This window comes from Cervus elaphus, chromosome 18 (genome assembly GCF_910594005.1).
Source record: "Cervus elaphus chromosome 18, mCerEla1.1, whole genome shotgun sequence".
NCBI classification, from domain to species: Eukaryota; Metazoa; Chordata; class Mammalia; order Artiodactyla; family Cervidae; genus Cervus; species Cervus elaphus.
Window position 1 is genome coordinate 83,291,511 of NC_057832.1, and position 65,243 is coordinate 83,356,753.

The 65,243-nt window shown below is 45.8% G+C and overlaps 3 protein-coding genes across 3 annotated transcripts; 2 read left to right on the forward strand and 1 right to left on the reverse strand.

Moving 5' to 3' along the window:
• The first annotated feature begins 18,830 nt into the window (after positions 1 to 18,830).
• IGFBP3 (insulin like growth factor binding protein 3) lies at positions 18,831 to 27,666 on the forward strand. The gene is made up of 5 exons (XM_043872554.1): positions 18,831 to 19,406; positions 22,360 to 22,586; positions 23,064 to 23,183; positions 24,243 to 24,379; positions 26,278 to 27,666. Exons 1-4 carry the CDS (start codon positions 18,998 to 19,000, stop codon positions 24,366 to 24,368), a joined length of 882 nt encoding a protein of 293 aa, XP_043728489.1. The 5' UTR covers positions 18,831 to 18,997; the 3' UTR covers positions 24,369 to 24,379; positions 26,278 to 27,666.
• Positions 27,667 to 34,499: 6,833 nt separating this feature from the next.
• IGFBP1 (insulin like growth factor binding protein 1) lies at positions 34,500 to 39,422 on the reverse strand. Its single transcript, XM_043873413.1, has 4 exons — positions 38,965 to 39,422; positions 37,244 to 37,428; positions 36,071 to 36,199; positions 34,500 to 35,174 (listed from the first exon to the last, which is right to left on the reverse strand). The coding sequence occupies exons 1-4, from the start codon at positions 39,308 to 39,310 to the stop codon at positions 35,043 to 35,045; spliced, it is 792 nt and encodes a 263-aa protein (XP_043729348.1). The 5' UTR covers positions 39,311 to 39,422; the 3' UTR covers positions 34,500 to 35,042.
• Positions 39,423 to 50,470: 11,048 nt separating this feature from the next.
• On the forward strand, positions 50,471 to 56,325 carry LOC122673868 (coiled-coil domain-containing protein 201-like). The gene is made up of 3 exons (XM_043871789.1): positions 50,471 to 50,701; positions 54,755 to 55,231; positions 56,239 to 56,325. The coding sequence occupies exons 1-3, from the start codon at positions 50,471 to 50,473 to the stop codon at positions 56,323 to 56,325; spliced, it is 795 nt and encodes a 264-aa protein (XP_043727724.1).
• The last annotated feature ends 8,918 nt before the right edge of the window (positions 56,326 to 65,243 follow it).

Below are 65,243 nucleotides of genomic sequence, written 5' to 3' on the forward strand. Positions count from 1 at the left end.
CAATTCGCTGGTTGGCTGATGATGAAATAACAGGTTGATGTCACATGGGTCAACATTATTGATCCTTAGGCTCCAGTAAGCCTGGAGGGCCACATGCTCATGGTCAACAAGTGGTTAATTCTTCCATCTGGTGTAAGGTTTAGCATCTGTAAAACAACTCAGGAAAGGCGTATCATACGCTATTATCTAGGTACTTCAGAGAGGAGCTACAGCAGAGGATACAGGGAAGGATCTGTCCCAGAAAGGCCCCATAGTAAGCTCCCTTACAATGATGACCCACCACTTTGTACTTGCAGATCTGGATTTTGTAAACTGTCAATAATACCATACAGCTCTCTGTCTCAAAAAACTTATATAACCGTGCTTTGACTTCTAATGGGCTGAACAGTTCTTGGAGCTTTCTGAGATGCTCTTGCAGGGTTATAAGCCTCAATGTGGCTTGAATAAAGTTTTCCATTTCTTACTCAGATCAACTGATTAATTCTTCATCAACAATGCCCTTTCTCCATACCTAGCCATATGAATCTCTTCCATCTGGCTATTTCTGAGTTATATGCTTTTATAATAAACTGGAACGTCCCATCTATAACCAGTTGATCAGAAGCACAGGTGACAACATGGAACTTGTGACTGCCCTCTGAAGTTGCAAAGAGTCAGACATGACTTAATGACTAAACCACCACCACAGGGTCACCATAGCATCTTTCATGATAATGTAAGTTTGAATCCATGGGAATCCAAAGGTTTTGATAAGGGCTCTACCTGTCAGAACAGATCAGGAAACAGACAGACAGGTCTGTTCTAAGGATCAGTCTGTGAAACTAAATCTTCCCGTGAGGGCTGTATATGCCTGCATGCTCAGTCATACCCAAGAGACATCAGCAAGTCCCCCTGAGGCACACTCGGTCAGTTGATAAATTATGTCTGACTCTTTGTGACCTCATGGACTCTAGCCAGCCAGGCTCCTCTGTACATGGAATTTTCCAGGCAAGAATACTGGAGTGGGTTGCCATTTCCTACTCCAGGGGATCTTCCTAACCCAGGCATCAAACCCACATCTCTTGCATCTCCTGCATTGGCAGGCAAATTTTTTACCACTGTGCCACCTGGGAAGCCCCTAAGGGCTATACAGACCATGATAAGAAAGGGAGTCAGTCCTGGGACTTGCAGGGGAACAATCTCTCCAAAGTCCTAAAGACTGGTGCCACTTCATAGCTCCAGGGAAAAGTCTTCCTCAGGAAAGAAACCACATCAGATCTTTCAGTATGAAAATGTTGACTGAAAAAATGCACAGCCTCAAAGTTGAGAATTATATTTCATTCAAGGTCCTTGCTGAGGACTATAGTCCAGAAGAGAATCTCTCAGATAGCTCTGAGAAAACTATTCCAAAGAGGTAAGAGAGGAGCCAGGATATAAAGGAGTTTTTGCTGAAAAAAATACACTAGTAAAAAGGATCACCACTAAACATAAAAAACAGACAACTCAAGTTAATGACTTTAGTCATTAACCTTTAGTCATAAGCCTTTCTATGTATGGGGAACAGCAGGAGTCTGGACTCACTGAAGTTATTCCTTTGATATGCATCTTAACTATGGTATTCAGTTGCTCAGTCATGTCTGACTCTTTGGGACCCCATGGACTATAGCCCACCAGGCTCCTTTGTCCATCAGATTTCCCAGGCAGGAATACTGAAGTGGGTTGCCATTTCATTCTCCATCTTAACTATATCCAGGGCCAGTTTCCTATTTTTGTCATCCTGAATTCCCTCAGGGCACATCGTGGTTGGGAAGAGGGGTGGCTGCAGTGGCTGATGACCTGACAGCAGGCAACATTTGTTGTTCACCAAAATAAGCTTGCGGGTGGCGTGATCTCACTGTGATGAGTTCTGCATATTCATAACCCAGCCAAGTGGAGAAGGCTGTCATACCTGAGGCTCATGCAAAGGCTGTGTGAACTCAGCCACCCCAGAAATCAGATCCCATCAAACACTTTAAACAGGTCTGGACTCCTAATTACGCAACCTCCTCAAGGGGTTTTCCAAATAAGAATAACCCTCAGATAAGTGTGACAATGGGTTTCTCTGGTGACTCAGTGGTAAAGAATCTCCCTGCCCATGCAGGAGATGCAGGTAGGAGACACAAGTTTGATCCCTGGATTGGGAAAATCCCCTGGAGGAGAGCATGGCAACCCACTCCAGTATTCTTGCCTGGAGAATCCCCATGAACAGAGGAGCCTGGCGAGCTACAGTCCAAGGGACTACAAAGAGTTGGACATGACTTAGCAACTAAACAAACAAAAATGAAGTGTGATAAAGCATGAATATGGTGTGATCATTTGAATGGGGTCTCCATTTGCCGAGAGAGCTCTATAGGAGGCTTTGGGGGTTTCTTGGTGGGAGCAACGTGCCTTGCTCCTTGAGACTAGGTGGGTCCAGGGTCATAGGTTGGGGTTTCGTAGGCCAGTCTCATGAGGCCTTTGCGGCTGCCCTGCCTGTGCTGGGCCTGGACCCCAGAAGGAAAGCTCCATAAGGGGAAACCCTTCCCCAGGAGGGAGCCCACTGCTTTCTCCCAGAAGAGGCCACATTCTGGGTCTAGCATGGACATTCAACCATTCATCTGAGAGCACAACTTTGAGCTTCAGGACTGTAGGCATTTGGATTTGCCTCACTGCCTTTCCCTCATCACACAAAGTAGAACCCAATATGCTCTCAAGTTTGGGATTTAGGCAAGGTTTGGGGTCTTCTCCAAAGCCATGCCACTTCACTCTAGTCAAGCAACATTCTGTAAATTTCACATAGGATATAGACTACAGGACTGCAGCAGTGGCCACAAGACTGGAAAAGATCAGTTTTCATTCCAATCCCAAAGAAAGGCAATGCCAAAGAATGCTCAAACTACTGCATAATTGTACTCATCTCACACACTAGTAAAGTAATGCTCTAAATTCTCCAAGCCAGGCCTCAACAATACGTGAACCGTGAACTTCCAGATGTTCAAGCTGGTTTTAGAAAAGGCAGAGGAACCAGAGATCAAATTGCCAATATCTGCTGGTTCATTGAAAAAGCAAGAGAGTTCCAGAAAAACATCTATTTCTGCTTTATTGACTATCTCAAAGTCTTTGACTGTGTGGATCACAACAAACTATGGAAAATTCTGAAAGAGATGGGAATACCAGACCACCTGACCTGCCTCCTGAGAAATCTGTATGCAGGTCAGGAAGCAACAGTTAGAACTGGACATGGAACAACAGACTGGTTCCAAATAGGAAAACGAGTAAGTCAAGGCTGTATATTGTCATCCTGCTTATTTAACTTATATGCAGAGTACATCATGAGAAACACTGGGCTGGAAGAAGCACAAGCTGGAATCAAGATTGCCAGGAGAAATATCAATAACCTCAGATATGCAGGTGACACCACCCTTATGGCAGAAAGTGAAGAAGAGCTAAAGAGCCTCTTGATGAAAGTGAAAGAGGAGAGTGAAAAAGTTGGCTTAAAGCTCAACATTCAGAAAACTAAGATCATGGCATCCAATCCCATCACTTCATGGCAAATAGATGGGAAAACAGTGGAAACAGTGGCTGACTTCATTTTTGGGGGCTCCAAAATCACTGCAGATGGTAACTGCAGCCATGAAATTAAAAGACACTTATTCCTTGGAAGGAAAGTTATGACCAACCTAGACAGCATATTAAAGAGCAGAGACATTACTTTGTCAACAAAGGTCCATCTAGTCAAGACTATGATTTTTCCAGTAGTCATGTATGGATGTGAGAGTTGGATTATAAAGAAAGCTGAGCACAGAAGAATTGATGCTTTTGAACTGTGGTGTTGGAGAAGACTCTTGAGAGTCCCTTGGACTGCAAGGAGACCCAACCAGTTCATCCTAAAGAAGATCAGTCCTGAGTGTTCATTGGAAGGACTGATGTTGAAGCTGAAACTCTAATACTTTGGCCACCTGATGTGAAGAGCTGACTCATTTGAAAAGACCCTGATGCTGGGAAAGATTGAAGGCAGGAGGAGAAGGGGACAACAGAGGATGAGATAGTTGGATGGCATCACCAACTCAGTGGACAAGAGTTTGGGTAAACTCTGGGAGTTGGTGACAGATAGGGAGGCCTGGCGTGCTGCAGTCCATGGGGTCTCAAAGTGTTGGACACAACTGAACAGCTGAACCGAACTGATAGACCACTACCTGGGGTTCACTTCTATCTGGTCTGCCTCTGTTGGGCTGTGAATTTGCCTATTTGTTTGTAGCTTGTTAAAGAAGATACTCACTCTTATTCTTAATTTATTTCATATATTTCAATGTGTGTTTTTTGAGTGCTTACTCACTAATGAATTTTTGAAGCTTACAATGACCACATTTTAAATAATCCACATTATCCCAGGATTTTAGCAAAAGATGGGGGAGTAATCAGAAGACTTTACACGGGTTTTATTTTTTAACTCCCTCAACCTAAAATTAATGAAAATTACTCACTGCACTTCAACAAAATACAACCTATTTTGGCCATTAAAATTGTTTTCAACTTGATGCTTGCACTTTTGCCAATCTTGATAATTATTGCTTCATTATGGCTTTAGCTAATACTTTGTTAAACTAAAAACAAGTGATAAAATCAGAAAATGTGGATTTGTGTCTGCATTACACAGGCACACACACAAAAAAAACACACAGAAACTCCCAATCACACACACTTGCACACTCATGTGTCTATCCACACACTCAAATGTGTGTATGCACATACACACCCATACAAGTTCACACACACATATAAAATCCTCAAGAAGGCCGTCTTATATGGAATGAGGAAAACATCTGAGATCAAAAATCTTTTCCATTGCCTCACTGAGAAATGGAATCTTGTCCAACAATAAATATTCCACCAACTCTCTAAAGCAGCTGATGAACCCATGCCACAGGGGAAGTTTTTAATTTTTTTTTTAAGTCTCTAGGATAGTTAACCATCAAAGCCTCCTCTTATTCTCTTAGGCTTTCTCTAAACTCCAGGTTCTGGGTTCAGCCCGGGACTTCACATTTAGGAGACTGTCTTCCCAGAACCCAGAATGACTAGATCCTCCCAACCACACATGGCTGTAACCCCCAGTGCATTTGCTGTGGGGCATGGCACTCTAGAGAACCCTCTCATTGTCCTGCACGTGTACTTAGCTGAAAAACCTTCCAGATTAATACAAATTACTGAAATGATAATCAAGATAAAACAAATGAAAGACTTGCCACCATGCTGGGCACCCGTACATTTGCTCTCACTGTACTGTTGGTTCCAGGTACCCACAGAATCTAGGCCGATGGCTCTGAAGTCTGGAACTGCTGCATCCCAGCCACCCTGTGCCCGGGCTGCAAGCAGGGACCATAGGCAATTCCCACACAGGAAGTGCTGGCAGGAAGAAACCACAAGGGTGGCACACAGTGGGCTCAGGGGAGAACGCCTCCTCCACCCAGGGTCAGTCTGGCCACACGGGAGACCCTCCATCTGCCTTGTCAGGAGCAGGCTGTGCAATTAAGAGACATATCACGTTTTTTAAAATGGGGTGCAAAAGCAGGACATGTGCCTTCCTAAATAACCTATGAGGGGTAAAATCTCACCCATGGCATTGTATTGGCGGTGTCCCACTGCCTCAACCACTTGACTTCCAACACCTTCCCACCTTCCTGGGCTTCACTCTGTGGATAACCGCTTCTTTTTTATCCTATGTCCTGAAACTCAAAAAGTAAGAACAAAGTTCATCTATTTGGTGAATAACAATGGCCTCTGCATAGAGAAGTCCTACTAGAAACTGCACTGGAAGACAATCATAAATGAAGGCATGATTCTACGGCTGAGAATGGCATGTACGTCAAGGTGGGAAAAAAGGATGCACACTTAGGGTCACCACTACCCACATTAATAGCCTCTTCAGAGAGACTCTCTGAGTCTGATTCCTGGTCTGAAGAATTCTTACAAAACAATTGCTGCAAGGATTGAATATTATAAACTGAGGGGTCTAGCACAGAGAATGCCACAAATAGGTGTCCAAGGAATGACTAATCTTGCTTTTATGTTCCATATCTGCACCTTCCTTTCCACCATGATTCAGCTGCTAGATGACCACAGCAGCAGTCCATCATGATCCTGACCCCAAATCAAGGCTCCTGCCTTTCCTATAGTTACCTCTGACTTTTAAACACTCCTACCCCTGCTTCTAGTCACTGAGATACCTGATTCTACCATCATGGGTTAAAACTCCTGATATCCCAACTGCCCTGGAGACAGAGCCAAATGACAAGTCTTTTCTCCCTCTTTAAAACATCCCTCAAGCACCACAGTGCAGGACCTGGGATTTGATTCGAGATATGAGTAAGAACTTGTCCCTGCCCTGAAGAAGAGAAACAGACATGTAGTCAATACTTTGAAAGGCAGAATAAGCTCTATGATGGGAGCACAAGAAAATCACAAGGGCAGTAGTAAAAAATATCTAGAGGTGGTAACTACCCAGACTTGTTTTGAAGCTCTCAGAAGGAAGAGAAAGCATTGAGGGCTTACACAAAACGCAGAAAACAGCACAATGTGTTCAAGACATATTTAGTGTGGCCAAACAAATAAAGGGGATTATTGGAAGATAAAGATGTGCCAAAGAAAATCGTCTGGGATCCTGCATCAAGTCTGGAACTTACCTTATATATACCTTATAAGTAAAAAAAAAAAAAAACTGATAAGTACAATTGTGTCCAAAGTGACTATTCATGTCTTTAAGAATTAGATTCTAGATGGGTCTTCAAAAATCTACACAGAACAATAAAAGAATAGGAAAAAAAATTAAAAGGTAAAATATTTGCAACCTACATTACAAGTGATTTAAAAATACTAAGTTCCTTACTATAGAAAAGAGAGAAGAAAAAGAATAAGAAATCTATAGGAAAAAAGACTTAGAGATATGAACAGACAGTTCACAAAAAATAATTGAAAATGACCTTTAAGTTTATGAAAACATGCTCAACTCACTCAGAATAAGAGGAAAGCAAATTCCAAATATGCTGAGTTAACTGTTTCTCACCTGTCAGGTTGGCAAAAATTCAAAAGACTGACCACCTATAATGAGGCAAGACTAAAGAAATACACTCATATACCCAGGGGGAATGCCAAGGGGCACATGCCCTATGGAAGGAAATTTAGCTAACTCATACATGTATGTACCCTTTAACCCATCAACGTCATTTCTAGGAAAGCACTGGCAAGAATTTTAAAAGATATACGCATAGGGTTACTCACTGTAGCACTATTTTACAAAAAGATAAAAAAGAAACGAAAAAGGTTGGAAACGATAGGTCTTTAAAGGCACTGTGGCTCCTACGCAGTTGCTCTCTGTCTCAGACGACTTGATCTGGGAAAGCCAACTGCATGTCATGAGCAGCTTGATGACCCAGGTGGATTGGAACTGAAGCCTCTGGCCAACAGCCATGTCACTAGCCATCTTGGAAGTGGATCGCCATCCCCAAGAGGCACATGATTGGGAAGGACCCAAAGCAGCATCACACATGTTCTCAGAACTGAACTGAGATTTAGACCAGAGCCCATAGGGTGCTTCCTTGGTGGCTCAGATGGTAAAGAATCTGCCTGCAATATAGGAGACCCAGGTTCAATCCCTGGGTTGGGAAGATCCCCTGGAGAAGGGAATGCCTACCCACTTCTGTATTCTTGCCTAGAGAATTCCATGGACAAAGGAGACTACCAGGCTACAGTCCATGGGGTCACAAAGAGTTGGACACAAAGAGACTAACACACACACATCACATCACAGAATAACCCCTATATGATTCAGGCCTGACGCAGATCCAAAATAGTATCAAAAATCTTTAAAGCAGAACTGAGATCAGACCCACTGGCCATAGACAGCGAAACAGAATTTATGGTTGGACCTAACCAAGGTGATAACCTGCTAAAACAAGAAATGGATAAACAAAGCATCAACATTTAAGAGGACCCTGCAACTAAAGAGTCTAGAGAATATACATTCCTCATGTAGAAGACACAGCTATAAAGCCAGGAGAGTATGAATAATTCTTAAGAGAAAAAACAGTCGATAAAGGCCAACCTTCAGGCAACTCAGATGTAGAAATGATCAAAGACATAAAGTAGCTACTAGGACCATGCTCCATGAGGTGAAAGAAAACAAAATCTAAGTGAAAGAAAAGTGCTCAACAGAGAAAGGAAATGTAAAAATAACCCAACAAAAATTTTAGAAGACAGAAATGTAGTATGCGAAATAAAAATTCACTGGATCAGCTCAATAACAAAATGAATATCAGGAAGTAAAGAGTAAATGGACTTGAAAATAGATTAATAGAAATCCAATCTAAAACAACAGAGAGAAAAAAGATCAAAAAAAAAAAAAAAGTGATGTGAACAGAGAACCAGAGATGTATATAACAATCTCAAGGTAACGCAAAAGAAAACAGGAAAAGATGGGCACAGAAAAAAGAATTTGAAAAAATAGCTGAAAACTACCCCCTCACAATGCAAATTTACAGATTCAAGAAGTGAGAAAAGGAGGAGGATAAACTCCAAGAAAACCATACCCAAATACTTCATAATCAAACTGTAGGGGAAAAAAGATAAAAACAAAAATCTAACGCCAGAGAATGTGATGTGTGTTTGTGCTCAGTTGTTGTGTCCAATTATTTGTGACCCAATGGAATATAGCCTACCAGGCTAATCTGTCCATGAAATCTCCAGGCAAGAAGACTGGAATGGCTTGCCATTTCCTCCTCCAAGGGATCTTCCCCACATCGAACCCACATCTCCTGCATCCCCTGCATTGGCAGGTTGAGTCTTTACCACTGAGCCACCTGGGAAGTCAAGAATCTGATGCATTACATAAAAGAGAACAGAGATGTCCTCTAAGGATTTTTCTTCAGAAGTAGGAAGCCAAAAACAGGTTAGGAAGATGGCCACGGATTAAAAAGTAAAGGGAGTTTTGTCAAGTAACCACTTGGTTGTCCAGATGTTCCCATGAAGACTTGGAGACCTGTGGTTGGCTACTAGTTGGGAAAAGTGGAATATTAAGGTTCATCCTGCCCTGAATGTGAGCACATGGACTTCTGATTGCCACCAAGGTCTCTATCAGAGCTGAGAAACCAGTGTTCAGACAATGTTTGGAGAAGCTGCCTCTCCATCTGCTGACTCTAGATTTCCAGGGTGGGGACCTGCAGCCTAACTACAGCTCAAGGCTAAAAGCCACAGATAAATGCTCCCAACCTTTTATTATGAGGCAGTCATCCCAGCAGATCTCCTACTTATGTCACTTTCTCCCTGCTTTCAAGAAAGCCTGGGGCATCCCTGGTCACTCAGTGGCAACTACCGAGTCCTCACAATGCAACTACTGAGGCCTGTGCACCCTAGAGCCGATGCTCAACAAGAGAAGCCACTGAAATGAGAAGCCCATGCACTGCAGCAAAGAGTAGCCCCTGCTCACCCCAACTAGAGAAAAGCCCTCGCAGCAATGAAGACCTGTCAAGCCAAAAAAATTTAATAAAATTATTTTTTTAAAAAAAGAAAACCTGTTGATTCTGTGGACAGCCCCAGTGGAAACAGGGAGCTCTGTCTATAGTATAAATGTTTATACTGTATTTCTAAGACATTTTTTGAGGCAAATTATCTGTGTATATGTAGGTTATCTTTTTAATAACTCTTCAGCACAAATTGCATCTTCTTATTAAATGGACACAAATATTCATGACAGTTTATGCTTCATACAGAATTGATCAATCTTTCAGTGAACACGAAGTCATGATTTTAAAAGTCTGGTTGCTGATGGTGGAAACTACTTGACTGAATTAAGTATCTGGGATTAATCCTTAAAAAACAGATATCCCCACACTTTTTAAAAAAGAATGACTTCATTTTCTAATTCTCAAATTCTTCTAAAAACAACTGTCTAATTCTTAAGTGGGTCAATTTGAAAAAGAAGAATGGGGAAAGATACAGCATGCAGGCAATAATCAGAAGAAACTGGAGTGTCTAGATTAGCAGCAAATAAGCAGACTTCAGAGCAAACAAAGTTAACAAGACAAGAAGGAACACTGCGTAATGGTGAAGCATCAATTCACAGAAATCCTAAATGTATATGCAAACTCAGAACCTCAAAATACTTGAAACAAAAGCTAATCAAACTGAAAGAACTGATTTTTGAGCTTAAATTCTGTAGCCACTCACTGCCTGCCTGTCTCAATTTCTGCTCTGCCTACCCTCAGCTCAACCTCTTGGGAAAACCCCTCCCAGTTAAGTGCAACTGTCTGACAGCTCTTTGCACCTGTTGCTGAATGGAGCTGGAGAACAGGACACAGTCATGCTAATTAGGCTTACTTTAAATTCATGACATTCCAGTGGGTCCTTAATGTTACCATTTTCCCCAGCCATTCCTCTACCCCGCTACCCCCTGCTTCGAGATCTCTATTTTCCCTCCTCTCCCACCTGTGTTGGTTTTTCTCTTTTCCCCACTGATAACTCAGCCTTTTTTTTTTTCTTTTTTAGTTTCTCATGACCTCACTCACCACTTTGGTAATTTCATCCAATCTCATTGTTTCAAACACAAAATATATTCCTTTCTTAAGGCTGTCTAACAAATTACCACAAATGAGGTGGCTTAAAATAACAGAAATTCATTATCTCTGAGTTCTGGGGGGCAAAAGTCTGAAAGAAGGGGTCAGCTGGGCCAGTTTCCTCCAAGACAGTAGGTAGACTCCTTCCCCATGCCCCCAGCACACGGTGATGCCAGCAATCTTTGGTGTTCCGTGGCTTTCAGCCACCTTTCTCCCATGTCTGCCTCTCTTGACGAGGCATTCTCGTCTCTGTGTCTCTCCCCTTCCATGGACACCCATCTCTGGATTTAAGACCTCCTCTCATCCTGTGTAAGCTCATCTTATCTAATTACATCTGCAAAGATATTTAAAAATAAGTTCACCTACATGTGTACCTGAATTTTGAGGTATCACTATTTAATTCCATATACTTCACTCTCTGTCCTCCAAAAGTTGACATCTGCCATCATACAAAACACATTCACCTCATCTTAAAATCCTCCATTCCAGAATTAACTCAAAATTTCATCTAAATATGATCAACTCAAAAAGTTCCCAGTCCCATCATAATATTTACCTAAATGGCCCAGATGGTTGATACTGAGGGTGTGACCCATCCTGGGGCAAAATCCCTCTTCATGTGTAGACCTTTTAAACTAGAAAGCATGTTATCTGCTTCTGAAATGTAATGGTGGGACAGGCATAGGACAGGCATTTCCATTTCAAAAGGGAGAAACTGGAAGGAATGAAAGGGTCATGGGTCCCAAGCAAGTCCAAAACACAGCAGGGAAAATTCCACTCAGTTTCAGGACCTGACGATAACCCACTGTTATTTGATTCTCTACCCTCTGGACCTGCAGAGAAGCAAATAAAAACAATTTAAAAACTTCCTATAAAGAGAACTTCAGGCCCAGATGGTTTCACTGATAAACACTACCAAATATATAAAGTAATATCAAGATTCTATACAAACTCTACCAGAAATAAGATATTACCTGGGGAAAAACTACAGATTAATAACCTTCATGAACACAGATGCAAAAATTCTGAAAAAATATTTTAGCGAGGTTCATAAATATATAAAAGAATAATACACCATGACCAAGGGGCTGGGGGAAGAGATGGGGGGCAGGGGTGGTTGCTATCTCAGGAATGCAAGGCTGGTTTAACATTTGAAAATAATTCTATGTAATTAACCAGACTAATAAATTAAGAAAGAAAAGCTACAGATCACTTTAATAGATTCAGTAAGGCATTGGACAAAGTCAATATATATTCCTAAAAAATGCTCTCTGTGCAAAATAGGAAGAGAGAAGAACTTTGTCATCCTGATAACCATCATCCATGCAAAAACTGTAGCTAGTATCATACTTGATTATAAAAGTCTGAATGCTTTTCCCCCAAGATCAGAAACAAAACAAGGAGTTCCTCTTTTACCACTCCAAATCAAGCATCATACTAGAAGTTCCAGCCAGAGTAACAAGGCAAGAGAAAGTAAAAGCATCCAGATTGGGAAAAAAAAAAAGAAGTAAAACTTCTTTATTCACAGATGATACAATATACAATAGAACTGCTAGAACTAATAAGTAAGTTTTGCATAGTTGCAGGATATAAAATCAATATACCCATACCAATTGTATACTAGCAATAAAAACTTAGAAATGTAAACTTTAAAAATATATCATTTACAACCGCATCCAAAAAAATGATATAGTTAGGAAATATGTCTGACAAAACATATGAAAGACTTAAACATTGAAAAATACAAAATATTACTAAGAGAAAATAAAGACTTCCTAAATAAGTCAATACATATATACTGTGTTTATGAGTCTGAAGACTCAGTATTGTTAAGAGGTCAATTCTTCCCAAATTGATCTCTAGAATCAGAGAAGTCCTAACCAAAATTCTGGTAATATTTATATCCTAACCAAAATTCTGGTGGTATTTATAAACAGAGACATTGAAAATTTGGCTCTAAAATTTACATGAAAATTATATGACTTGAAAAGCCAAAACAATTTTTTAATAAAAAAGACAAATTTGGAGGATTTGCACTATATGATTTTAAGATTATTATAGAGCTACAGTAATTAAAAACAGTATGATACTGACATAAAGATAGACATATACAGATGGCATAATGAATTGATAAATGGAACAGAACAAAGAATCCAAAAATACACTCACACATATAAAGACAACTAATTTTCAACAAAGGCATAAAAGCAAGTCAGTAGAGAAGAATAGTCTTCTTAGAAAATGATGCTGGAAATAAAGATATCCATATAACTTCAATTCGTACCTCACACTATATTTGAAGATTAACTCAAGCGGACCATAGGCCTAAATGTAAAAGCCAAGATTATAAAACTTTTAGAAGAATACAAGATAAACTCTTTGTGTGTGACCTTACATTGGCCAAAGATTTCTTAAATGCAACATTAAAAGCATAATTTATCAGAGAAAAAAGACAAACTGCACTTTATAAAATTAAAATCTTCACTCTCCGTAAGACCTTGTTAAAACCTTGAATGACCAGCCACAGACTGGGAGAAAACAGCTGTAAATCATATACTCAGTAGAGAAGGAATTATATCCAAAAATATATAAAGATCTCAAAATTCAGTAAGAAAACAATCAGCCCAATTTTTTTAAATGGGTAACAATTTGAACACACACTTCGCAAGAGAAAAGATACACAGACAACAGATTAGCACAAGGCAAATGCTCAACACCCTCAGTCATTAAGGCAACGCAAATTAAAACCAAAGCGAGATACTGTTACTTCACTAACAGAATGGCTAAAATTAAAAACACTGCCCATCCCAAATGTTGGCAAGTGGAACTCCCACACACTACCAGTGGGAATGAACATGATATAGTCATTCTGGAAAACAGTTTGACAGTTTGTCCACTTCATAAACATCAAATATATATATATATATGTACATTCTATATTTGAATATGAATATATATGAGTGGACATATATGACATTATATATATTACATATATATGATTATATACAATATAATCCAGGTATTTCATTACCAGTATTTACCTAGGAGAACTGAAAACTTGCATCCATACAAATATTTATATATGTATCTTCATAGCAGTTTCATGTTTAATAGCCAAAGAATGAAAACAACTCAAATATACACCAACAGGTTAACAGATTTAAAAAACCAGGATTGTAGCTATACAATGGGATTCAACTCAACAACAACAAAAATGAACTACTTATTCATCCCTGCCTCAACAGGGATAAATCTCAAAATATTAATAATTATGCTGAGTAAAAGAAGTCAGACTAAAAAGGGTCTATAATGTATAATTCCATTCACTGAAAATTCTAGAAAATGCCAACTAATCCAGAGTGACAGAAAGGAGATCACTGGCTGGGAGGTGACAGGATGTATGTTGGTGCCAACTGAATGAAAAATGCCCACCAAATCTCCCTTGCTCCCTATTTGCCAGGGAAAGACCCCGTTATGCCCATGGACAATTTGAAGACTGCATACTATCCCCAAAGAGAGCAGAAACTGGAAACATGCAAACGTTTGCACTAAGGAATCAGGCCTCTGAGGGAGCAGGTGTTCTGTGCTGGCATTCATTTGAGAATAAAACTTCTAATATAAGGTTTGTTCAGGTGGCTATGAGAATACAGGAATAAACTCAACTTCCCACAGAGTGGGCATTACTGTCTCCAAGAGTTAACCCTTCCATAGATGCCATGAGATCCACAGCAGCGCCCTTTCAGAACCTGCTCCAGGTCAGAAGCTAGTAAGGGGAGGAACGAGTCAGCAGGTGGGCAAACATTCAGATTTCCTGTGATCAAGGTCCCAATCTCCCTTTTTGTTCCCGAAGTTTCAGCCTTGAACAAAAGCTGGATTTGAAACAGACATAGGAATTGCCCTACTGTGAATAACCAGAACAGAGAAACAGGCCTTGCCCTGTAAATGACTGTGTGGACATGGGTACTGGGCCCATGGGGAGAGCAATGCTCCTGGGAGAGAAAAGGCGTGGCACAGAATCATTGTGCTGGACAGAAACCTGGCTTTCTACCCCTAACCCTTGGGGAGCTGGGGTTGGGGGCAGGGGGGCGGTCCCAGAAGGCTTGTCTTCTGCTCAGAACGTGGCCAAGCCCTTTCTCTGGAAGCCTTCCATTCATTTCCAAATTGTCAGCCAAGCAGGATGGGACTAACTCTGAAGGGCCCACTCTAATGCCACCAGGGCCACTTTCTCAATTCAGTTTATTGACGTTTTCTCTCTTCTCTTCCAGACCTCACAGGTCCACCTCCTCTGACAGACACATGCCAACCAGTGCTGTCCACTCCAAGGCCTCCCTCATCCCTCCAGTACACAGAGCTGAGGTCCTGGCATGCTCATACCCCTCTTTAAACTCAACTCCCATGCCACCATTTCTCTGAAGCTCCTTCCATAGGAAAGTCTGTACCCCTCATCCTAGGGGTCACAAACAGACTTAGTAAACTCTGCTGCATTCCCCAGGCCATACCGCCCACCACTGTCTGGTCCCCATCAGTCTTTCCAGACAGCCTGTGAGACCCTGTGGCCAGCACACGGAGGTGCTCAGTTTGAGGACAGATAAACTCTTAATGGTGTCATTTGTAGGTTATGGTCATTTCTAGTGTTCTTCCCAGTAGTAATGTCCTGCGCGCATGTGTGATCAGTCGCTTCAGTCGCGTCTGACTCTTTGCCACCCTACGGACTGAACTCGCCAGGCTCCTCTGTCCATGGGATTCTAAAGGCAAGAAGACTGGAGTGGGTTGCCATGCCCTCCTCCAGGGGAATCTTCCCGACCGAGGGATCAAACCCACATCTCCTGCATCTCCTGCATTGCAGGCAGATTCTGTACCTCAGAGCCACTGGGGAAGCCCAGTAATGCATCCATAAATTCAGGAGCCTTACCTAGCCTTACCATCTGATAGAGGAGAAATTAGGTTCCCTTTCTCTACCCCCACATCTCCTAGTGGGAAATGGCAAAGCTTTAGGCAGAATGGCACCCATCCCTGAAATTAGGTCTGTAACATCACTCCCCTCTAGGAGTTAGAACATTTCTATTCAGAGCCTACTCTGGCAGGTAAACCTGACAGCTACACCTCTGGAATGTGGAAGAGAGAGCCTGCTGCTAGAGGCAGGGAGAGAGATGGTAGGGTGGCAGGACAGAAGAGAAGCTAGGGAGGCAGATGTCATATGGAGACAAGGTGTTTGGGAGCTAAGCAGTGGGCTCCAAGAAATGAGTGTCTTCTGTCATGAGGTGAAGACAACCAGGCTGACCCCAGCAATCACCAATCATAACCAGGCCAGCTGAACTCTGTTAGTGAAAAGGAAATGTCCCATGCTGCCTCCGGTCCTTCATGCCAATGATTGTCTGCTACTTTACAATTATTCAGCAATTGTATGCCAAGTACCTTCCCCAGGGGGAAAGCCATCTTTCCTACTAACTGCTCTAGTTTATATTAAAACCATAAACTCCAGATTAATTAAAGTTGAACAAAATTAACTACTATGCCATAAAATTAAGTTTTATCCCATTCAAGACCCCAAGTTTTCCCTGCAACAATTACATTGGGGAGGAAGGGGGTCTGTGGGGAGGGGTGTGGTTCCCTGCAGTTTTGTCAAATAAAAATGACTAAAATTGAAATACAATTCTTACCACATCACTGCCACAGATTTACTTACTTCCTGTTGCAAGATTTCAGAAAAAAAGGCCATGACAGCCTATAAAAAGTGGTTGTGGAATGTTATTGGAAGTTACAATGTAACCTTTAGTTTTCTTGGTCTCTGGTTTATTGGAGAACATCCTGGCGCTTAGGCGCCCCCTAGGGACTCCCTCGCAGAACACTCACCTTTTCTCCAACTGCAAGGCCAGGGTGACTTAAACATTCTACCTGGGCTTCTCTTGTCCACTACTCAGATGATAATGCTGGTAAAAACTGTCATACTGACCAAAGACCAGCTCATCCCATGTATAACACGGTACTAAGCAGAGGTGGACTTGCCACTCCAAGAATCTTTTGATATAGAAGCAATCTAAAATACCAGTCAAAGTTATCCATGGTTAGTTATTGAGGAGCAAGTTTTGTTTCCTTTAACCTTCCAATGAAATTGGAGACTCTGTTCTTGTTCTTGGCTGTCAAAGCAGATGACATACGGATGCAGAAGCAGTACAGGAAAAAGGGAATAGAGAGTAATGGTTATGGCACAGTTCACAATAAACAGGGCAATCTAGTCTCAGTTCTGGGTGAGGTAGGGTGGGTGACAGAAATGAGGGGCTGTGGCTTTGTGCGCTGGGGGAGGCAAAATCCTCCTCTGTTTGCCTTTGATCTCTTCTCCTTTGTAGAGCCTCAATAATCGTGTGTGTGTATGTGTGCGTGTGTGTGTGTGTGTGTGCGCACGCGCGTGAGTCACTCAGGTGTCCGATTCTGTGCGGTCCCATGGACTTTAGCCAGCCAAGCTTCTCTGTCCATGGAATTCTCCAGATAAGAAAACAAGAGTGGGTTGCCAGCCCTTCTCCAGGGGATCTTCCTGACCCAGGGATCAAACCTGGGTCTGCTGTATTACTGGCAGATTCTTTAACATACGAGCCACCAAGAAAGACCCTCAATTATTACCATTATTATTTATTTATTTGCTATGAGTAAATTGGCCTTTCCAATTTCTAAAAGGAGGCTAGCTATGGTGATACACACACACACACACACACACACACACACACACACACACACAGGAGCGCTCTGGCCAGGGTGGAGGAAGGAGATGGGAGGTTTCTGTCTAGAGCTGAAGAAAACCAGGCTGACCCCAGCGATCACCAATCATAATCAGGCCAACTGAATTCTGTTAATGAAAAGGGATATGTCCCATCCTATCTCCTGTCCTTTGTGGACAAGAGGGAATGCAAGGAGGTCCTTATTTGATGTTTCTACTGCAAACTGCAAAAGGCTCCTCCTAGCCGCCTGTCCTCCTAGCCGGGGAGTATCCGTTTTCCGCAGCGTCCAGGAGAGTCCGCTCCCGTGGTGGTATTGCGAGTTGCCACTGCTGATCCACAGGCTCTTTTTAAGAACCTTGAAAGTGTATTGATAATTCCCAATTCAATCCTGGACCACTGGCGTCCTCTGTTGGTCACCTAAGGAAGGGGAAGGCAGACACCATTGAAAACACCCACACGGAGCTGGCCCATCGGATTCGCCGAGAGACTTCGGGGAGCAACTGTGCCCTCACACTCACCACCCCCATGCCGCCGCCCCTCCCCTCTCCCCCCAGCATAATGCGAAGTGTTCAGATTACACAGACGAGCGAGACTCCCAGAGTCTCCATTTCAACGCACCGCTGGGAACTTGGAAAAAACTAGCCTGAAAAAAAAGAGTGAAAATCACCAATTTTAAGGATTGTTCAGTTATTAATTACGCTTCAGCAATGCACTTTTTTTTTAATATATTTTTTGTTGTGAATATAAGCTTTATTTGAAAAGCTCATCAGGGAAGATACCTAAAACAAAGACAAGCGTGATGTCAAATCTCTGACAAACCCTCTAAGGACCCATTTGCCGCCGGTCCATTTTAGTAACCAGGGACTTGCAGACACCCGGAAAGTGCAAACCCTCATGGCATTGAGAAGTCTATCTGTAAAGAGCGAAGACCACGTGCGTACGTGCAGACGCGCATTTGTGGGGGGCGGGGTGCTTGTGGTAAAGCCCCAAGTCCTTGGCTCCCTGAGACCTAGATGCGAATCGGGCATCCTCATTCAGAAATTCATCCTCCACCCCCCGACCCGAGGAATTATGTTTCTCAAAGCTTTGCAAAGTACACACGGTGAGGAGCTGTGCTCACCGGTTTCCTTGACATCATTTCGACGCGACCTCAGCCTGGGGCACAGAGTGAAGGGCGTCTGCAAGGAGGTGGCCCAGGTCAGGGTCTCCGGCGTGGCCTGGGGCGCGGGAGATCCCGGGCTGACCAAGACGCCTGGGTGGCCGGAGGCACCTGGGACTGCAGATTGGTGGGGCTGTCAGGTTTCCGGGAATGGAGGCGGGGGGGGCGCCGGGCTGGCGGTAGCGAAACAGGTGCCTGCCGGGGCGACCGCGGGCTATGCGCCCCCTCACTCGACCCTGCAACACAGGGCTAGGCGCGGGTCGGCGGAGCCGGGTCTCTGCCGGCCCGCCCCCGCCCCCGCCCCCCTCCCCGCAGCCGGCGCGCCGTTCCGGGGCGTGTCCTCGGCCGCCCAGCTGCTATATAGCGGCCGGCGCTCCCCGGACAGCCCAGATGCGAGCGCAGCAGCTACTGCAAGCTGAGGGCCAACCATTGCCAGCCCCGATCCTACAGCCTCGCTCAGCTCGCTGCCTCCCAGTCCCCGCGCCCCTCGGCGGAACGAGCATCCGGCCCCCGCGGCGGGCGCCATGCTGCGGGCACGCCCCGCGCTCTGGGCTGCGGCTCTGACCGCGCTAGCGTTGCTCCGCGGACCGCCTGCGGCACGAGCCGGGGCGGGCACGATGGGCACGGGCCCGGTGGTGCGCTGCGAGCCGTGCGACGCGCATGCCTTGGCCCAGTGCGCGCCGCCGCCCCCCTCGCCCCCGTGCGCCGAGCTGGTGCGCGAGCCGGGCTGCGGTTGCTGTCTCACGTGCGCTCTGCGCGAGGGTCAGCCTTGCGGCGTCTACACCGAGCGCTGCGGCTCCGGCCTCCGCTGCCAGCCGCCGCCTGGTGATCCGCGCCCGCTACAGGCGCTGTTGGACGGCCGCGGGCTCTGCGCCAACGCCAGCGCCGTCGGCCGCCTGCGCCCCTACCTGCTGCCAGCGCCGCCCGCGCCAGGTGAGCTGCCCGCGCCAGATGCGCTGCCGAAGCGCAACCCTGGGCCAAGGTCAGAGGTGGTGCCCCTGTGGAGACTTCGTAGCTCTTCCCGCCCCAAGGGTTGTACATGGGAAAGCTGAAGCCTTACGACGCGAGGGCGCTTGCCCGAGGTACCCTCCACTACAGGCCTTCTACTCTTCGTTCTTTGAGTTGCGCGTTCTTGTAAATTGTAAAGCTCTTTCGGCGAAAACGGATTCTAGATTTCCTGGGGAGGGAGGGAGCAGATTTGGAGGTTAGCGGTCAATGGAGAGGTTCTGGACGGAGGGGATTCTCCGGCCATTCATGCAGGCGCCGCGCGGAAATGTGGGCGTGTACTGTGTGGCCCAATTCCGACTTGGGTTTCCCACGAACTAAGAACGAGTGTATCGGCGCGCGGACGATTCTTGCGGACCTAGAGGCGCAGGGAACGGGAACGGGTGCATTTGGACCGGGAATGTGGGCAGGCACGTTGTAGGAAATGGTACCTGGCTTTAAAAGTACTAAGGTATGCACAGACCACAGTTTGCAAAGCAATGTCCAGTCCAGGGGTGTCCCAAAACCAGGGAGGTGGGAACCGGGTATGGGTATCTTCTGCAGCCGGACAACCTGACGTTCAGAAAAAAAGTGACTCTGGCGGTGGCAGGTTCTCTAACTTTGAAGCAAGCTTAGCCAGCCTCAGTCCTGTGAGTGAAGAAGTTTCCACATCGCTGAAGGCTAGGAGAAAAAGCCCCCACCTCCAACCTCCAACTGGACAGAGCACAGTAGGCTAGCCACCGCCCCCCCCCCGCCCCCGCCCCAACATCCGTGGCTAGAAGGATGGAAGTCCCCTTCTAATTTCCCTCCGTGCAGGTTTCCTCTTCCAGGTGAGGCTATTTCCTTTACAAGACTAGTGGAAAGGTAAAATTACAACTGCCTAAAACATTTACTGGTTATAGTAGACTGTTAGAATTTCTGGATGTGTTTGACTCTCAGGGCAGTTGGGTCGTTTGCTGTGTGTACTTCACTATTACTGTGAATTTTTGGAAATTCAAAAAGTGATCTTATAAGTTGTTACAGGTATTACCGTTTGGGGCCAGACTTTAATAGGCATTATGATTACTGTCATAGGATCTCTATAGTATAGGTAAATTACAAAAAGATCTAAGTGACTTCTCAAACTCACTTGAGGGGGGAGAAGTAGTTTTACGTCACAGTCAAAAGTTTAAGACAATTATCTGTGGTTTAAATGGAAGGGGTTTCTCTTTGTGCTTGTCAGCAGGCATTAGAAAGAAGCCAAAAGAAATTACTTAAGAGTTCTTGAAAAAGAAATGCAAATACATTTATTTACATATTCTTAGCATTCCCCTTTGGCCCAGTACTTCCCTGAAAAGAGAAAACTAAGATGAAAGGAAATTGAAACCAAATTAAAAACTTACTGTATCGGATCTGAGCTGGATGAATTTGTGCTTTCCCAGACACCAGACCCTTTGGGAACTTTGCCACTTCTCTTCAAGGAACCATTTCTTTTCCTGGGTGAGGAAATCAAAACCAGAGGGAATGGGGATTTCTCCAAACACCCCGATGAGCACACCTGTCCAAAGAGCCTCCTGAAGAGAACAGGGTTTCTGCAACAGAGCAGAGTATCTTTCAACCCTACTCAACCCTCCAGAAGCATTCTCCAAGCTAGAGCGAGGCATTTGTTCCTCAGAGCATGGAGCCAGAAGCCTTGGCAGGCTTCCAGGAGGGTGGGCAGGCTGCCAGCTTGATGGGTGTGTTCTCAGGAGGGTAGAGAACAGGTCAGCTGCAGCAGTACGCTTGGCACCTCAGGTGTAGTAGACACGGGATCAGATAGTGAGCTGAGCCCCACCTGAGAGGATGGCCTCAGGGCACTGCTTGTCAGAGTGAAGTCATCCTGTGACAGTCTCGTGGCTACACAGAACCAGGCAAAAGGAAGGGGCCCTCTACTGGCCCTTCTCCATTAACATCCCAGGTTCATCCAGGAAAAGAAAGCGGCAGAGCATCCTGGCTCCACATCAGCTGTGCATTTAGTCAGAGTCCTTGAAATTCCAGTGACATTGTGGACATTCCAATGTCCGTAGCAAGTGTGTCTTCATTAGCTTGGTTACAGTCAGAGATCTGCAGGAAGTGGCTTCCTTTTCAGAGTGAAGCTCTTTGGCACAGAGGATTGTACGCCTTGAGAGGTGGAGATGTCCTTGTCCCCTCTGCTCCTGTGCAAAGGGGGTAGGAAGGACTCATCCAGGACAGTGCCCCAGGATGCACGGGGTCTGTGCAGCTCTCCTGAGTGTTCCAGACCCTGCCTGGACAGGGAGTGAGAAATGCGACAGTGAACACCATATAGAATACTCCCAGACAGGCCTCCTGAGTCCAGGTGCCTGAGGTAAAGCTGCTTTGCAGAGAATTCAGTTTCCCCATCAAGCCCTTTACCTGGTAGCACTTAGGACAGCCTGGAATCAGAATCCCTGGGGCTTGCTGACTCCCAGAGGCTGCCGTCACCCGAGTGCTTCTGATGCAGCAAGTCCAGGTGGGGCGAAGATATGCTTGTCCACAAGTCCCACACCCAGGAGGCCCGCTCTGAAGTAGCCCTACAGGGTGTCTGAATGGGCCTCTGAGCCTTCACTGACTCAGGTCTGCCCCCTCCTGGTGAAGGGTGAGAGATACGGGAAAGCTAAGAGCATGAAAAGCGTTTTCTTCAGCTGCACCTACGTTGTAGAAGCATGTTACATTTAATTTTTAAAAGATGACTTCTTGAGGCCAAGGGAGTACCATTCACCAGTAGTATTATGGAATAATACTTTACCGTGGTATTTTTCTAAACTTACTTGGAATTGTTGAATCACATTTCCGTATGGATCAGACTTGATCAAAATGGTAAGATTTTGAAAAGATGGTCATTTATCAATGACCATCAAGTCTGTGCCTCCTTCTGTCCTTCAAGGAAATGGCAGTGAGTCGGAAGAAGACCACAGCATGGGGAGCACGGAGAACCAGGCTCTCCCCAGCACGCATCGGGTGCCCGACTCCAAATTCCACCCCGTCCACACCAAGATGGATGTCATCAAGAAAGGTCATGCCAAGGACAGCCAGCGCTACAAGGTTGACTATGAGTCTCAGAGCACAGACACCCAGAACTTCTCCTCCGAGTCCAAGCGTGAGACAGAATACGTGAGAGCTTTTCCTCTTGCTGATGGGGGGCTGGGGCCACCTGGCCTGGGTATCCAGAGGTCACAGGGTCACCACTGACTCAAGAGCCCAGCAGTTACTCCAGTGGTCCTTCTGATGTGCCATGCAGCTGGGAGCCCCTCCTTACAGAAGGGATGCTGACCCTCCCCTGTGGCAGAGAGCCCATGAGAATCAGTGTACTGTCCTCCAGGCCTCTGCTGGCAGAGCGGTGTTCTCCCAAAGCTGGCCTGTTTTTGTTCACTTGGCCTCTGAGTGTCCTGGCGTGTGTGTCCCTGTCCCAGTCCTGTAGCTTGCCCTGGGGAATCATGAGAAAGACAGGGGGCTGTGGTTGGCATCTGCACAGGGACGGTGACAACTAAATCAGACAAAAGATGCTCGAGAAGCATGTGGTCGGTTCCCTGGGTGTTACGGGATTTTATCAGACACAGAGTTCCCAGGTAACCCATGCCTCCTCCCCAGGGGCCCTGCCGCCGGGAAATGGAGGACACGCTGAACCACCTCAAGTTCCTGAACATGCTCAGCCCCAGGGGCATCCACATCCCCAACTGCGACAAGAAGGGCTTCTACAAGAAAAAGCAGGTGAGCACCATCCAAGCAGCTTGCTCCTCTCCCTCCTCCGCTGATACGGATGAGGGAACAGGCTTCCACCCGAGTCCTCTGGCTGCAGCCCCTGCTCCCGCCCCTGTCCCCCCCACCACACCCAAGACCTCTGAGGGGCTTCACATGAATTCTCAACCCTGGTGTCTTCTCACCATCCGTGTCTCCTTCCCAACCTGCAGAGCAGTGTAAGGCCTCCCAGGACCCCTTTACTAGCCATGGAGGGACCAGGACATGTTAGCATTACACCATGGAGCGACATTTTTTATCAGCAATTGTAGAGAATTCCCAAGAAGCCTGATGTGATGTCCTATGGCAGGAAGCTTCTTCTGAGACCCCATGTCGGACCCTTGTACACCCATGCCTTCCTGATGGTGCCCGGCTGTACGGGATCAGGCACATGGGAGATGTGCTCATTTGAAGGCATAGGGAGTGTACCTGTGTAGATTTCAGATCATGTTCTAACAGCGTCTCAACTGACTTTTTAGTGGGACAGCTCTTAACCACAGTACCTACAGAATTAATCACAGAACAGCACGGCCGTGTTCAAAGTGCTGGTGGTAGTGGCCTCGATCAGAGGGCCCATCCTATTCAGTGATCACTGAACAGGCCTCTGTGGCCTTTTTGTATATTTCTATTAATCACTCATTCAGCAGACTTATCCTGAGAAGGTACCACATACACAGCTCAGGGCGTCCTCTGAAAGACCCACATGTGACAGGCACAGGGCAGATGGGGCATTGTCATGCCTCCCCCATTCAGCAGATAGACTTTGCAGGGCCAACAGGGTCTAGTGTCCACCCCTGCAAGACCCTGAGGGACACAAAACCACCAGGCCCCCTCATTTTGGGAGGCACTCATATCCACCCATCACGCCCCCAGACACACGCTGTGCACACAAGGCCTTGATCAGTTGTGCTTTCTGAGGGTAGCAGAGACCATGCTAGGAAACCATCCTGAGGGCTGAGCACCTGCCCCGTTGATAGGACCCCCCAAGGCGGGGCCTCCCCAGGTCTCACTTAATCTGTGCTCTGCCCACAGTGCCGCCCTTCCAAGGGCAGGAAGCGGGGTTTCTGCTGGTGTGTGGACAAGTACGGGCAGCCCCTCCCAGGCTTCGACGTGAAGGGGAAAGGGGACGTGCACTGCTACAGCATGGACAGCAAGTAGACTGTGGCCACGTGAGTCCTGGGGACTGGCAGGGACCCACAGGGGCACAGGTTGGGGGGGACACCTATAGATCCCAGGGATCCACAGGGGCACAGGTGGGAGGGGACACCTGTAGATCCCAGGGATCCACAGGGGCACAGGTGGGAGGGGACACCTGTAGATCCCAGGGATCCACAGGGGCACAGGTGGGAGGGGACACCTGTAGATCCCAGGGATCCACAGGGGCCCTGGTGGGAGGGGACACCTGTAGATCCCAGGGATCCACAGGGGCCCTGGTGGGAGGGGACACCTTTAGATCCCAGGGATCCACAGGGGCCCTGGTGGGAGGGGACACCTGTAGATCCCAGGGATCCACAGCGGCACAGGTGGGAGGGGACACCGTAGATCCCAGGGACCCACAGGGGCACAGGTGGGAGGGAACACCGTAGATCCCAGGGGCTGGTGACCCAGAAGCTGCACTGGCCTGGTGGACAGTCCCACACACAAGACAGAGCCCTCACTCTGCCCAGACAAGAGCAGGAAAGAGGGTCTGTGGCCAGGTTGTCTGAGAGACACCTCGCATGCATGCTGCCACTAGGCTCTTCTGTCCATGGAATTTTCCAGGCAAGAATACTGGAATGAGTTGCCATTTCCTTCTCCAGGGAATCTTCCTAACCCAGGGATCGAACCCACATCAGTTGCATTTCCTGCATTGCAGGTGGATTCTTTACCACTGCGCCACCTGGGAAGAGACACTTTGCTTCATTTTAAAGAACTTAAAACCCTTAAATCTTCTTACACATGCAGTGTAAGATTTCCAGAGTTAAGCTTTTCCCCCATGAGCCTCATGGTTCATTTAATTTCACATGTAAATTGTTTTCATCCAAAAGAACTTGTTGAAAGAATGAGTTTCTAAAGATGGTAGCATTTTTTTTTTCTGGTAAAATACATTACGGCTATCCCGAGTCAATGACTAGTATCATTTTAATATAAAGTTTACATAAATCTAATATGAATGGAGAAGGGAATGGCAACCCACTCCAGTATTCTTGCCTGAGAAACCCCATGGATGGAAGAGCCTGGAAGGCTATATTCCATGGAGTCGCAAGAGTTGGACATGACTTAGTGACCAAACCAGCAGCACCACCAAACATAAAATTGACCTTGTCCTCGTTATACTTTGTTTGGTGACACTCTTAAGAGCCACAGAAAAATCAGATCAATAAGATGAAAGTATATCTGATTGTAGTATAAAATACCAATTTTAATGAAAGATCTTATCAAAGATTAGATGGTATCACTTAAAGCCCATGAGTCATACTTAACACTGCACCATCATAGAACAAAGCAACAGGTACCAGCCCCAGGTCTTAGCAAGGATGGAAACAATGAACATGTTTTTGGTTTAACTTTCTGTTGAACTTTTGTTTTCAGGCTTTATGAAAGGTATTTCCTTTGTGAACTAGTGACTGGTTTTGACTTGTGATTTCCTGGATTTTTGAGCAAGCTCATTGATAAATGAATCATTTTCTAAAAACAAAAAATCTAATATGAAAATGAAATTTCAAACCATCGTGTGAAAGAATGAAATCATATTTCACTTTGTTTTCTTTTCATAACTGAGAGCTATTTGGAGAAAAATATTTCATGGTCTCAAGACAAATTTAAGTAAACAGAAGAAAATGTCATTTTTAGTGATCAGTTCTGTTTCCTTGCAAGTTAAAAAAAAAATAATTGTAATTTTAGGGCAACTATGTTAGTGGACACCGTGGGCGTCTCATGGAGTTCTCTGCTTCATTAAAAAGTGCAGGGTGAGCCCCTACCCTGCCAAATGTGTGGGTGTCATGCCTGATTATCCCAGGGTGGGCATTGAGCCCTTTTGATTTGGGGGAGATTTATTTCAACACATTCTTTTTTCTTTCTGTTTTAGTTAATGTGGAGCTCAAATATGCCTTATTTTGCACAAAAGACTGCCAAGGACATGATCAGCAGCTGGCTACAGCCTCGACTTCTATTTCTTTTTGTGGTGAATTGATTTTTTTTTTTTTTAAACCAAAGTTTAGAAAGAGATGTTTGAAATGCCTAGTTTTCTTCCACATGGTGAACCTGGCATCTTTCCAGTAGTCAGTGAAATGCAGTTTGATTTTTCTCGTTGCTTCCTATAAAAATACTTGTAAGCGCAAACTCGGTGCAGCCGTAGCTCACACTGCCCTGGGACCCTCCCCACCTCTCACCACAGCCAACCCTCCACTTCATGCCTTAGCAACAGCTGTTGCTCATGTAGACTCGCTTCATCCCCGCCTGTACGACGAGACAAGGCCTCATCAAGAAGAGGAACGCCCTGTCCTTAAATGCCTGCGCATCCCGACACACCCACCTGGGGCCAGGGTCCCTGGACCAAGAAGATACTTTGTATCTTCAAGGGACCTGCACTGCTTGGAAACAAGTGGAGAGAATCAAGTGGAATCTTGTTTGAAAAAAAAAAAATGACCAAGAATGTTCTAGGGCACTCTGGAAACCGACAAAGGCGGGGATTTCAGACCCTTGTCAGGCAGCTTTCTGAAGACACGGGCTTTGCTGAGGCCCCATGGGGCAAGGGGGCAGGGCGACAGCCAGAGGCATCACAAGTAATAGCCTGGCTCTCCAGATGACTGCGGAAAACAGTGTTTTCCCACTCAGCCATTCAAGGGCAAGTTTATTCTTGAGGATAAGCTCCTTGAAGGCAAAAAAGGTTTCTTTTCATCTCTCCCCTTTTGTCCTCCTTGGCACAGTATAAAAAATAATCATCCTATATAACCTGGAAGACGAGTGGCTTGCTGGGGAGCCGGTCAGGGACACTGGGAGCACAGAGAATCACCCTTGCTTGGTTCACTTGGACTTCCTCCTTTTCTTTCTAAGTCACAAGTACACGCAGAGTACCCTCTTCCTGACTGTTCACAGTGTATACGTCATCGTGCAAGTATGATAGCACCTATACTAGATAATCCTAGATGAGTTGTAAGCGTTGCTAGAGAATATAAACACAGCCATGACCGAGGGAGGGGGCTCGTGCATGGGGCTCGGCCACTCTCCCAGGGGCGCCCTCCCAAGTCTGCAGGAGAGCGGGGAGGGGTCCCCGGCCACCCCCCGCAGCCTCTGGTTGGATCCACGCTGCACACAGCCCTCCTGGAGAACACAAAGGGATCTCAAAGATGTTCCGCCTACCTATTAGCTTTCCTTTATTTTTTTAATTAAGTTTTTGAGGAAAAAAAAGTATTTTTGAAAAGTTTGTCTTGCAATGTATTTATAAATAGTAAATAAAATTTTTACCATAAAGAAATTCCCCTTTCTCCAGTTTTTGTGTTACTAACAAACCAGAGGGCAGTGGTGTTCCAGCTGTAGTTGTAACTTTCCAACTTTCCCTGCTTGCGTCTCTGGCAAGAGAATCCAAGGAGCCACCCCAGGGCTTTGCTTGTACCCACGGGGGTGTTGGGTCATGTCTGCAGTGAGCCTCTGGTTCTGAGGCCAGATTGTTGACCTGAGTGACCACCTGACCCTCGTTGCCTTTAGATTGTATCGCCTGTTGTCCTGTCTGTCACCACTCCGGGCAGCCTTCATGGCTGAGCAGGAGAAGGCATGGAACACTCCGGAGGATTCAGCCGCACATCCTTTCCTGTGATCTGGTCAGCCAACCCCTCTCTGGTCTGGAGAAGGGAGTGGATGAGGCCAGAAACGGATAGAAACCCCAGGAGACACTGGGTGGGGTTCCACGGTCTCCGTCCCCTCTCTGCAGCCTTGGAACAGTTGACCCTTGTCACAGAGCCACTTCAGGCAAAGTTCTGAGCCTGTGACTTCTGGGCATCGAAGGATGAATTGCACATCAAGGAATCTCCTGTTTAGAACCGTAACTGATCTGTTAGTAGAACATGTAAGGTGGGCCCTTTATCACAGAGCTGCGTGTGCTGAGCAGAGAGCCCTGTAGGTGCTCTGGGGACCAGGGGTGTGGGAGGTGATCTGGGGGACCTGGGCAGGAACCAGGCAGGCCCTTTGGAGCCACTATGAGCTGTGAGCCGCCCAGGATGCTGACTCTATAAGCCCTCTGGGCTTGTCTTCCTGGAAGCTCCCAAATCACGGGCCCTTTCTTATCCTCATTCTCCACCTCCTTCCACACCTGTGGTCACCTTTTCTTGCAAATGCTCTCGTGCCATGTCCAGTAAGCACATGGATTGCACCCACCTGGTTCTGCCCCATACCTTCCCTTCCTCAGTCACCTAGGCAGACCTTCCACCCTCAGGCTTCAGCTTTCACCAGCCCTGAGTGCAGGTCCCCAGCCACCACCCCCAAGGGCACAAGGAAGTGAGTGATGGGGCTCTCCACTCACAGAGGTCAAGGCCAAGTGGTTGCTATGACAACCCCTTACCAGGATTCAACCAGGACATCAACACACTAGGAAAATCTCACTCACTGATGCTGACATGGGTGTCATGAAACAAGGTTTCTCTGATGAGGCAACCTGTCCAGAGTCATTTTCTCATGTCCAAACTTGAACCAACCATACTTGTACAGAAACGTAGCAGAAAGGCCTAATTGGAATGTGCCCAGAGACCACTGCTGCTGCTGCTAAGTCTCTTCAGCCGTGTCCGACTCTGTGCGACCCCATAGACGGCAGCCCACTAGGCTCCCCCGTCTCTGGGATTCTCCAGGCAAGAACACTGCAGTGGGTTGCCATTTCCTTCTCCAATGAGTGAAAGGGAAAAGTTAAAGTGAAGTTGCTCAGTCGTGTCCGACTCTTAGCGACCCCATGGACTGCAGCCCACCAGGCTCCTCCCTCCACGGGATTTTCCAGGCAAGAGTACTAGAGTGGGGTGCCATTGCCTTCTCCCCAGAGACCACTAGGACATTTTAAACTGAAATAACCTCTGTAGAAAGGAATATTATGCCACTACTAAAATGTTTTTGATGTTAAGACAGAAAGATGCTCGTGGTGAGGTAAAGGAAAAGTAGAATGCAAGTATATTATGTACACGCACGTACACACACAGCTGAATGGAGATACACCCAGATGGTAACCTGGTTATACTTTCTGTAGATGACGTCCTTATTTTATTTCTATTTCATTACAATTTCAACAGCTTCCACAGTGAACATGAATGAATTCCTTTTATTTACCAAAGTATCCTGCTTGCGTCTGGGGAGGGGTGGCCCACTGCGCAGGAAGGCATCTGCTCCCAAAGTTGGGGGTGGGGTGTCTGCCCCCGTGGCCGTCTCAGGATCCCACTCCCACAACCCCAGCCTAGCCACACCCCCAGTCTTGAAAATGGCCTGGCCTCCTTTCCTGGCCCCACATTCCACCAGTAGTGTTGTCCACATTTTCTGTCCTAGAACCATCTGTATGCAGAGAACAAAACACAGGATCACTGCTCTTGTAGAGAAACATAGTAAACAAGACAACATGAGTGGGCCATGCAGCTGGTGGGGTGTGAGTGCAGGGGAACACAGCAGGATGAATAAGGTCCAAGGCATCATTGCTGCTGTTTCCCCTTCCCTTTGTCACCAGCTTGGGTCCTTGGACTCCTTAATCAACAGAAATTGATAAGAGGCCTGATGAGAAATTCAGGTTGGGGCTCCTGCTGCAGCACCAGGGTATGAGAACAAGTAACAAGTGTCCTTGCTCCCTTCCTGAGATGGGTCAGAGTTGTGGGATGAGCCAGTTCCTTAAATGGAATAAGGTTAGGGGCCGATAGATGTGCTGGAGGGGTGGTTTAGGTAGTCCGGCCACCCCCTTGGTGTAAAGGGATCATGCGCAGTCCCCCACTTTTGCTCCCAGAACCTCAGAAATGGCAGCTGGGTTTTGGCCTTTTTGTATCTTGTTCAGTCACTCAGTCATTTCTGACTCTTTGCGACCCCATGGACTGCAGCACGCCAGGCTTACCTGTCCTTCACCATCTCCCAGAGCTTGCTCAAACTCATGTCCATTGAGTCGATGATGACATCCAACCATCTCATCCTCTGTCATCCCTTTCTCCTGCCTTCAATCTTTCCCAGCTTCAGGGTCTTTTCCAATGAGTCAGCTCTTCGAATCAGGTGGCCAAAGTATTGAAGCTTTGCTTCAGCATCAGTCCGTCCAATTCAGGACTGATTTCCTTTAGGATTGACTGGTTTGACCTCCTTCCAGTCCAAGGGACCCTCCAGTCTTCTCCAGCACCACAGTTCAAAGGCATCAATTCTTCAACGCTCAACCTTCTTTATGGTCCAACTCTCACACCCATACATGACTACTGGAAAAACCATATCTTTGACTAGACAGGCCTTTGTTTTCAAAGTGATGTCTCTGCTTTTTAATACGCTAAGTTTGTCATAGCTTTTCTTCCAAGGAGCAAGTGTCTTTTAATGTCATGGCTGCAGTCACCATACGCAGTGATTTGGAGCCCAGGAAAATAAAATCTGTCCCTGTTTCCATTTTTTCCCATCTATTTGCCATGGGGCGATGGAACTGGATGTCATGATCTTAGTTTTTTGAAATGTTGAAATTTAAGCCAGCTTTTTCACTCTCCTCTTTCACCTTCATCAAGAGACTCTTTAGTTCCTCTTTGCTTTCTGCCATTAGTGTGATATCATCTTCATATCTGAGGTTATTGATATTTCCCCCAGCAATCTTGGTTCCAGCTTGTGATTCATCTTTAATTTCTTTTAAAACTATTTTGCAGTTTTCAGAATACAAATTTTGTATTTCTTGTTAAATATACTACTAAGTATTTTATTCTTGTTGACACTGTTGTGAGTGAAATTTTCTTAATTTCATTTTTTGATTGTTACAACCAATTAATTTTTATATATTGATTCTATATCATTTATTAGTTCTAATAATCTTTTAATGGATTCCTTAGAATTTTTTATGTATAAGATCATGTCATCTTCAGCATACTAACACATATATATGGAATTTAGAAAGATGGTAATGATAACCCTATATGCAAAACAGAAAAAGAGACACAGAAGTACAGAACAGACTTTTGAACTCTGTGGGAGAAGGTGAGGGTGGGATGTTTCGAAAGACCAGCATGTATATTATCTATAGTGAATATATCTATATTCACTATAGTATAATATCTATAGTGAATAGATGGGATGCATGAGACAAGTGCTCCGGCCTGGTGCACTGGGAAGACCCAGAGGAATCGGGTGGAGAGGGAGGTGGGAGGGGGGATCGGGATGGGGACTACATGTAACTCCATGGCTGATTCATGTCAATGTATGACAAAACCCACTGAAATGTTGTGAAGTAATTAGCCTCCAACTAATAAAAAAAAAAAAAAAAAATCATGTCATCTTCAAACAGATATAGCTTTACTTCTTCCTATTTCTAGATGCCTTACATTTCTTTCTCTTGCCTAACTTACCTGACTAGCACCTCCAGCCCAATGTAAGCAAAGTCATGAGAGCAGACATGCTTGTCTTGTTTCTGATTTTAGGGGAAAAGCATATAGACTTTCACCATTAACTATGTCAGCTGTGGTGTTTTCCAAGTTGCCTTTTGTCCACTTGAAGAAGTTTCCTTCTGTTCCTAGTTTGTCGAGTGTTTTTATCATGAAAGGATGTTGGATATTATCAAATACTTTTTCTGAGCCTATTGAGATAATCTGTGGGTTTTTTTTATTTTATTTGTATGGTTTATTACATTAATTGATTTTAGGATGTTAAAACAACCATGTCTTCCTGAGGTAAATCCCACTTGATTATGGTGAATGATTATTCTAACATGTTGCTGGACTTAGTTTGCTAGTATTTTGCTGAGAATTTTTGTGCCCATAGTCACAGGAGATTTGGGGTGGTAGTTTTCTTTTCTCGTGATGTCTTTGGTGTGGAATCAAGGTAAAACTTCTGTGAATGTAGGCTCATAAAATGAATTGATACGTGTTCTCCCATCTTCTAAATTTTGGAAGAGTTTGTAAAGAATTTGTACTCTTTAAATGTTTGGTAGAATTCCTCAAAGAAGCCATCTGGGTCTGGGCTTTTATTAATGGGCAGTTTTTTCTTTTCCTAATTCAATCATTTCACTTGTTACAGGTCTAATCAGATAGTCTAATTCCTGTGTCAGTTTTGGTAGTTCCTGTGTTTCTAAAATGTTTCCATTTCATCTCAGTAATCCAATTTGTTAGTGCACAGTTGTTCATAGTATTCCTTTATAATCCTTTTTATTTTTGTAAAATCAGTGGTAAGGCCACCTCTTTCATTTCTGATTCTACTTATTGGAGTCTTTTTTCTTGGTCAGAAGAGCTAAAGATTTGTCAATCATGTAGATCTTTTCAAAGAACAAGTTTTTATCTCACTGATTTTTCTCAATTGATTTTCTATTCTCTATTTATTCATTTATTTCCCTCTAATCTTTATTATTTCCTTGCTTCTGCTTGATTTAGATTTGGTTTCACTTTCCTTTTCCAGTGTCCTAAAGTTTTTTGAGATTTTTTTCTCTTAATAGGGGTATATACAGCTGTAAATTTCCTTTTGAGCAATGTTCTAGCTGCCTCAGATTTGAGGGAGTCCCAAGCTCAGGAAGGAGGGAAGCGTTATCCCAATTCAGACCCATAGAGTCAAAAGTATGAAAACCAGGGAGAGGTTCCATGTGTACCTTCCACCTCTGCCGGCTGTGAGGACTAAGAGCAGCAGCACTCCAGAACTGATGGAACCACAGAAACCATCCTGTTAACAATGCTGATGGCCTGGGTCAGACATGGAAGAGTTTCCAAACGCATCTGGGGCAGAGGTCCTTCTGTCCCGCCAAGGAGCTGTCCCCAGAGCCAATGCCCCCAGACACCTGTGTGCATCCATGGGACTTGCTGTTGTGACCATGTTCTCCACACATGGGGGCACAGGGGAGCTGCCGAGAGGCTGCTGGAGAATCAGGTGGACACAACAACAAGAAAACATGCGGTAGGAGCACTGAAATCATGAAGGACCCTTTACTCACATTCCCTCACAAATGTCCATCAACTCCTGATTCGTTTGAGAGAAACTGGAGCTAGAGATATCAGACAGAGTGGCCAGTTATGCCTGATCCATGAGAGCATGTTCAAAAGCCTTGGGACTGGACAGGGCTGGGCCCCACATCTAAGACAATGTTGATACTTGTATAGTTTAACTGATACTTTCGATTAACCACCTAAACAAGGTGGATGAAAGCCCCCAATTTCGGTTGAGATGAGGACCTCTATAGGCACTGCTGTGATGGTACCTTCAAGTTTGGAGTTGAGTCCTTTTAGTTTTGCCCAGAAGATACCTCCCGCATGTCATGGGAAGGGAAGTCCACCTTCCCCCAGCTCTGCTCCTGAGTCAGGCCCTCAAGCTGGGTCCTACAGGGGTCTCAGGAGGGCTGAAGCACTGAGAATGCTCCCATTGCCATCGTGGGATTATGGTGACCACGATGCTGTCCACTTTTACCAGGGTGGGATGAGGCTATGGTTGACTCACATCAGACTGACTGGTACATTTTAAATGATGAGTCTGAGAGCTGAGTTCACAGGGAGCCCTGGGGCCCAGGCAGAGGGAGGGTGGCAGACATGGGGTCAGAGAGTGAAGGGGCAGACCCAAGATGGGGAGCCCAGACAAGGTAGGGACCTGGTGGGATCCAATAGGAGGGATGAGATGCCCATCCAGGGGAGACAAGGAAGGAGCAGTCAGCAGGGCAGGCAGGAATGAGGAAGGGGCAGTGTCAGGAAAAGCAAGCAGAGAATAGTTAAAGAAAGAAAGAAATCCACAGAACAGAGGACTCACGCTGTGAGCTCAGGGCTTAGTCAGGCGAACAGAGGACCAAACAGGGTACCATCATGGAGGACACCTCTGGAGCCTGCAGAGGACAGGGTCTGGGCAGAGTCGGAGAACAGACAGCTGAGGGAGAGGTTAAGGAAGTGAATCTACCTTACACTGAAGATGGGAGAAACCCTGGCCTGTTTTCAAGAGGAAGGGGAAGAGCTAGTGGAGAGGTTAGGGCTCGAAAAGGGAGGAGTACCATGGGCAGCAGGAGCCCTCAGTGGGCAAAGCAGACCTGCCCACTGTGGGAACAAGGAGCCTGCAGAGTCTAATCGCCAATGCTGCACAAGGAAGGGGCAGGATGGCAGACGGAAGGAATTCAGGAAGGAAGAAGACGTTATATTCAACCAATGTCCACGACGGTAGCAATGTTCCAGGGTGGGACATTTATTCCAATGTTTACACTGTGTTCCCATGTTTGACAATATATCCAATGCATATTTTAACATTAATGACATCATCACATGTAGCTTTGACTAAATAATCAACATTTAAGTTTCCCTGCCAATTTACACTAGACACGGTAAATAGAGTAAATCATTCTTACAGGCAGCTTAAACATCCTCCATTGAACCACCTGAAAAAAATCATTGCTACTTGCTAGGCAGTATTATCCTATGCTCTTTAAGACAGAAGCACAAACCCCTGAAGAGCTAAAATACAAGTATTTATATACAACATGATGGGAAGGGTTTCATGATACATAAATTAATATAACACAAGTTACTGTGTAGAAAAAATAAATTTATGGTGAATAAATAAACTACAAGTAATATGTGGAGTATAAAAAAGTAATTCCTACATATATATACATCTCTCTATATAAAAGTGTGTGTGTATTTCAGAGTATAAATATACTATGTTCTTAAATATTTCATGTGCAGGAATTCGATCATATTGCATCTGTTTTCAGTTCTGTAAGTTAAAATACTGTTGGCATTTGGGGTCCCCTCTGATGGCCACAGACCCCAAGATCCTCTTCCCACTCCAAGGGTAGACACACCAACAGAGCCCAGGCTCTCCCTCCAGCGACGTCTCACACTGCAAAGAGAAGGATCAAGGTCAAGAGCAGCCCCAGTGAAGCTGAGGGGGAGGGGGAGTTCCGTGCCGCCCAGCTGAGAACCAACCATGAGCCACACTCTGCCCCAAACTGGCCGTGACCATGACTGAGGGCAAATCCTACATCACAATGGAGACAAAGGTCAAGTGTCTGGAGCAACAAGGACATCAGGTGTGTGTTGAACGGTATAGCATATGCATAACTGTTTGCTTCACAGCCCATGCAACAGAGCTGCTGAGCCCAGAGAGAGCCTGTCTGTGCATGGCAGACCTTCTCTGACAAATTCCTCATCTGTTACAAAGCACTTCCTGGTCCTCAGTTTCCTCCAGAAATATTCACAGAATCTGGGTTTCACTGAGTCCAAAAGGGCTCTTCAAAATTAGGTTTTGGTGTGTTTAATCTCATTTATTATCCAAAAAACAATGCTATTGTATTGAATTATAAAGTTCATTTATTTTCCTTTGTAGGGAGAAAAATGTGAGAGACGAAACAGATAATCGTTTTCCTAAGTAGAGTTGTCCCCTTCCTCTCTATTATGGTGAGAAACTGAGATCCCGAGGGGCCTGTGAAGGCCCCCACCTGCTCAGACTTGCTGGATGATGGAGGATCCATCATCAGGGATGATGATCCCATCCTCAGGGATGATCCCATCCTCAGGGATCAGCCCAGGATCCCTGAGGCTAGTGGCCCCCACTGACTGGAAGCACTAAGCTGATCTTCAGCACTAGTGGCTCCTAGTCCCAGAGAAATGAGTCTTACATGATATGATCAGTTATGGGGCTTAACGGTGCTTACTTGGAGCTGGACACCCTGTTCACTGAAAGACTGGCCTAGCAGAGGTGTGAGTAGCAGGGCCATCCTGTGAGGATGCACATACCTGTTTGCTGTGATAGAATCCATTCTTGTTGCAGTTTGGCAGATAAAATTTGTAAAGTTTGTCTCCTGCCTTCTGCTGCTCCCTGGCTAATCTGTCCAGCACTTTGTAGAGTTCTCGCTGGCAGGGCTCCTAAAAGGATAAATTGAGATTGTGTACTGTCAGCCTAAAGTGGAGGTGGGGAGTGAATGCAGAAGGTTTTATGTGGGCTCTGAGCACAGGCCTGGACCCGCCTTCCCTGGGCCTCACTCTCTCACCTGTAGAAGGAGCATGGCTGATCTCTGTCCTGAATTGTTAACATAAAAGAGGGGAACCCATGCCCGCCCTCCTGAACATTCGCTAAGCACCTAAAGGAGTCAGGAGCATCACTAATGTCATGAGCTCTCCGACTCTCCTGCCCCCTCTCCCCATCATGGATAATTCTGCCACCAGTCATCTGGGCACAACTTTGTGAATGGAGGACTTAGTAGGAGAGACTTCTAAATTTTGTACAACTTATTGTTATGTATCATTTCCAGATGAAACTCTGAAGTGCCTAGAAAACAGTTCAATCCTCCACTTTTCTGATTACGCATGTTTGCAGAAGTGATTTTTGTTTTCACAAATGAACCCGCCACTCCAACTTTGATTCTTTGTCGCCCTCAAGTGGTAGAACTGAAAACAGACACCAATTAAGATGCTACGCGGGAGTTTGTGTTTAATGGGGACAGAGTTTTCATTTGGGAAGATGAAAAAGTTCTCAAGATAGACAGCGGTGACAGAATTATGGTGGCAGAATAATGTGAATGTGCTTAAAGCCACTAAACTTTATACTTTAAAATGGTTAAAGGGCTAACTTTTATGTTATGAATATTTTAACACAATTTTTTAAAAGTGGGGAGGAAGATGAGACAGGAGAGGAAGATAAGAACAGCTTAGTGCTCTTCAGACACTGCTAGTCTGACACCCTTATTTTAGAGATGAGCTCAGAGACATGAAGTAATGCATCTAAAGTTGCACAGCATGGACTGCATTTTCTTTCTATCCAGCAGGTTCCTTTGTTGAAAGCTTAGCAAATCTAAGCTGAGAAATGTCTGCTAGGCTTTGGGGAAGAATGTGCTATCGCTAGGACTCAGGACCAAACTGGCAGGCCCAGAAGGTTCAAGCTAGAGGTTCCACCTGCTTCAAGGGTCTCACCTTCCACTTCTTGACGTCACTGATCTCAAGAGCCCTCAAGCTCTCATAATTACTGATGGCATTCCAGAGGATGGGAAGGTCCTCACCGGACTCGGCCATCAAGTGGAAATTGTCCAGAAGCTGCTCCTGAGTTATCTCTGAGCTCTCCGGGGACACATTCTCTGGGTTGGTGGTGTCCTTTGTATCTGAAAATGAAAAAACAAAAACCCATGAGCCCCCCTCACTGAAGCATCTGCACTTGTGACCCCCTGAAGTTGTTTCCTTTCCCACAAAACCAAACAGGGACGGGATGGTCATACTGACCCAGAGTTTTGCCTACTTCCTCTTTAAAGGAACTTTTAGTGGTTTCTGGGTAGAGGAGTAACCCAACAGCAATTCCAAGGGCAAGAGTGCCCTGTGATTCTGCTTCTAATGTAGCCAAATGCACATTTGTCAAAGCCTGGGAAGAGCCCTGAGAAAGCCATGGATTACAGTTCAAATGGAGAAGGAAATGGCACCCCACTCCAATATTCTTGCCTGGAGAATCCCATGGACAGAGGAGCCTGGTGGGCTATAGCCCATGGGGTTGCAAGAGTCAGACATGACTTAGCGACTAAACCACAATTCAAATCCTCACCCCATCCTCTTCTTTCCCATCCATAAAATGGACATTTTAGTAATTCCCTATGAACAGGTGGTAGGGTTCATTCAGAGGTGTATCTAGACTGCAGTTCTACTCTCTTCTTTCCCAGGGACTCTGCCTTCCCACAGTCAAAGTGACTTCTTTGCAACCCTGGGAAGAGGAGAGAGGGTCACCAGATTAGATGCAGAGAGTCCTAAGGTTTGGGTTTGGTACATGGACAGAATGATGGAGAACTGGCTCTCTTCAGGAACTCCCCTGGAGTGGGGGTGCCCTATCCATTGAGGGCCACGGAGATGACTCCATTTCATTGACTCTGAAAGCGGAGAACCAGAAGAAAAACCGTCTCCCCTCCAGCAGATCCCCATCAGGACAAAGAGCCACAGAATGGCTCCAAAAATCACAGAACCACACTGGACACACAGCTGCAGGGACAGGGAAGTAGGGAGAGAGGGTAGAGAAGGGGATATTTCTTCTGCTTCCCACTACAAATAAATCACTGCTAAATTCGGGAAAGCTCTAATTGTCAAGTTCCAAGCAGGCGGCACACACATCAAACACCGTTTTTCTATGGCAATGAATGCAAGTGAAGTTTTTAACCTAAACTTTCACATTATGTTCTGTAAACATCTGGTAAGCACATAACGGTCTGCATAGGACATATATTACAAAGGACATTCCAAACACTTCCCAGGAGGCCAGCAGGACGGGCTCCCATTGCAGGCCTTCGGGAAAATGGCATAGAGGAGAGCCAGGGGCACCTAGAGTGGCACCCACTGCCTGGGCATCCCCATGCCTCCCTCCTTTCTCATGTCCAGGTTGCTATAGATCAGTGGGCTGCCAAGGGGGGTCTCGGCTCCCTCCGCAACTCTCCCACCAAGTTGTGTGTGTCCTCCCTAATCCTGAGCGCCCCTGCAGGACCACACAACAATAGGGTTCATCTGGGCGACTTAAAACCCTTTCCCCTTCCCGTTGGCTGCAAGCTCTGAGCCTGGCCGGGTTTGCTCTCTACTGGCTTCGGTGGAGCACCGTTCCTTGCCTTGCCCCAGCCTCCCACCCCATCTGTCCCAGGGGAGGAACCCAGGTGAGGAGACGGTGGTACCTGTGGCCTCATCGCTGGGCGTGGTCATGCAGGCACCCTGGCCGCGGGTGAGGGCGTGCAAGGGCCTCGGCTCCCCTGGGAGGGCGCGGCAGCTGAGCCCGCGAGCGCAGCGAGCAGTGGCCACGCCGCATGCGGCTCCGAGAGGCAGGGCGCACATCGGGCAGCAGCCGCAGCCCGCGGACCGGGTGAGTTCCGGGCACGAGGCGGGCACGGGCGGGCAGAGCGCCAGCCTCTCGGCGGAGCAGGGCGCACAGCGCCAGGGTTGGGGAGCGCCGACCGTCGCGCCGAGCTGAACGGCCAGCGATAGCAGAAGCGGCCAGGCTCGGATAGCAAGGACTTCGGGCATCGCCAGCGGTGGGTGGCAGACAGGAGCCGGCGCTCGCTAGCGGTAGGGGCGGCTTGGTTGGCGAATGCTGCCTGGCGGTGGCGCTGGAGCGGTGGCCGATGCTCGCTGAGCACCGCGTGCGCCTTTTGAAGGGCTCGGGCTGGGCCACCTCAACCAGCAGTTAATGATTGGCAGCGCCGCGTGCTCCAGGGCAGTGTTCAAAATAAGTTTGTTTTGTTTGTACGTGCACAGCCCTGCGCAAACCGTGGGTGGAAGGAGGGCAAACGGTCCACGTTTCAGACTGTGTTTGTCCTGTTGTTAAGGTTCAGACCTGGAGCCAAAGTGCAATTCCAGCCAGGAGCGCACGGTCACATGAAGGATGGTGCTTGCTTGTTTTGTTCAAGGGACATCTTCAGGTTGAGCCTGCCAATTCTCCCTAGACGACCTAGGGAAAGCAGGAGAGATGAACTGGGCAAGGCCAGCCCACTGGCCAATTTTCAAGTGGGGAAATCAAGGCCCGGGAAGAGGCAGGAGTGCTTTGAACCTAAGTCTTTGAAAGCCTTGTTTCTCAGAAGCAAAGCCGGAACTGTTTCTGCCTCTGCAGGAAAAAGACGAACAGGTCCCTTAATTGCTGTCTTGAGAGCCTTTCTCAGGAGGAAAGAAGGAAGGAAAGGGACAGTCCCTCCCAGGACTGATGCCAAGCTCCGCAGTCTCACCACAGCCCCCCAGAGCCCAGTTAACTGAGCTTCCAGAGAGTAGGGGGACTCAGAGCCATTAAGAGAAGGGCTGAGGACTTCCCTGGTGGTCCACTGGTTAAGACTCTGCACTTCCATTGCAGAGGGCACCTGTTCTATCCCTGTTTGGGAAACTAAATTCCCACATATGGCATGGTGTGGCCAAAAAAAAATTAAGTTAAAAAAAGAGAGAGAGATAGAGAGACAGGGCTGAGGCTAAGGAACTGAGCGCAGACCCCAGCTTCCTCTGCCTTTCAGCCTCAGATCAGATTTTTATCAGGAGTCAATGATTGCAGCTTTCTCTTTCGTTAAAATTCCTGTCTCTAGATATCCTCTTAGATGGAAAGAAAATTGTCACTAGCTTCAGAGACAGTGAAAAATGGGCCTGCTCACATCCAGACACCAGGCACTCTCTCTGGCACCCAGTCCTTGGAAACCAGGTAGCTATTGACAAGAAAAAGGCAGTTCTATATTTACTGAGAAAGAAAAATCTCCAAGGTCTGTAAGATTAGGCAAGTAAAATTTCCAAGTGAAGTAAAAACAGGAAGGCATAGAATATACTATTGTTTGTGCACAAACAAGTCATATGAATGTATGTGTCATTGTGATTTTAAATGTATGGACTATTTTGAGAAGTATGTATAAGAAACTCGCCCGCATTGCAGAGGAAGGTGTGAAATTAGGTGACTGAGAAAGAGACTGGTTTTCCCTTCACACTCTTTTTTTAGTCCTCTGGATTCACATTATCTAGTAAATACTACATTATTTGGTATAATCAGGTGTTTACATTTTCAGTTATATTATCTATCTCAGGAATCATGCTTGCTAAGTCACTTCAGTTGTGTTCAAATCTATACAACCCCATGGACTGTAGCCTGCCAGGCTCCTCTTTCCGTGGGATTCTCCTGGCAAGAATACTGGAGTGGGTTGCTGTTTTCTTCTCTAAGGCAATCTTCCCAACCCAGGGATCAAATCCATACCTCTTACATCTACCTGCATTGGCAAGCAGGTTCTTTACCACTAGCGCCACCTGGGAAGCCCCATCTCAAGATGAACCAAGTTAAAATTAATTTACTAGATCTTTTTCCAGCCACTTCACGGGCTCTGCGGCCCTCACCAAGTTACTTGCCTTGTGTTCTGCCACTATTATATCAATAAATTGTTACACACACACTTCTCCTTGCCCCCAGCATCTCCTCAACAACAGTACAATTAAGGTTGGTGGGAAAAAGTTGCAACTGGAAGTTCACGGTCATTTTGGTCATAATTTTACAGTTTCTGGTTCAGGAGCTGACAACAGTTCTGAGTTTTATAACATTATTTTTGAGGTGAGTTCCTAAAGGATTTTATTTTCCCTCAGAGAATCTGTGCTCTGAATTTTCTCTCTGACCTCCTCAATGTAGAATCAGAGTACCCACTTGAAACCTATTTCCAAAGCAGGATTAGAAACACAGACATTGAGAATAGACATGTGGACACAGTGGGGAAGGTGGGATGAATTGGGAGGCTGGGATAATAGCAGCCTGCTATAAAGCACAGGAAGCTCAGCCTGGTGCTCTGTGATGCCTAGAGGGGTAGGATGCCGGTAGGGTGGGAGGGAGGTCCACGAGTGAGGGGGTATATGTATGCATATGGCTGATTCACTTCATTGTACAGTGGAAACTAACATGACACTGTAAAGCAAGTATATTCCTTCTTTTTTTAAAGAAATGTTTTCCTAATGGCACACATGAAAGGGAGAATCATGCAGTAAATATCTGGGGCCCGCCTACTGTGTGCCTGGCAGTTTGCCAGCCCCGGACATTTCACCCAGTTGTGCGTTTGCCCAGTGAGATCCCTCCCTCCCTCTCTGAGGTCTCAGTCACCCTGCACGTAGTGGAAATTCCGTGGACATTCCTCTCCTGGCTGATCGATTTCCCAAACATTTCCCTGGCTTGCCTCATAGCAGCAGTAAACCAAACAGCCATCAGCCCAGAGAGAGAGCTCTCCCTGCTCCCGACCCCATCAACACGAATGGACTGGGCCCTTCCTCGAGGCCTGTGCAGGCCATTTGTCCCTCTGTCCTGTGAAGATGAGCTGCTCTCCCCTGGCAGATCGAGAGGTCGCTGCTCCTCTGCTCATCTCTGGGTGCATCCTGGATGCCAGGTCCCGCTGCCCACTGGCCGGCATCCACAGCCAGGACAGGCCTTCTATGTCCCCCGTGGTCTGACTCCCAGGGTCTGGCCTCTGTTAGCATGAGGAGGCACTCCTGCTAGTGGCCCTGAGGTGTAGAGTGGGCCAGAGAGAGAACCCCTCGTTAAGTGTTGTAGCCTTGGAACCTCAACCCGCCTCCCATCTTCTCAGCCCTGCAGACCCCTGCTCATTTTCCAGGCTGAAGGTCTCCCTTCCTCAGATCCATTTACTGTCATATCTTCATGACTTTCTTCTTACTGTTCTCCATGCTCAAATTTTCCTCACACTACCACCCACATCTCGCTATCACCCTCATCTTCATGACATTAGTCCTGCTATTCCTGACACCCAGAACTCCTTCCTGCCCCTTTTCCATCCTCCAGGGCCCACCTGAAGCTCCTCTCCCCTGAGAAGCTTTCTGGGCAGCTCCCAGGTAAAATGAAATGCCCCCCTCTGCACTTCCAAAGAGTGTGACAGTGAGTGACAGGGATACCAAAGAGCTACATAAACCTGCATTTACCTGTGTGCCTCCTGCCAGACTGGGCGGGCAGGGGACAGGCTCCCAGAGGCCCCTGCCCCATCCGTACCTGGGACACTAATCGGTGGCCCAGCCCATCCTCCCAAGGACTGTAGAATTCAATAGCCAGGCTCCACTGGAGGCAGGGCATGGAGAGCAGGGGGCAGTGGGGGAATGGGGAGCTGCGGCTTCCTATCCGTGCACTGTGTGTACCTGGCACCCAGCTGCGCTTGCCAGAGTTGTCAGGGGTCCTCCCCAGGAGCTCTAGAGGTACGGCTTATCGCACCAGCAGGAGGGAAGCCCCCTTTGCCCAAATCAAAGCTGGTACCCTTCATGCCAAACCACATAGAGACATTTGATGTAAGGAAGCGTCAATACTGTCTGTGCCTGCGAGGGCAACTGGGAGTGTATTTGGTGGGGACAGAGGTGAAAAGCAGCTTTAAGGGTACATGTGGGAAGTTTTCAGAGCTGGCTGTGGAATTTGTATTTTATCAATTAGGCAAAATGCTGAAGATGCCTTACAGTCCGCTTCCCCCTTGTAAATTTTCTGTCCGCAGAGGAAAGGAAACCACTGTTCCCATTGCAGAAAAGCAAAAGAGCTCACATAATCCGGGGAGTCTTTCCAAGTGGCCCCAGGAGATAGGACCTGAATGGGGCTGCACACAGCGTCTTTGCTGATCATTTCATAATGATTTACAGCACACCATCTCTGGTTGCAGCTCCAAGAACCCATCTCTGAGAGTTTCATCAGCCCCTAACAGGCAGGCATGGGAGCCCCTCAGCAAGCCCGCCTGTGCTGACACCTTGGATTTCATGTCCAGCATATTATGTAACTTCCCTAGGCCACAGTTTCCTTGTCTGGAAAATGGGGATAATGCAGAGGCTGGCAGAGTCAGTCTCGAACAAATGTAAGCTGTCACCACCATTCTCGGCCGCAGTGTGCATTCACAGAGCAGAGGCTGGGTACTCCCTGGGTGATGAAACTGTGCGGGGCCTTCCGTCACCCACTGTTTCCAATTCTGCCTTCACACCGCGTGCTGCTTACTCACCAGCAGCCGGAAAATTGGGCAATCTCTGCTTTGAAAAACAATGCAAAGATCAAGGGCAAAACTAGGCTTTCAAAGGGAGAGAACACTGCAGTCCAGGGGATCCTTGAAGGGAACTTGTTTTTAACCTGGGGGGAAAAAACAAAAAGATGTTCTGTTGTGTTCCCAATCGATTGACGCACCGAATGATGTAAACCTTGCACAGGCTTGCCCTGCTGGCCAGCTCCTAGGCGATGAAGGGCACCGCTCCGCAGACTAAGGACAAGTCTACTCCCCCAGCTAGTCAGAGTGGAAAAGTAAACCTTGCTCTTGTCACGTCCACACAGCCCAGATCCCAAACACAGGAGCTCAGAGTGCCCAGGCAGGGCCAGTGCCCAAGGGCCCCGTGGAAAGACCAGGGTTTACTCCGCTTTGGCAGGCCACCCACCCTGCATTCCCATTTGGGGTGCCGTTGGGGCTGCAATAGAAGTGCCAGGCACATGGGCGGTGTTCAAGGGTGATCATTCCCCACCTTCCTCCTGCACCAGGAGCCTCAGTCATGGTCTAGACCAGTCTCACATCACCTGAGTCTGGATAAAAATGCTTATTCTCAGGCCTCACCAGAGCCCCTGTGGTGGGGGCTGGTCCTCTGTTTTCACAAGCTCGCCAGAGGACCCTGAGGCTCACTCAAGTTTGATGGCGCAGGTTTAGAAGACTCCCCACATCCCACTCCCACTCAAAACTACCCCATGAGAAGCTGGGAATGGAAAGTTCTGGGGAAGAGGTAAAGGACAGAACGTTGCTGGATGAAGGTGGGGTGGGCTGCATGGGGCTACAGAGAGATCTTGGAAGGACCCAAGAGACCTGAGCCCTCTGGTCTCAGTTCTACTGCTCAGCACAGACAAACTGTGTGAGTCATTTCCAGCAAGACTTCGCTGCCCCAAGTACAAACGAAGAGTCTGCCCCAGGCCCCTGCGTGAGCTGTGGGAAATCAGTAACCTCTCTGCTACATTAGGCATCATATTATGTGGTTAAGCATTGATGGTCATTTCTTGGTGATGAGGCCTGTGGTTACATAGATGGATAAAGTGTCCATGACTTCTATGAGTAGGACAGACTGGCCCCATGACATCACTCAGTAGGTCTACCCTCCCCCGTTGTCCACACAAAGACCTTAATATGTCTATGGGCCCATCAATCAACCTCAAGCATTCAGGATCCCACTCACCAAACCCCATCCAACCAGCCCAAGGGCAGCAGGACCTCTCCCACACACACAATGTGGCAACAATGTAGTGTTTTACTCATGCCTACCAGGCATGAGGTTGCACAACTCTGCTAATTCTCTGACCTGGGCAAAGGGCAGGGACCCTGGGCAGAAAAGTAGGGGACGGCCTCCTACATTACAATCTCTAGCAGTTACCCACACCAAGTGTGTACATCACAGCGGGAAGGGTCTCAGCCACACTAGAGAGTGAATATCTGTGGGTGACCTTACCAGGAGTAAATAAGTGTTCTTTTGCTCCACACCATCTTCTTCATCAGTTGGTATTGTCAATATGTGGATTTGGGCCATTCTATTAGTTGTGTGGTTGTATCTCTGCCGTAATTTTCATTTCCCAGATGAAATATGAAGTGAAGCATTTTTTTCATGTGCTCAGTTACCATCTGTTTATCTTCTTTGTGGATGTGTCTTGTAAGGCCTTTGACCATTATTAATGAAGTTGTTTTCTTATCTTTAAGTTTTAAGGGTTCTTTTAGCATTTTATCTAACAGTCCTTTCTTAGATTTGTCTTTTGCAAATATTTTCTCCAAGTCTGTGGGTTTTCTCCTCATTCTCTTGACATTTACTTTCTCAGAACCAAAGCTTTTAGTTTTATTGAAGTACAGCTTATGAATTTTTGTTTTCATGGATCATGTGTTTAGTGTTGTATCTGAAAAAGCCATCACTATATCCAAGGTCATCCAGGTTTTCTCCCAGGTCATCTTCTAAGAATTTATAGTTTTGCATTTTACATTTAGTTCTGTGATCCAATTTGAGTTAATTTTTGCAAAGAATGCAAACCTATGTCTAGATCTTTTATTTTTCTTTTTTTGCTTATAGATGTGTAGTTGTTCTAGCACCATGTGTTGAAAAAATTATCCTACTATATTGTATTACCCTTGTTCCTTTGTACAAGACCAGTTGATGATATTAATGGGGCTCTATTTTGGACTCCCTAAACTTCTGCATTGCCTTGTCTTGTCTATTAATTCAATACCACACTCCATGCTATAGATCTATACATTTATATATTATAATCTATTTACTGTAGATTTATAATAAATCATGAAGTCATGTAATGTTGGTCTTCCAACTTTGTTCTTCATCAATATTGTGTTAGCTATTCTGAGTCTTTTTCCTGTCCATATAAAATTTAGAATCAGTTCGTCAACATCTACAAAGTAACTCAGTGATTTGATTGGGATTGTCTTGAGTCCATGGATGAAGTAGGGAAGGACTGACATCTTGACAATATTAAGTCTTCCTATCCATAATTAAATTCCATTATTAAATTTATTAAATTATTTATTAACTTTTTCTTTAATCTCTTTCATCAGAGTTTTATAGTTTTCCTCATACAGATCTTGTACATATCTTGTTACATTTATACACAAGTATTTCATTTTGGGGGATGCTAATGTAAATGGGTGTTATGTTTTTAATTTCAAATTCCATTAATTTATTGCTGTTATTTTCAAAAGGGACTGACTTTGGTATTTTAACCTGTATCCTGCAACCTTGCTAAAATGACTAATTAGTTGCAGGAATCTTTTTGCTGATTTTTCCAGATTTCTTTTTCCTAGACTGCCATGTCAGTCTGCAAATAAACCCAATTTGAATTCTTCCTTCCCAATCTGTGTACTTTTATTTCCTTTTTCTGTCTTACTGCATTACCTAGGACTTCAAGTACAGTGTTATAATGGTGAAGGAGGTCATCCTTTCCTTGTGCCTGCTCCTATTGGGAAAGCTTTGAGCTTCTCACTATTAAGTATGACTTAGCTGTAGTTTTCTTGTAGATAGTCATCAACAAGTTGAGAAAGTTCCCTTCTATTTGTAGTCTACTGAGTTTTTATCATAAATCGGTGTTGGATTTTGTCAAATACTTTTTCCATGTCTATTGGTATTATTGTGTGGTACTTCCTTAGCCTATTATGTGATAGCGTACATTAATTTTAGTGTTGATCCAGCCTGTATACCTGGCGTAAATCCTATTTGGTCAAGTCATATGATTCTTTTTAATACACTATTGGATTCAATTTTGTAATATTTTGTTGAGGATTTTTGTTTCTATGTTGAGAGACATTGGTCTGTAGTCTTCTTTTATTGTAATGTCTTCATCCATTTTTGGTGTTATGGTAATGCCAGTCTCATAGAATGGACTAGGAATTATTCCCTCTGCTTCAATATTCTGCAAGATTATTATAGAGAATTGGTATAACTTCTTCCTTAAATGTTCAGTAGGATTCTATGTGGGCCTGGTGCTTTCTGTTTTGAAGAGAATTCTGGCATTTTCTCTTTGCAAATTTGAATTATATTTAAGTAGTATTTGTACTTATTTATTAATGAATTTTATGGATTTTGTTCTCCTCCTATTATTGTAAAGTGGTGCTTTACAAATGGTACCAACTCTTAGCCTCTTATTTGTAACCTGGAGTCAAAGGCAACCCTGAGCATATTGGTTGTGTAGAAACTGTACTAAGAATTTATGTGTTGGATATGCAGTTTTAAAGTTGACGGACCACAGGAGTAGATCTGAATAAATAAAATATGTATTTTGCTCCCAGGTCCTGGACATAGGAGGCCCAGCATGCCATTTAGGGCCACAGGAGAAGCACCAGAGTGGCCAGGAGGTAGAGAACAGGAGCAAGGGGGAGATCAAGGCCATGGCCTTTACTGAGGTCTCCTTGGGAAAGGCAGGGCAAGGCAGGGTGAACAGCCTAGGATTGGCTAGTTTGAATAATGCTAGTGGCTTTAAGGTATAGGGGTGGCCTCTGGTTGCCTGGTATCTGGCCCTGGGGTGACTAAGGCAGAAGAATTTTGCTTCCAGGGAAGCACAGCCTAGATAGAATAGTCCTGGCTCTGGACTGATTGGTTCTTATATCAAAAACATGCTCCAGGATGAGCCCTTTTCTACCCAAGGAGGGCCAATAACTCCCCAGCCAGAAAGTTTCTAAGCCAAAACATCATCCTATGCAGAAAATAAAAATATATATTATACAATACAGAAACAAGAGGTAATTCATCATGCTGGAGTTCAGAAGAGGCAGCAATGTGAGGTGCAAATAGAAACCACCAATGGAGGATGACAACTGTAGCAGCATGGGCAATAGTTATGCTGACTCATGCCCGTTGCTGAGGATTTACCACGTGCCAAGCGCTGTACTGAGGATTTCCTACACATGACCAGCACACACTGTGGGGTGACTCTCATTCTGGGCCCACACTTTCAAAATAACCAGCCCCAAGCTCTGAACCAGCCCTTCTACACCACGAGCATTATTTGTACCTATAATGCCGGTTTCAGTGTGGCAGACTAGCAGGCATGTGCGTGCCTGCAACTTGTACTTGAATCACACTTGAGTTCAGCCCCTGCAGGTCGTTGCCTACACAGTGAGGGGAATCCAGGTTCTGGGCTACTGAACCTCTGAGGGTCAACACAAGGAATATACTGGGCTTTGGGCAAAGATGAGGAGCTTGGAGATTGTGGGTCAGCTGCTGCCATGGGCCAGGCTTGGAGCCCCTGTGGGGCCTTTGCACATGCCCAGAACCCCATGTTTCTCCCCAGAGGGCTGCCCAATGTCATAGTGAAAGGCACCGCTCACAGGTGACCCTGAGTGCTAGACTAATGCAACTGGACACACACTGCAGATTTCACAATGTTTTTATTCACAAACACAAACAAAAGAGGCTTACATTATGCTCAAAGCAGTGTGACTAAGTACCATGAGGTCAGGAGGACCCTAGGGGTGTACCGATGCAACAACAAAACATTGACCCAGACCTCAGGACACTGGGATGGTGTCCAGGCAGCCTCCACCTTATTCACTCCGGGACTTTGGGCAAACCCTTCCCCTCTGCAGCCCTCTGTTTCCCCATCTGGAAAATGACCCAATGTGCCAGGTGAACTTTTATCTTTTTAATTATTGTTTAGTAATTTACATGTTCTTTTTAGAAAAATATAAAGTGGATTTAAATGATATTAAAATTTACCTATGATACTGACACCTGGATATTACCAGTGTTCCCATTTCCACGAATCTCTTTTTGGATGTGTGTGTGTGTGTGTGTGTGTGTGTGTGTGTGTGTGTGTGTATGTGTGGCATGTATTGTGTAATTTTAAAATGGGATCATATTGTACTATCTGTTCTACAGCATTTTTTCATTTAATATATTATGAACATTTTGTCTACAGTGTGTATTTACATCCACAAGCATATGTGTGTGTACATATATGCACATGGACGCACATATGTTGAAACACAGATTACTGGCTGCAGAGCATTCCTTGTCCTTGGACGTGTGTGCACTGTTGAGGTTCTTTTTTTTTTTTTCATTTATTTTTATTAGTTGGAGGCTAATTACTTTACAATATTGTAGTGGTTTTTGTCATACATTGACATGAATCAGCCATGGATTTACATGTATCCTCCATCCCGATCCCCCCTCCCACCTCCCTCTCCACCCAATTCCTCTGGGTCTTCCCAGTGCACCAGGCCCTAGCACTTGTCTCATGCATCCAGCCTGGGCTCTGTTGGGGTTCTTAAAGACAACACTCCACAAATACAACAGAAAATGAGTGACCAATTGGTTTGATTGCTTCCTGGTGCTCCTATAAGGGCCTTCCCCTGTGGCTCAATGGTAAAGAATCCGCCTGCAATGCAGATGATGCAGGTTCAATCCCTGGGTCAGGAAGATCTCTTGGAGAAGGGCTTGGCAACCCACTCCAGTATTCTTGCCTGGAGAACCCCATAGACAGAGGAGCCTGGTGGGCTACAGTCTATAGTGTTGCAAAGAGTCGGACACAACTGAGCAACTGAGGATGCAGGCATGCGTGCTTTTGTAAATGGAACTGCTCCGTCAAAGGCTGAGCATGTTCTCAAGCCTTGCACCTAGCTGACCTGCCCTCCAGAAGGGCTGTGTCCACTGAGCCCCAGCCGCACGGTGAGGAGGGCTCCCTTCCACTGCCCGAAGCACTTGAATCTGAAGCGCTTCCTCAGCCGTGATGGTCTGTGCTAACAGGTGGGGAAGGGTTCCCTGGAGAATCCTTGTCTCTGACAATCGCCTTCAGCACTCTAGGGTGCCTCCAGGATTCAGAGATCTCAGAACATTCGGAAAATTATGACCTCAGACATTGCCTAAATTTATAAACAAAGGAAGAAACAGTGACAACATCCATCCACCCAAAATCACACAGTGACTTACTGGCAAAGCTCAGATGGATAGCACTTTTTAAAAATAGAAGATTAGTAGCAAGGGCAAGAGGGTTGCCATGTCTTTGGTCTCAATGCCTTAGGGGACTAAGTTGGAATGATGATCTCCACTCTTTTTTTTTTTTTTTTGATCTCCACTCTTTTGAGGATGTCAATAAACCATTTGGCACACAGTGAGAGCGCCATGCCTGGCCCATTGTTGGGGGCCGTCCCCAGGCACCCATGGGCCCTGACTTCCTGAATTAGGACACACAACCCAATGGACACAGAGGCAGTGGGCCAGGTGGAAACCCTCAAGGCTCGGGGCCCCGCCCCAGAGCTGGCCTGCACCTGCGCAGTCATCAACGGAAGACTGCGCACAGGTGGGCTCTTGCACACCTGCGTGGGCCTGCAGCACCGATGCCGCGGGTACTTCAGGGCGCAGGGGCTCTCCGAGAGCGCTGCGGGCGTCCGGCCCCCGCTGGGAAGCAGGATGGAGCCTGGGGCGAAGGTAAGCCAGGGCAGGATGGGGATCAGTTTAGGAGTGAGGACTGGAAAGGAGGGGAGGCGGGGCAGTGGGGAGGGAGGCTTCCGAATGTGTCCAGGGGCAGGTAGGCCAGGGCAGATTGGGGCTGGGGGTGGGGGAGTGGCGGGGCGCTTGAAGGAGGTAGGAGTGGAGGGGTGCTTCAGGGGGCCGAGATAGGAATCCCCGGCTCCTGCCGCTGCTGGAAGCAGCCGCGGAGCCCTGCCTGAGCTCCAGGTTGGTCAGACAGGCCCTGAGCTAATATCAGGGGGCCTCCTGGTCTTTGTCCAAGGCGCTACACGACTTCCCTGGTCCAGAGACACCTGTCCACTTTTCTTCCTCTGCTAGCGACCAGTGCTCAGAGCCCCGACTTACCTGAGTACCACACCCAGGGCCTCATCCCAGGGACATCAGAGGGGATTCCCCTGTTCTGCCACACAGCCCCTTCTGCTGCCCCCTCCCCACTCCTATGGGGGAGTCCAGGTGGCTCCATAGTGGTGAAGAATCTGCCTGCCAGTGAAGGAGAGGAAAAAGATGTGGGTTCCATCCCTGGGTTGGGAAGTTCCCCTGGAGAAGGAAATGACAACCCACTCCAGTATTCCTGCCTGGAAAATTTCATGGACAGAGGAGCCTGGCGGGCTACAGTCCACAGGGCTGCAAAGAGTCAGACATGACTGAGCGATACCCCCTCTGGGGAAAGCCTGGAGGCCAAGGCAATCAATGGGAGACAGAGGGGAACCCAGGCGTTGCCTTGTCCCAGATGAGAAATGCAAAGAGGGCTGCAGAATTAGGTAACAGGCCCCCCGGTGAAGTTCAAACCTGACCTTCATAACCCTGTATTTTGGCTCCAGTGGCAGCAGCTGACTAAGGAGCTCTCAATCACTGCCCCCCACCCCCAAAACCAGGGATTTTCTTGGGATTTCTGAGTTTCTGTATCTCTTCATCAGACAAGTAGGGGTTTCTTTTTCCTTTTTCCTTTGTAAATAGGTAACATATGCCCCTGGTTTCAAAATAAAAAAACATAAACAAGTACACAGTGACTCCCATCACCTTCTGTCCACCCTTATGTTTACACCATAAGTAAACATCATGTTTTTAGCCTCTTCTAGAACTTTCTTTAGATTCTTTTTTCCTCAGTTTGTACAAAAGAATTCTACCTAAAACAAAGAGATCTTTCCTTGTCAGTATATTTAAAACATTGTATATAAAACACGGTTAAAGGTCCTAGCACATTTATCCTTTCGTTTGTCAGTTTTTTCCTAGATATTAGAAAGATTAAGCCCTTATTTATCTCTTCTGAAGTTTGTGGTTTACCTATTCTACTTAGTATATCATCTTTTTAAAAATTATATTTTGTTTAACTTTTTCTTTTTTATGGCTTCTGTATTATGAGATAGTTAGAAAGCCTTACTTCTGACAAACTTACAGAGAAATTCACCACCATTTCCTTCCAAAACTTTTATAGCTTTGTTTTTTTATATTTAAATCTTATATCCATTTGGAATTTATCATGATGAATGATGTGAATAAGAATCCAACTTTGTTTTAGATTTTTTTTAATTATTGTTCTTTTTCTAATAATCTATGAATTTTTAAAGAGTATGATATTAAATCCCTTGTAATTTATTTTATGTAAGACATGAGTTAGGGGCATGATTTTACCATTCTTTTTTTTTTTTTTCCCAAATGGCCAACCAGGCAGAACAACATGTAATGAGAAAAAGATCTCTTCCCTACTCCTTTGAAATCCCATTTTTTTCCCATTTCTCATATGTATGACTAGGATATCACTTTTGTAAAACAATAATTTTTTTATCTGTAAGTTCTGTGTATAAATGTTTGTAAAACAATACTAAATCATTTTATCTGTAAACTTTCAATATGTTACAAGATAACTGTATTCAAATTTCCAAAATTGAATTATTGGTTCTTTTTTCACTTTCATAAATGGGTTAGTTAAAAGTAGCTCTTGTTAATAAAAAATATCTCTCCTTGAGGTTTCTCTTTTGTGAAAGTCCCAGTCTTCCCCCTCACCCCACATCTTCATTCTGAGCTCTTGGTCCCTGTTTGAAGTAGGAAGACTTAGTCTCCTTTCACAGGTGCTGGTAATCTTCCAAGGGGTTTAGATCATTTCTTTTTCTCCTTGATCTAGCAGGGGCTAAAAAAAGAAAAGTGAATTATCACCACTACTTCCTTTCTGTTTCTCCTTATTTCTCCTTGAATTTTGCTCTATGAATGTTGATGCTATACTATCTAGTGCAAAGATAATTATAATAGAAAATTTTTAACTTTTATTTTTTTATTACACTGTACTTTTGTGATCTTGATGTAGTAGTGTATTTTCCCATGAATTCGGCCTTTTCTGATATAAATAGTGAAGTCCCTCCATTGTTTCATCCTGTTTGAAACTTTCTTGAGCTTCTGATCTTAAGTGCATCCTACTGTATACAGTGTGGAGTTGGATTTGTGTTCTAATCCAATCTGAGAGTCATTGAATAGGTGAGTTTATTCTCGATGTGGCAGCTATTTGAACTTTACTCCACCAAACAAGATAGATGGTCAATAAATGAAAAGATGTTTCCTATCATTAGACATTACAGAAATTCAAATGAAAACTACTATGCAAATTAGATACCACTACTCATATATTAGAAATACTGAAATTAAAAAAAAAAAATTAAAAATGGACAGTACCAAAAGTTGGTGAGGATATGGAGGAACCAGAACCCTCCTGTGCTGCCAGTGGAGTAGAAGACTGGCACAGCTGCTTTGGAAGACAGTTTGGCAATTTCCGACGCCAACTCGATTCTCTGGAGTAAATCCTATCTTTCAGGTGAATAAGAGTTGCTGCTGCTCTTTAATGAGTTAAGTCATGACCAACTCTTTGTGACCCCATGGACTGAGCCTTCCAGGCTCCTCTGTCCATGGGATTTCCCAGACAAGAATAGTGGAGTGGGTTGCCATTTCCTTCTCCACGGGATCTTCCTGACCCAGGGATGGAACCCAGGTCTCCTGCTTAGCAGGCAGATTCTTTACCACAGATTCTTTACTGGGAAGCCCTAGTTAGAGTTACAATAATCCATTTCTAAGGGTTTTTGCTAAATGAAACAGTGTTCAAAAGGATCCCAAGGGCTGCACAGTAGACCCTGTGTTAGTGATTGTGATCAGCTCATCCTCCCAAGAGGAGGGAGCACTTCCTCCCTGCTTTTTGGCCCAGCTTGAGGCATCTTGATGGGTGAAACCAGGCATCCCCAAACGTGGACTTCACCAGCTCTGGTCCACAACTCAGCCCTGCTGCTTACCTGCTTCCAGTCACTCACCCCACCTGAACTTGACTTCCCCTCAGTTCCTGGGTGATTACACCCACCTTATAAGAATACTGTGAGAAATCCAGGAGAACAGATTTTGAAAGTTCCAACACACTCCATGGATTAAACGTTTCCATAGGAAACCCTCTCTAGACTGTATTTTCAGCACCTCTGATGGTTTAATCAAGGGTTTATTTTGGAAGAAGAAAAGTGGCCATGATGAAATCACTACCACCTATCAATGGGTTTGGGATTGGGATATTATCAAGATTTTGAGAAAACATCCTACCCCACTCTCAGCACCCATGCCCGCCCAATGTGATTGCATTTACATACAAAACAACTGCAATTTTGCTTTTTCATACTGAGTTTCAAGGTTAAGATGATTTCATTGACATTTCAAACTTTTTTTCTTAAAGAAACATTATCTAAAAGTCATCTGTTTTTCAGTCTTATCCTTAAAAAAAAAAAAAAGTCTTTTTGATGGATGCTTAACATTTTACCAAAAAAAGAGAAAACTAGTAAAAAGGCAGGCAGAGTACGAGGGTGGTCTTGTCCTCTGCCAGGTTTCAGCTTAGTGCTGGAGGCTCCCCTCACTGGGGAAGAACTGGAGGGCCTGCCTCATGGTGGTCACACCTCAGGCAAGTTCCCCGGGGGCTTGGTGCCCAGCCCAAGGCTCCCCCGGCTGTGACCGACCTTCTGGGACGCTGACCTCTGTGTGTTGTTTTGGCAGGCTTCTGGGTTGAGCTCCCCTGAGGATGAGAACCTTTCTTTCGTGACCAGACGGTCATCCTTGAGGTGGGCCCTGAAGCACAGCACCCCGGCAGGAGCTGCCCTCAGCTCGCACTCAGGGTTACAGGGCGATGTCCTCAGCCACCGGGAAAGGGGCCCTGCAGGCGGGTCCCCACGACCTGCACGCCCCTCCTGGGACCTCCTGTCATCCCCAGGAGGGGTCAGCCTCATGGCCTCCTTCAGAAAGAGGCGGCTTTCCACCATCGAGGCCTCTGAAGTGTCCAGTGAGCAGCTCGGATCCAACTCAGACCCCTTTGATTTTGAGGAAGACCCGCCCGTGCCAGCCTCAGTCACCCAGCAGCAGAAGCGGCAGGGCAAGTCCCCACCAGCAAAGAGATCACCACCAAACCTGGGATTGCCTGGGATCCCAGACACCGCCAGGAAGAGGCCTCGGGACCTGAAGAGGCTGGCAGCTGTGGTAGGACCTGACCCGACCCCAGCCCATCCCCCAGAACTTGGAGTCCCTGCCCACGGCCCCCCGGAAGGCAGCCTGGTGACACTTGAGAGAGTAAATGCTGCTCTTTCCTCACTGATGGGTCATGTCCTGGGTATCAGGAGGTCACCGGGACTGAAGGAGACCATCCAGCCTAGGGCCCTGCCTGTACCCACCCTTCCCCAACTCTGAGGGGTCCCTGTGACCCCACAAGAAGGACTTTCGCTAGTGGTGCCTCCCACAGTTCCCATGTACTCCTTGAACTCCGTAGCACACCTATCAGCCTTCCAGGGGCCCTGGGGATGGGGGACTGGGGGGGATGGAGCAGAGTCCCTGGAAAGCCGCTCTCTCTGTCCTCCTTTCAGCTGTGACTTGTCCTCGGAGATCCAGCCCTCACACCACACACCACCAGATCAGGCTAAGCCATCTGAACTTTGCCCACTGTGTTTCTACCTGCCTCTACCTTGTTCAGCAGCCTGAGTCATCCCACCCCCATCCCACTGTCCTAGGGGCCCTTCCTCCTCTGCCTGCCCTCAGCCGCCCTGAAAGAGCCCCTAGAAGACACAGCAGAAAGTGGCCTGTCTAGACAGCCTCATACACTCATCTGCAAGTGCCCACCCCACCCCTCACACACTCTGCCCAGGCCTGGCTGATCCCTCCTTGTTCCTGTCTCCTCCCCCTCAACCTCTCTCTGCCCTCGTCAGACCCAGATCCTGGGGTCCTAGCTCCCTCCATTCGCTCACGTACCTGCTTGTCCTCACACTGAGCTCAGTCCCCTGGGGTCTGACTGGCTCCGTCATGGGGTCATAGTGCCTGGCATGCAAAGGCTGGCCAGGCTAGCTTTACTCGTGAGTCCTGCATGGTGCCCAAGAGCAGACCCAGGTGAGGGCCGTGCCGTCCTGGATGGGCACCTGCTTTTCCTACCCAGCTTGTCTCTGGCAAAGATCAGTGTTCTTACAAGGTGGACCTCAGAGATGCCTTTCTGTTAACAGACAGAGCGAGTGAGGCAGTGGGAACTCCACCTGCTTCAGAGCATCGAAGAGGCCACCCAGCATGAACTCACCATCGAGGACGACTGAGTGCTCAGCCCTGGGCCCAGGACGCAGCTGTGCTCAGGAGCTCCTGCCATGGCCTGACTTACTCATCTGTCCGTCCAACCATCTGTATGTCTGTAGACCTTCCTCAGGACTTGCCCTGGGTCCGACCTTGCCCTCTATTGTGCCTCTGGGTGGGATGGGAGGAACTGGCTGATTGATGATCCTGTTACTCAGATTCCAAACATGGTTCTCAGAGTCCCCAACAGAGATGAAGGATGGAGGGGGCAGGTGTGGACAGGGGAGATGGATGCCCCAGGGCCACCCTGGAGTACCCGGAGACAAGATATGTCTTCTTCCCACCCACCCTGCCTCCTTCCCCAGCACAGCCAGGTGAGTCTGAGATACTAGGATGACACAGTGTAAGAACAGGACCAGGTTTAAGGTAAAGACCAGGTTGCTGGGCAGCCCACTCGGCTTAGGGGAAAAAGTCTTCACACCTAGCAGGTTTTGAACACCATTCCAGGAAAGACCAGAGCAGTGGCTCTCATTTGGAAGATATTCTGACAGTTTGTGGGCGTTGGTTCGTTTAGTGTTGTTGGGAGAGGAATTTAACCCCCTCTAGAAGCACAGGCCTTCTGTCCTTTTCTAGAGCTGAACTCACTGCCTCATTGCTTAGGATAAGGATCCCACCAAAGGGCTGGAGGTATATATGACCCTCATATTGTAAGGAAAATGAAGCAGGGTGCCCGGGGCACTTCGATCAACACAAACCCAGCATTAGCCTCCCAGGTCCAGATGTCTCTGAGACTTGTCTGTTAGTGGACACATTATGGTTACCAATATAGAGCTAGTTTTATTCCTGCAAATGCTTTCATCCCCTACTTTACCTTAAAAAAAATGTTTATTTTCTGCCTTCTGAAAACCAAAGATTGCTTATGTTTTCCGTGCCATCCTGCGCACCTCCACAGCCCCTCCTCCAGGCCAGTCCTAGGTGACCTGGCTCTTCTCAGGGACACAGATAAAGCCTATGGCTAGAGTAGACTCCAACAGGGCACCCTAAACAGTCTCTCAGGCTGGCCGGAAATGACAGGAGACAGGACATGGCAGGTTCCACAAGGCAAGGTCAAGGATGGCCTAAGAGAAAGAGGAAAGGCTTACTCTGAAGCTGATGGGTGGGTGGAGGGCATTCCAGCTCAGGACGGTGCTTCCTGGAGAAGCCTCCGTTTATGCAGCGGTTTTGAATAAAGAAGGAATGATGGAATTCCTCATGAAGTATTAGATGCAGGTTGGGCGCTGCAAGGATGAGATACTTCAAATGTCATTTGTGGGTGTTCACATTTATGTGGTAAGAACTTATTTACTGTGTAGTGCATTTAAACATTTAAGTTTTATGAGCTAATTCCTGCTTTATAGGCTGGCTATTCGATGTGTTCACTTTTTCCTTTTTTATAACAATTATCAGATTATAGAAATAAGTTTATACTTTTGTAAAAATGTAAGAAGCAGAAAAACTGACTTTAATCAAATAACATGGAGATAAACACTGCAATGTAATTCTGCCCACCTTTATTATTAAACATAAACTGTTTTCATGAGAACTGTTTCCAAAGCCTGTGTCTGATGCAAAGTGATTCTCATGTGTAACCTAATGACTTTTATCTCTCTTCATCCTCTGAAAAATTCCTATTGAGAATGAGTCCAGGAAGGAAGGAAAAATAATGCAGGGACTGTGGGAAAACTTGTTTTTGAAAGATTGGGAATTACAGGTACTCAGGAGAAAGTTTTACCCATGAGATAAATTCCTAGATAGTTTACATTGAGTTTTCTCTTGTTGACTGAAAAAAAAGCACAACCTACAAGTTGACAGTTGTTTTATTCTGCAGATTTACTGAGGACTTAAGCCCACTATACAGCCTCTCCAATCATTCTGAGAGGCTGTTTCGAGGAGGTAAAGGAGGAGCCAGAATATATTTGAGTCTGGGGGGGCGAAGGGGAAGGGTAGTCGAACATAAGATTACTGCTAATTAAAGAAACAGACATCTCAAGTTAAAGCTTTTAGTGCTCTTCTATGTATGAGAGATGCAAGAGTCTGTTGAAGTCATTCCATTGATCTGCACCTTAGCTAACAAAATCATTTGTTTACAGGCGACATTCTTAGTCCACACTCTCAAGTGTTAACAAAACAGATTCTTAACTTCCCTGGTGGTCCAGAGATTAAGACTCTGTGCTCCAAATGCAGGGGGAGTGAGTTTGATTCCTGGATCTCACATTTGATTCCTAAGATCTCACATGCCACACAGTGTGGCCAAAAAATAAATTTAAAAATTTTTTTTTAAAGCCAGGGACTTCCCTGGTGGTCCAGTGGTTAAGACTCTGAGCTCCCAGTGCAGGGTCACTGGTTCCATCTCTGGTTGGAGAACTAAGATCCCACATGCCATGCAGTTTGACAACAAAAAAAAATTCTTATACAATTGGAATATATGTAAGTATCTGTAGGCCCTCTCCTTAGTGTTTAAAGTGCAATTCTTGTGACTATTTCACGAATAAAACAGATTGTGAGCATGTTCCGTCCACGGGAGGGCGCTGATGCGAAGCGGACTGAAGAAGGAACAAGCCAGTGCTGGCCAGTCTGCTGCCCAAGGGCAGTAAGGTGTGGTCAGAGCGGAGTCCCTCTGACCTCCAGCAGTCAGCTGTGTCCTAGAGAAGGGCTGGCCCTGGAGATGCTGGGAATGAACTGGACGGGATATTCTCAGACCAAGACACTCAGGACAATGGGTGCTGCCACTCAGCTCGAACAGACAATGAGAAGCTGCAAGATCTCCAAATGAATGGTTGTGGGCAAAATGACAAACCGCTAATAATAGCCCCTGGGAATTACGCTAATCATAGTCATTTAGAGGCCAGCATGGGTGTGACTTGGACCAGCACTGGAAGAAAAAGGATTTCCTTAATTCTTGTTTTGTTTGCAAACCCATATGTTTTGCAGAAAATACAATTTTAAAATACATGAGCAAAGGAAATACATGCTGTTTCCTGGTGCAATTTCTGTTTAACGTAAAATGAGAAGTTATCTCAAATATTTATTTAAATAGTACATTTTCCCCTAAAATCCTATTTATACACAATGTGTGTATTTGATGTCCACACAGCCCAAGCATTCCCCCTTGTCATCAAGCATGGTTCAGAAAATTGCTCTGTGGAGATTGCATTTGTTGTATGAACATGCCCACCTCATGTGTTCCAATTTCCCTATTGCTGACTGTTTGGTTCGAATATTAGTTATCTTACTTTCTGTTGTGTTTTAGTTTTCTATGACTTCACAACAAATGACCACAAACTTAGCAGCTCCATCCACCTATTAGCTCAGTTCTGGTGGCTCATTTGGGCCTCTGCCTGGGATCACTCCAGGTGAGATCAAGGCAGACTCTCACCTGGAGTACCTGGGCGAGAACGGAACCCAGTTCCCTGTGGTCATGAGACTCAAGGTCCTCTTTCCCCGCTCGCTGTGGGCCAGGTGCTGCTCTTAGATCCCGAAGGCCACCTGCATTTACGTGGCCTCCTCACTCTTCAGCAATCAACGGTGCAACAGAACCTGTTCATGCTTCATCTCCATCTTTCTTTTCTGTCACCAACCAAAGAAAGTTCCCTGCTTTTAAGGGCTTTCGTGAGGTCTGGTGTGCCTGGTGATATAAGCAATCGCACAGCTGGAGGTGGGGGTTATATCTCATCCCAGTCACAGGTCTGGAGATTAGAAGGCATGGACTCTTTGGTGGGGGGCAGCTTTAGAATTCTGTCCACCAATGTGTTCCCAAGTTTTCATCATTACAAATAACACTGTGATGACAACTTTGATACAAAATGCTTTGTGCCCATGTCTGCTGATTTTGTTAGGTGGAATCCTAGAAGTTATTTTACTGGATTTAAAAATGTTAACACTTTGTGGTCTGTTTTGTGTTACCAAGTGAGTTACAAATTCCCAAGAGCAGTGCCCAAGCAGCAGTTCACTATGGTTTTGCTAGTGTTAAAAAATCTTCTAGGAACTTTCCTGATGGTTTAGTGCTTAAGGATCCACCTCGCAATGAGGGGACATGGGTCCAGTCCCTGACCAGGGAACTAAGATCCCACATGCCACAGAGCAAGGAAGCCTGCATACCCTGCAATGAAAGATCCCTCGTGTTACAATGGAGCCCCAACACAGCCAAATAAATAAATATTTTTTAATCTTTTAAGACATTTACCAAACTGAAAGGTGATAGGAAAATTGTTTTCTATTTTCATTTCTTTCACTGGTATAGTTCGGTTCAGCATATTTCCTTATGTTTTCTAGTCAGTTTTATTTTTTCTCTGCGAAGCCTGTAAATGTCCTTTTTTCTACTTTGGGGATATTGTGCTTCTCAGAATGATTTAAAAAATCTCTTTCCTATGAGTTGATTTTATTTGAAATTAAAGACACTATCAGAGAAAAACTATACATCATAAGTGATGGTTAATTTTATGTGTCAACTTTGCTGGGCTATGGTGCCCAGTTGTTTGGTCAAACATCAATCTAGATGTCACTGTGAAGGTTTTTTGTTTGTTTTTTTTTAGATGAAATTAACATTTATGTCAATTTTTGAGTAAAGCAGATGACCTTCCATATGTGAGTGGTCCTCATCCAATCAGTTGAAAGCCTCAAGAGAAAAGACTGGGGTCCCATGAAGAGGGGATTCTACCTCCATATGGCCTTCAGACTCAAGCTGCAGCCTCAACTCTTCCCTGGTTTTCCAGCCTGCTGACCTGTCCTACAGAATTTGGACTTGCCAGTCTCTGCATCCTTGTGAACCAATTCCTTAAAATTAGTTTCTTTCTTTCCCTCTTTCCTTCTCACCCTCCCTTTCTTCCTCTCCTTGCCCCCCACCAACCCCAACCCCTAGACCACACACACACACACACACACACACACACACTATTGGTTTAATTTCTCTGGGAACCCTAAGACAGCATAAAGGAAAAACAATTTGACTGATAGATTCCTCAGCAGCAGTCACAGAAGTCATCCCTCACTATAAATTTGAATGGGATAATATTTCAGAGAAAACAACTGTCAACCAATAGCTGTGTCTTCAGGTTTGTTGTGTTTTTTTTAACCTTTTGAGAAAGGAGATGAAGAGATTTACAGATAAACATAAGGTTAATTTATCACTGAGGCCTGAGCTAAATAATCTCCTAAAAGATGAAAGAAATACTATTCCATCAGGATAGTCTGAGATGCAAGAAGGACTGGTGATAAATGGGGAGTACAAATGAAATTTTCTAAATTATCAAAGTGAAATACAAGCATATGTCATTTTATTATGCTCCACGTTATTGCATTTTGCAGATCATGCCTTTCCTACAAATTGAAAATTTTTGGTAACCCTGCAATGAATAAGTCTATCAGAGGCATTTTTCTAACATTTACTGACTTCATTTTGGTAATTCTCATATTATATCAAATGTTTCATTATATTTGTTATGGTGATCTATGATCTTTATTACTACTATGACTTGCTGAATTCTCAAATAACAGCATTTTTTAGCAATAAAGTATGTTTTAATTTTTATTTCTTTTAATATATATTTATTTATTTGACTGTGCTCTTAGTTGCAGCACACCAGAATCTTTAGTTTTGACATACAAACTTAGCTGCAGAATGCAAACTCTTAGATCTCTAACTAGGGATAGAATCCAGGCCCCCTGCATTGGAGCATGAAGTCTTAGCCACTAGATCACCAGGAAAGTTCCAATAAGTATTTTTTAATTAATGTATGTGCATTTTTTAGACATAATGCTTTTGTACACTTACTAGACTATCAGTTCAGTTCAGTCACTCAGTCGTGTCTGACTTTGCGACCCCATGAATCGCAGCACGCCAGGCCTCCCTGTCCATCACCAACTCCCGGAGTTTACTCAAACCTGTGCCCATCGAGTTGGTGATGCCATCCAGCCATCTCATTCTCTGTCGTCCCCTTCTCCTCCTGCCCCCAACCCCTCCCAGCATCAGGGTCTTTTCCAATGAGTCAACTTTTCGCATGAGGTGGCCAAAGTACTGGAGTTTCAGCTTCAGCATCAGTACTTCCAATGAACACCCAGGACTGATCTCCTTTAGGATGGACTGGTTGGATCTCCTTGCAGTCCAAGGGACTCTCAAGAGTCTTCTCCAATACCACAGTATAGAATAGTGTAAATATAACTTTTTTGTGTGCCAAAAAACATAACTAGGAGGCCAAAAATATTGTGCAACTTTGTTGTAATACTCACTTTACTGTGGTAATCTGAAACAAAGCTTGTAATATCTCCAAAAGATGTCTTTTTGTGAAATTTTTAAAAGCACAGGACTAAAATAATAGTTAAGAATACCGCGTAATTAGGGTGGGGCAATGATGACAGTTCAAGCATCTATTTTTCAGTGAGAACATCATCTTGTTTTTACCTTTTAACCTTGAACTATTCAGAAGTGAATGCATTACTGCTAAATGAAAACACTTTTTCTTTTCCCATTTGCCATTTTTGTTACTTTGTTTTCATGTTTATCAGAGCACCCAAAACAGTCATTCTCTCTCTCATCAATAATTCAACTTTTTACAAATAATCCTTAAAGACAGGGAAGAATAAGGCAGACTGGCATCTATCACTTGGAAGAGCATGTAACAGGAAATAAGATTCCAGCCAAGCAAAAGGCTCTCAGTTGCTTTATTCTTTCATTTGACTGTTGGGTTAACTTTACCAATTATATTCTCCAGTGTTTAGAGGAGTTGGGAATGGAGGCCAAAACATCATTGCCATCTTGGCACTCAGCATTGTTTATTGAGTGGGGGATAATGTGGCAATTAATACTGTGAATAATGAAATTTTCTTTTCCCTCTAGCAGTCTTAATACTCCGGGCTTCCCAGGTGGCGCACTGGTAAAGAATTCACCTGCCAGTGCAGGAGACTCAAGAGATGTGGGTTTGATCCCTGGGTCGGGAAGATCCCCTGGACAAGGAAATGGCAACCCACTCCTGTATTCTTGCCTGCAGAATTCCATGGACAGGAGAGCCTGGCGGGCTACAGTCCATGGAGTCACAAAGAGTCAGACACGACTGAGCGACTGAGAACACACGCACATCTTAATACTTACAATAAAGTGAATCAATAAAAAGGGAAATGAAACAAGACAAGAAAATTGAGAAGCAAGATGCTTCAAGTTCAAATATAGCATAAACAAAATAAATGGGTTGAATTCCCTGGTTAGAAGACAGAGTTTCACACTGAATTTTTTTAATCAAGTCATGTGATACTTTGAAGATAGTGACGACCTTTGAGAAGGGTGGGAATACTCATGGGGAGACACGGAAGGAGCTTTGAGGACTAAGATGTTCTAACTGTTGATGTGCATGCTGGGTACGGGGTGGTTTACATACTGGACACTGAGACTCTAGCTGCCTCCCTAGAGTTCGTGGATGCAGCCAGGCCCAGAGCCCCGGGAGAAGATGGGGCATCACCTCAAACAGAAACATTGAGGCACACCATTAACACCTGTCCCACGGGAGATGAACCCCACTCATGCACGCAGAGCTTTTAAGATGATGGCAAATACTCACTTCAAAGGACAAAGAGAGACTGAAATACATAAAGAGCACAGGAAGGTTATGAAGGTAGAAGAAAACATCAGAGAACCTAAAGTTTGTCTTCAGGGAATAATGATGAAATAATAGGATGCCACACAAAGACATACCCAGCAGATAAAAGATGCCTCAGAAATTTAAACCTTAACAGAATTAATTACATAATAGCATTGGAAGATGAAACTGGGGAATTCTCCCATAAAGAGTCCAAAAGGCAAACTGAGAAAAAATAAGATTAGAGGAACAGCATCACCTATCCAATATCCAAATACTAGGAGATTAGGAAAGTGAAGACAGAGAAACGGAGAGTTACTTATCAACAGAATCATTCAAGAGTATTTCCCTAAAAGGGAGGATGTGATTTCCATATTAAAAGGCATGGGCATGCAGTGTACAGCGTAGTGGGTGAGCCTGATCCATTCACGCAGCACAGAAATTTTCAGCACACCAGACAGAGACCTGACCCAAGAAACCTCCTGAGAGAAAACCCTCCTACAAAGTTTCCCACTGAGGACGCCATGGGTCCCACTTCTCCAGGGCTTGCTGGGAACCAGGAGGTGGCAGTTAATGTCCTCAGAATTCTCAGGGAACTGACTTCCAGTCTAGAATTCCAGCCCCCACACCCAGAAGAAGGGCTGCCTTCTGCACAAACACCACCCAAATCTGTGATCTGGACCCACCGAATAAGTGAAAGGGGAACATGTGGTTTGCTTTTCTTGAGCTCGCAGTCATATTGGTTTGCTTGTTTTTCTCTTGGACTGTTTCTTTTCTGACCCATTTGTCTTTGCTTTTCCTATGCTAGTGTTAGGACATGACCCTCTGTGTCTGTTAAGGAAATAAATACTTTGGTTTTGTTAGTGGTGGTTTTCTAGTCCCCTTGGATCCTTTGCCCAGTCATCAGGTCCCCTCATTCCTGCCCCTTGGAAACCCTCAGTCATATCTCTTCCTCTGCCCTCCCACTTGCCCCTATCTATATTCCTTCCCATTCCTTCTAGCCCCTCCCCCACTCAGCGCTGCTTATCTGACAGCTCCACCAGCAGGGACTCCCCGCTGGGAGAGGTGCACTGCTGGAATCTGTGAGCATCTGCCTGGGGCATCCCTCCACTCCGGGCCCTGGGATGCTGGGCAGGCAATGTCAGCCCGGGGAAACAGCAGCTGCTCAGCAGAAAGCTACTCACCTGTGCTCCCCTAAAACGCACTGTCTCTTCAGAGGCATAAATGCAGATTCCAATGCGACCACACCAGAGCATGGATGTGAGAAGGGTAAAGGGGTTAATGCACATTGGTGCTCAGAGCTCTTCTGATGTTGCTGCTGGTGCTCCTCCTCCTTCTCC

Coding starts and splice junctions, on each gene's coding strand:
- IGFBP1 (XM_043873413.1), bottom strand. CDS start 39,310: ATGCCCGAAGTCCTTGCTATCCGAGCCTGGCCGCTTCTGCTATCGCTG. Junction 37,429..38,964: donor GCCCAGCGATGAGGCCACAG/GTACCACCGTCT, acceptor TTTCATTTTCAG/ATACAAAGGACACCACCAAC. Junction 36,200..37,243: donor GTGACGTCAAGAAGTGGAAG/GTGAGACCCTTG, acceptor TTATCCTTTTAG/GAGCCCTGCCAGCGAGAACT.
- LOC122673868 (XM_043871789.1), top strand. CDS start 50,471: ATGGACACAGAGGCAGTGGGCCAGGTGGAAACCCTCAAGGCTCGGGGC. Junction 50,702..54,754: donor GGATGGAGCCTGGGGCGAAG/GTAAGCCAGGGC, acceptor TTGTTTTGGCAG/GCTTCTGGGTTGAGCTCCCC. Junction 55,232..56,238: donor TGAAGAGGCTGGCAGCTGTG/GTAGGACCTGAC, acceptor TTCTGTTAACAG/ACAGAGCGAGTGAGGCAGTG.
- IGFBP3 (XM_043872554.1), top strand. CDS start 18,998: ATGCTGCGGGCACGCCCCGCGCTCTGGGCTGCGGCTCTGACCGCGCTA. Junction 19,407..22,359: donor GCCAGCGCCGCCCGCGCCAG/GTGAGCTGCCCG, acceptor CTGTCCTTCAAG/GAAATGGCAGTGAGTCGGAA. Junction 23,184..24,242: donor GCTTCTACAAGAAAAAGCAG/GTGAGCACCATC, acceptor CTCTGCCCACAG/TGCCGCCCTTCCAAGGGCAG.